Source organism: Marmota flaviventris, chromosome 6, assembly GCF_047511675.1.
Source record: "Marmota flaviventris isolate mMarFla1 chromosome 6, mMarFla1.hap1, whole genome shotgun sequence".
In the NCBI taxonomy this organism is placed as follows: Eukaryota; Metazoa; Chordata; class Mammalia; order Rodentia; family Sciuridae; genus Marmota; species Marmota flaviventris.
The window spans coordinates 149,423,321-149,495,409 of record NC_092503.1 but is presented as its reverse complement, the minus strand read 5'-3'; the positions used below and the strand labels follow the sequence as shown (position 1 = coordinate 149,495,409).

The window sequence follows — 72,089 nt, the reverse complement described above, 5'->3', positions numbered from 1 at the left end:
GGCTCCATTCCTTGGGGCTCAAGGTGAGGCTGAACATCATGGCAGAGGGAAGTGGCTAACATCATGATCAGAAAGCAGAGTGAGGTCTCCACTTACCATACACAAATATATTCCCCAAAGCCACTACCCCAATGCCCACCTCCTCCAACCACACCCTACCACTTCAGTTATCACTCAGTTAATTCCTATCAGGGGATTAATCACTGATTGGGTTAAGACTCTCACAACCCAATTATTTCTCCTCTGACCCTTCTTGCATGGTCTCACACATGAGCTTTTGGGGTACACCTCACATCCAAACCTTAACAGGTTTCCGTATGTAAGAATAAAAATAGTATATATAGGGTTTGGCACTAACTATGGCTTCAGGCATACACTGAAGGGTCTTAGAACATATTCACGCGGGTAAAGAGGGACTATTATAATTTTTTCACTGTCCCTAAAGCAGCCCCCTCTCTATTGCCATGAGAAGGTTGACTTTATCATGCTTAGTTGGAAATTGTGGGCTCTATATCATTTGGATTTTCAAATGCCTTCTCCAACCCTGATGTGCCCTTGGGCATCTTTTCTGAGAGACATTTGTTTGACCATGAACTTCACGATGGAAGGATTTGGTTACATGAATAAATGAAAAATGTTTATTACTCACGTGGGAATCAGCCATCATTCAAAACATTTCAATTCAATGCATTTCAACTTGACTCAAGTCCATTTTTAATTTTTGTAAATCAGCAAAAGCCTGGGAAGCCGGATAGAGTGGCCACACGTGGACTCCACAGGGCTTTGTACCTGCCGGGAAGGTTCTGCCATAAGAGCAGCTAGTTAGTCATTGTCGCTGGCCAAGCAGATGTACTTCCAGCTGCAGGAAGATAGGACAGCCTCCAGCCTGAGAGCACTTATTTCTGAATCAAAGACTTGTTCTTTCTTATCATTCTTTTTTCCAATTGAAAGAATTCAGAACTTTTCTCAGTTTCTGGGAGGAGGAGAGGAAGGAGAGGCTGATCTTTCATTAAATGTGAAGAATGAAAAAATGGGCAAGGAACCCAGTCTGTATGGATCTAGAGAAGCACGTAGGCACAGACCACACCGGCCCCTGCCCAGGGACATCACTGCCTCCTGTAAGTTCACGACCAGGCCATTACACCAATGTGAGGTCAGACCAGTTTCAAACCAGCATATTAACACCCCCAGGAAAAGCAGGTCTCAGTAACAGATAACCACAGGAAGAGAGGGATGGGGAGAGAGCTTCATTCAGGAGTGACCTCCACAGGACAAGAGTCAGGAGGCAATGTCCCCAGTTAAATGACACCCTGGATGCCCTTGGATCTCTCAGTTCACAATGAATGTCTTTGTTTCTGCATATAAAAATGGTATTCTGACCGCGTGCTTTAAAGCAATGTCTGAGTGTTGGTGCAGTTTCAAGTTCTATGAGAGTACGAGACGAAAAACAGAATTCCACAGAGTTGGCTAGACCAGAGCCCATGGACCTCACCTATGCTTTGTGTTTCGGCCGTGCCCCATGAGTGGCTGCAATCGGTCATAATCACCCTGACCACCAATTGCCACCATCATGGAAGACAAAACTCTGTTCAAAACCCTAGAGAAACAGTAGGTCCTCATATCATAACATCCTGTGTACTTTAAAATGGGTTATTTACACTTTTTCCTGTTAGGGTCTGTAAACAAGTCAAGATGGTGCCTGGTATTTTGCCAGGGGGAGTGGTTTGTGAAGTAACGCCAGCGAGCCATTAAGTGTGGAGATTCCTTATTGGTTGACTGCTGTATCTAGTTTATGTTAATTAAGATAAGCTGTGTGGAATGTATATATACCCCTCCTGTCCTACAATAAACGGCTCCCACTCCTGCTGTATCAATCTACACAAATTCCTCGTCACCCCCTAGCTATTTTGCCCAGCCAGCCAGGCTGCGGCAGAAAATTTCCCCCTTTTGTTTTATTTAAATAATGACCATAGTGGTTTTTATACAAACACCATAAATAATCTGCTACAAGCAGAAGGGGAGGATACAAAATGTCACAATACCAAGCCAATTGATGGCTCCATGCAAGAAGCCCTTGGAAAAATTATACCAGCAATGACACTGTTAGCAAAGATACCGAGTTACAATTTGTTGGAGATTACAGTTTGTTGTCTCAGTCCAGGTAAAGCAGTGTCTCAATAGATTAACTCACAGTCCAGGTAAGTTCTGTAGGCAGCTTGTAAGGGTCCGGCGAACGTCAGAGGAAGAGACCACCAAGGGACCGTGGCTCATGCAACAGCAAGTGGGGTTTATTGAGATTCCAGCATGCTGGGGCTCCGTGCTCACTCAAGAAAGGAGAGCAGCCCAGAGCCCCGAGCAGGGGTTGTGTAATGTTTAAGTACACTTTTTGGGGAGGGCGGGACTTTATATACATCACAGTTTCCTTTAACAAATCATCATACACCGCGGGAAAATTAAACAACAACTCCCAAACATGATTAGTTCATTCATTGGCGGGAACAGGTCGGGCGGGGGTGATAGGTCAGTTCTAAAGCGGGGTACACATTCAAACTGATTGGTCCAGGCCCTGCGATGCCTACGTGCAAGATCGCACAGGGCCCTAGGCTATTAATCAACTAAATGGCCAGTAGGGCGTTGTCTTAACTGCCTCAGGAATTTCTGGGTGTAGCAGAGGAACTTAACAATACCTAGTCCTTCACTTTTTAACTCAGGCCTTGCAGCTTAGGAACTTTACAATGCCCGGTCTTTTACATTTTAACTTCAATTTCTTTTACCCTTACAAGCTAGCTTAAATCACAGTCCAGGTAAGTTCTGCAGGCAGCTAGCCTAAGCTGTAGCAGCAGAAACAGCAACAGCTCCGAAGTCTCGTCCGTTTCTCAGCCGAAGTTTCGTCCAGTTTTCAGCAACACTGGAAATTCTTCCACCTTCGTCTTCACCGGCACTGGGAGGAAGGCAGGAACTCCGGCAATGATGCTAAAGAAAATCCTGCAGTATTCCAGCAGGCACTAAGAAAACAAACTTCTGAAAAATTTAGTACATTATCTCAAGGTTTTTTACATTTGAAATAAGCCTTAATAGTGCTTATTATTCATTAGCTTCCAGGTGTGGGAGAACCATTGTGGTTTCTGGGCTTGGAAATGATCAAACTTCAGGGACACCGGCCGTCTTCTGCCTGCAGTGACCCGGGCAGCCCCAGATGGCCCCGGGGAGTGTTCTGGACTCAAACTGCTTCCGGGCACAGGGAGCAAGAGCCTGCGAGACTGTGCCTCTAGGTCAGGTTGGCGTCCCACTCCCTGGGCGGGGGGCAGGGAAGAGCCGGCTGCCACCGCTTGGAAAGTCCTTGCTGCGCCATGACCGGTTCGCGCACGTGGCAGCCGCCGCACCGATTCATGCACCCTCCGGTAACAAAAAGTATTCAGTAATAGCCTTTTGCTGCAACTTTTTTCCTGATCATCCTTCCTCCTCTGAACTTTCTTCTTTCTGACTAGAGTTCCTGGGCTTCCATCAACACATGCCCTAACTGCTCTTGGTTCTACTGGGAGGGGAGGAGGGAAGAAGAAGGAAAAAAGGATAAGAAGAAGAGGAGGAGGAGGAGAATCAAATTCCTCAAACATTTGCTGGGAACCACTTTGCTAGACTCAAGCCTCCCATCCTGGGGGCCCACTTTCACGATGTAATTTAAGTAGTTTCTGAGTTGTAGCTTTCTTAATGAAAAGCACACTGGGTGGACAGCCCTTTAAGCATGGAGGGGTTGCTCTAGTGCAGGCACCAGGGCAGTGAATACTCTGGGGCCCAACTTTCTCCTCCCCTCCCCTTTCAGACTTCCCCCTGTGGGTTGCAAAATTTCTCCTTGGGCCAAACAGCCTTGGTTCCACCCTTGGCCTAATTCAAGACTTTCGAGGCTCATCTGGGCTTATCCAGCCATGTCTGAGCATCAGTGTCTGCAGGAACTCCCTCTCTGTGCGTGTCCTAATTTAGGCTCCGAATCACCAAGTGTGCTCCTGAGCACACGCCTCAGTCCAATTCCAGCTCAACAGTGCAACTCTCATCCAATGGAAAGCCACCGGGCCCTGTCCCCACCCACACCACACTGTCTTTTTTCCTGTTATCCTGGGTGTCACTGAAGAGGGTTTGTCACACACACATGACATGCCCAAACCTCCCCCAGTGTGTTCTCCTTACCATTTTTATTTGATTAATTTCAACGAGATGCCACAGTCTTGTCCGCCGCTTTCTGATCTCATTTCTGAAACTCACTAATTCTTTCCATGGGCAATTCTGGCTGCTTTTATCTAAGGAGGCTAAATGGTTTCCTTGTAAATGAAAGAAGGACGCAGAGCTCCCGTCTGAGTGCCCTGGACCCCAAGGCAGTTAATTAATAACAGAGTGTCTTGGTAAACTTTTATTATCCTTGAGTTTCAAAGTAGAATGTTGAGCATAAGGGAAGTTTTCCTGTGTGGAAATATGAAATGTTCTGAGATCCCTGGAGTCAACCATGCCTCTGGCATTGCTAAAAAAGGAGAGAGCTTCTAACCACAGACGATTATTCGATATACCACCAAAGTTGATCTGTCTGTCCCAGATGCAAGGCAGCTCTGGCAAAAGCATCGCTTTCCAGTTACATACAATGAAAGCCATCTGCAGGCAGGTTGAATTCAAGCGAGTTCAACTGGGAAGAAGACTGGTTCTGGACATTGCATGCCACACAATCATCTCATTATCTCACACAAGGGGTCTACATGCCTTCCCTTCCTCCTTATGGGCAGTAGCCTATGGGCACACACCTACAGTCACCTCAGGCTGTTTCCCTTCAGGAGGCCAGATCAGGGGATGGCACTGTGATGGTGTCATTCTCAGACCATCATTTATTAAGTAGCTATGAGATTCTCTGCAGACTAGACAAAAACCAGTCCCTTTTATTGGTCATAGGTTCTAAAATCTGATGCAGAAAGGAGTCAATCTCAAAACCTCAACCAGAAGGTTCGTTTGATTGGTGGAGGGGGAAGACTTGGTTTCTATTGGCTCAGAACCTTTTGGCCTCAGGTCCAAAGAGCAGAAGGCCAGTGGAGACCCAGGGTGGTCTCAGGGTCCCAAGCAACCCAGTCAAGCATGTTTCCTTTGCAGATACAAAATAGACCGAGACCCTTAGTGAGATGCAAATTCTTAATCCTAGATGTCTTTTAAAACAGCAGTGGACAGAAAAGAGACTCTTTATTACTCTCCCCCAGCTTCAATGTTTTAAGCAGAAGGTCTTTGATCTATTTCTTAACAATAAAAAAAAAAAAAGATTTTCCCCCAGGGAATAAAATCACAGGAGACATTAAATTTGCATCCTCTGACTCACTTCTCCATGGGAAGAAAGATGGTGGTATTGAGGCTGCTCTCTGGAGGAGGTGTTGAACATGCGTCTTTCAAAAGTAGCCACAGTACAGAATGTGGCCATTTGAGCTCAAGTTGGGGGTAGCCTTTGAATAATCTATTTTATTTCGCTGGTCTTCTCCATTTCTTGGCCAGAGGAAATTCTGGGATGTTGGAAAATACACATTTTCTGAGGACCAAGGATCCAGTATTATGTCAGTTTGGTGTGGTAATGGAAAAACCATAAGATGTCTGGGAATTTACAGATACCTGAATAACGTTTTTTTTTTTTTTTTTTTTTGCAGTACCAGTCAATGACCACTAGGTGGTGGTAGAGATTCCAACCAGGTTTCACAAGGAATGGACAGCTAGTCCTTAAAGGGCTCTCTAGGATCTTAAGAGAGTTAATTGACAAGACAATTGAGTTGACTCATTTTCTTGCGTTTTCAGTATTGTCTTTCCCCTTGATTCTCAGTGGCAGGCAGCTTGTCCACAGTGAGAAGCTCTGAAAGCCAAGCATGAGACTGAAAACAAGGCTTAGAGGTGCTTATTTTCGAATAGATCTCATTTGAATCTTTAGGGCCAAAAGTCACAAACAAAATTCAACATCCTTGAGTTTTAATTTATTTACAGTGAAAAAAAACATACAATTTCCTGTTTTTAATGGAAAGGTATTTGCTCATTAACTCCCATTAGCTGGGCATCGATTTGATGAGTAATGGAAAGAGCATATGGATTTAATTTCCTACAGAACACTTAAAAGAAAAAAAAAACAAGAGCAAATCTAAGAGGAAAAAACACGCTTGAGGAGAATTTCTTGGGCTCAGAAAAATAAGTTTCACAAAACCACTGTTGATAATAGTAGTTTGTAAACACTCATCTTCCAATTTGTCCTGAAACTTTAATCTAGAGAGGAGTCCACAGAATAAACCTGTCTGGTCGGAGGTCAGCCTCTTCCTGGTCATGAGTTCCCAGATGCAGTGTGTGTCACTGTCACCTCTTAGCTTCAGTGGTTTGAGTAGCCAGACCCTGAACGGTGCTGCACAGTGAGTCTTCAGCTACTTACCATAGAGGGCCTGGCCCAGGAGCACCCCACACATTGGCTCCGGGCCTCATCTGCAACTCCCATTTGTTGTTCTAACTAGACCACAGCAACATGTATTCGTTTTAGCAACTTTACCCTAGAAAAACAGCTGTGGGCAAATGAATGGTGTGCCCTGCTTGCTATAATTGCTAACAAAATGGCCAAATGGATGGACTAGGTCATTCCAGAGACACTTCACTGAGCACCTGCTACAGGCAATGCACCTGCTGGGATATGGCAGCCAGGCTGTGTGATGGAGATCACACCTCTTCCAAACTTTCTCCCTCCCTCCCAAACTTCAGCCTCTGTAACTCCAGTTTTCAACTACTGCGTCTACTTACTATTTGAGGGGAGAGGGCTGCCATATTTGCTCTCCCCTTTAGTAGCATGAGATGTGGTTTCCTTTTTTTTTTCTTTCAGTCCTGGATCCTGTGTTCTGTGTATTATTAGTGTATTTGTGTTTGTCACTATTTGTGAGTGTGGGACTCTCAATAACTGCACTGCCTTTCTCCAATTCTATATCCTTGCAGGAGAGACTTTTAGGACCTTGGGCCCTCTAATTATGGTGGGGACAATCACTACTACCATGAGCTTCAGTATACATTTTTCTTGGAAGGTACAAGGGATAAAATAAGCCATGGGCGTTTAACCACCGAGCCACACTCCCAGCCCTTTTTATGTTTTTTTTATTTTGATACAGGGTCTCAGTACGTTGCTGAGGCTGGCCTCAAACTTTCAATCCTCTTGCCTCAGCCTCTTGAGCTGCTGGGATTACAGACACGTACCTCTATGCCCTGCTGCACTATAAGTTTTGAAGAAGGAAATGGAAGACTTAGGGACTTAGTGCCTTCTAAGCACATCCTTGTTTCATTTGTTGTCACAGCAAAGCAGATGACTTTCCTGAGAAGATGATGAGCTTTGGAATGGTAAGACTGGAGTTGGAATCCGGACAAGGTTACTAGTTACTGGGTTATAATCAGCTTTCCATTGTTGTAACAAGTACCTGAGATAAATCAACTTTTAAGGAGCAAAGGTTTATTTTGGCTCAAGGTCTCACAGATTTTAGTGCAGACTTAACTCAGGGTTACTCTACCAATAAGCTAGACCCCCAGCCGTCCTTATTAATTTTTTAGCTTATATTTTGAGACAGGATCTCACTAACTTGCCCACGCTGATCTTGAACTTACCATCTTCCTGCCTCAGCTCCTGAGTTGCTAGGTTTACAGGCATGCACCACCACACCCAGTTTAATATGTGGGTTTTATAAAACTAAGCCACGATTCTAATGAGACTACAAACTAAATGATGTATTTCAACCTTTTCAGTAAAACATGCATCCAATATGCTTCTACTTATAGGGAACAAATCCAGGTTAATTCTGGTTTCCTGCAGTGGCCTGAGGGGATGCAATGTCACATGTCCTTAGGAAAAAAAGACTTGTCCTTAAAGATGTTTGGCTGCATCCTTTGAAACAGATGAATGAACGTATGTTTTCCTAGAGGAAACCAGATAAAGATATTCCAGTTCAACCTGTAGGATTAAAAAAAAAAAAAAAACAACTTTTTTTAGTTGTAGATGAACACAATATCTTTATTTATTTATTTTAGGTGGTGCTGAGGATCCAACGCAGTGCCTCACACGTATGAGGCAAGCGCTCTATCACTGAGCCACAACTCCAGCCCCTAGGATTTTAATATTGCCATTCCTTGAACAAAAGATTCCTTAGCCTAGGAACATTAACTGGAAGCTTTTAAGACCTCTGGCTTATGTTGTCTGATAAATGGCAATCATATTTAAACAAGGCTCTTTTTTTCTTTCTTTCTTTCTTTCTTTCTTTCTTTCTTTCTTTCTTTCTTTCTTTCTTTCTTTCTCACTCATTGGTAGCTTGAGTCTCCCTAAAGGCAGATGTGGGGCTGTAGTGTGGGGAGTGGAGCGTCTGATCACAGAGCTCAGAGGTCAGGCAGGAGGAGGCTGTTCCAGGTCTGTGGCACTGCGTGGCGACTGTGGTCGACAGTAATCTGTGTGAGTTTCAAAATTGCCAGAATAGATTTTAAATGTTCTCACCACAAGACACGATAAGATTGTGAGGTGATGGGTGTTAATTAGTGCTTTAGTTAGCTTTTGGTTGCTGTGACCAAAATACCCAACAAGAACTGTTAGAGTCTGTAAACAAGTCAGGATGGCGCCTGCCAAAGAACAACTTTGAAGAGGAAAGGTTTATTTGGGGCTCATGGTTCCAGAGTTCTCAGTCCACTGGTGGCCAACTCCATCACTCTGGCCCAGGTGAGGCAGCACCATTGTGGGGAAGGGCCCAGAGGAGGAAGGCTGCTCAGCTCATGGTGGGGTCAGGAAGCTGACAGAGAGGGAGGAGGAAGGGGCGGCAGGGGAGATGCAGGACAGGGTCCCATGACCACTCCTCCAGCCACCCCCTTCCTGCCTACAGTTGCCACCCGTCAGTCCACCCGAACCAGGATGGACTGACTAGCTTACAGCTCTCATAAGCTAATCATTTCGCCTCTGAATATTCCTGTGTTAACAGGAGCTTTTAGGAGACACTATTAACAATTAGGTCAACATACTGTAAGGGTCCCGCGAAACGTCGGAAAAAGAGACCACCAAGTGACCACTCATGCAATTGGCAGAAGGGGATTTATTGAACCAGCATGCTGGGGCTCCGTGCCCACTCAAGAAGGGAAAGCAGCCCAGAGCCCCGAGCAGGGGCTGAGCACTGCTTAAGTACACTTTTTGGGGAGGGTGGAGGGCTTTGTATACATCAGAACAAATCATCATGAGGCGCGGGAAAATTGAACAACAACTCCTAAACATGATTAGTTCATTCATTGGTGGGAACAGGTCAGGCTGGAGTGATAGGTCATTTCTAAACGGGGTACACATTCAAACTGATTGGTTTTAGGGCCTAGAGGACTACGTGACCAGTTACACAGAGCCCTTCAGTTATTAAATAACCTAACAGCCAGGGGAAATGTTTACTGGGCGGTTCTAAGCATTGTCTTAACAGCTACAGAAATTTCAGGTTTTGCAGGTAGCATAGAAACCTAACAATACCTCCTTTACATTTTAACTCAGACCTTGCAGCTTAGAAACTTTTACAACACCCGGTCTTTTACCCTTTAACTTTTACGCTTTAACTTCAATTTCTTTTACCCTTACAATACTATTAATTTCACAGTATATGCACAATGTCAAAACCTCACATTGTACCCCATAGATACATAATTATTATTTGTCAATTAAAAATAATTTTTTTAAAAAAAGCTAGCAGGGGGTAAAATGTTCAACACAGAGGACACTTACCTTTGGGGTACACCTTTTATTTACTTTTTCTCTTGGCTCTTTATTTCCACATCCTTCCTGTCATCCATCAGTCCCCCGCATCCCCTATTTTTTAAGTCCCTATAAACCCAGGGATTGTCTAACCTGTCAGTCTGTCTCCTCACCCTTTTCCCTAACAAAACCCATTCCTGATTTCATTCCATCTCTGCCCTAGGTATCAGCACCATGGCAGACTAATTCGTCTTATTGACTCATAGAACTGACTGTACCATCTCCTGGGGGTGGGGAAGGGCGGGAAGGTTGGGATCTAACATCCTGAGATGCCTATATGAAGTATAGCCTTTAATTTCCTTTTGACAGAGGACAAACCTGGTGCTTTGAGAGGCAAAGTTAGCCAAATGAGAAAAGTCACAAACAGCAGAGGTAGAATTTGATTGCAGGTGGTTTTTCAGGCTCCAGAGCAGGCACAGTGTCCACAACTGAAACCCCACGTGGCAGGCTGGGGCTGGGATGGGCTCTTAAAACTCCCTTGAGCTAGCCGGATCTTAGTAGAACCTCTTTTATTTAATTCCCCACCCACAGGCGCCTCCAGTACAAGAGCTGTCTTTTATCTTGGAAGTGACACAGTGGGGCAGGTTCCTTGACCTGAGGTCATTTTCTTTTGATCAACCAAGGATCTTTCACCCACATGCCACCCAGTGGGAAGCACCCTGGAGAGACTTGAGATCATCTGGGGGGTGAGGTTGGTATAGTTTGGATCTGGAAAGGTCCATGGGTTAAAGGCTTGGGTCCCTAGGGTGGCAAGAAGGTGGTGGAAAGTTTAGGAGGTGCAGCCTGGTGAGAGGGGACTTAAATGGAGCCTTAGGTCACTGGAAGCATGCATGCCCTTGAAGGGGACTGTGGGACCCCCGTATCTTCCACTTTTTCTGTTTCCTGACTCATGAAGTGAGCGTGTGCTCCCACCAAGATGTGCTGCCTTTGGCAGAGGCCCAAAGCACATGGCACCACTTGATCCTGGAATGGAAACTCCAGGATCATGAGTTTCAAGTCTCTTGTAAGTGAATTGCCTCAGGTATTTCATTATAGGAACTCGAAGCTGACTAACAGAGGGGAAAGTGGGACAGGAGGGGGAAAGAGAGGTGGGGACGTGCCGGGAAGGAGCCTGTTGTGTTGATATTGATTCTTCAACATTTCAACATGGCAGGCTGTTAGGATTCTGCCACATAAATGGACTCATGTGGCAACAAATTAAATCTTTCAACTTTTTGCTCTCTCTCTTTTTTTTTTTTTTAGTCTTTTTCCCTGTGGCTGGACTGATGGCCAGTGGGAGTAGGATAGGGTGAGGGAGGAGAACTAGGTTATGAAAAGAGAACCACATCTGCTGTGCACCAGGGGACACTGTGTACACAGAGGCTGATCGCTGGAAGGTCAAGGTCTGGGCGTTTATATTTAATGCTCTGGAAAATAAATAGGCATTGCTACTTGGGCTCTGGAATTTTCTGCTCTCCCTTCCACCCTCCCAACAAATTAGGGAGTGACTGCTAGAAGGACAGCAGCCTCTGTGGGAACAAAGTAAAACACCCTGTGAAGCCAGAGGGAGTTGAGGGAGTCGCCTTTACAGAAGCCAGGGTCAATATTTAATCTGCTTGGTTGCCCTTGAGTCCATTTCAAGATCTTTCACATTAAAAAGAGAATAAAACAAACAACAACGAAAATTCCCCCAAAAGGGAGGGAGAGAGAGAGACAGAGAGGGGAGAGAGAGGAGGCACAGGAGGCGCGTGGAGTGGTGGAAGCGAAGGGAGACTTTACAGAGACACTTCAACCAACTGCAACGCATTGATCTTATTTTGACTCCGGTGAAAATGAGCGATAAGCGACACATTGTGTGCGTGGATGAATATGTGTCCCTAAGATGTGTAATTAAAATGCCCCAAGAAAAAATATTTAAAAATGAGCAAGAAACCCACAGAAAAAATATTTTTGAGACCGCAGGCAAATTTGAGCACTGACTAGGTGGAGTACCGAACATAGTGAGGATTTCCTGGTGCGGTGTTTGATGTGACAACAGAATGATCACATTTTCAATTAGAGTCCTGATCTTTCCGAGTTGCCTGTAAAACGCTCTAGAGGAAATGACAGCATGTCTCGGACGGGCTTCTGATGAACCTGGGGTGGGGCTGGACAAGAAGGAGGTGGAGGAGCCCATTCACAGGACTAGCCACACGGGGGTCCGTGGAGGCCAGGGGCTCCTCACGTTGGGCCCCCTCCTTGGGCGTGAGCTCCACCTCTTCCATGATGGCAGTCAGACACCCCCTTAGACTGGGCTGGGACCTCTTCAACGCCAGAGCTTCCCCGGCTAGAAGCCTGCCAGCTTTGGGCACAGATCCTCCAAACGCTGAGAGGACTTCCCCTTTTGAAGTTGTTTCTGTGTTTTTTTCCAACAAACCCTCTGTCTTGGACCAGAATCAAACCACAAACGGGCTTAAAAAAAGAAAATCAACACAAAGAAAATATGGCAGGATGGAATGGAGGAAACCTCAAAGCAGATGAAAGGGAGCCCAGGTGTGATAAGGTGGCCCTGTAGCCAGGCAGAGATGACAAGGGGACTCGGCAGCCTCGCCACACCCAGGCCGGCGGCCGTCCCCATAGGGCTATTGTGAACCACCTCTAGGTCAGGCCCCGTGAGGTTGTGCTGTGGACCATGTACCTCAGCGCGTCCTAAGAATCAGGGTAGTCTTTCTCCCTGGCTGAAATCATTCTCTTGTTGAGGATTTGGCTGCAGGCTTTCTGAGCAAGCCCCCAACTTAGGTGGCCCCCCAGAGCAGAGCAAAGTGCCCCTCGTGACTCTGAAACCCATGTGAGGGCCTGGTTCCCCTTCCCAGAGGACATCTGGCAGAATGTCCCCTTCCCAGAGGACATTCGGAGCAGGGCCTGGTTCCCCTTCCCAGAGAACATCCGGCAGAAGAGGCCCGGCGTCTCCAGGTGGTGAAGCCACATTGCCCACACAGGACCAAGAGGGCTCCCTCCATGTCCGGCAAGCAGAAGGACCAGGCAATCAACACTCAAGAAACTTCAGGCCCCGGGGGGACACTGGACCCAAGGACCACAGTGCAGGGCTGAGCTGAGATGGTTTGTGGAAAACAGGCTGGGGACCAAGGAGCCTGTCATGACCTGGAGTCGTCACCCTGCCCAGAGACAGCCTCCCCGAGACTCGTGATCAGGAGCTCATGAGGCCTCGGTGGCTCTGTTTCTGTCTTAATTTGCAACCTGCCATCCCCCCCCTCCCCCATGAACAAGACAAATGGAGAGACAGAAAAGAGAAGAAGGAAACCGATGACTGTTGACTGGCGGGCGCTGGCGGGAGGCCAGTGGTGGGTCCCCAGCGAGGCTGCGATTCTGTATCTTGGTGTTTTTACAAACCCACTTCCCCATTCACACCACCTACCATTTTCTTCCCCCAAACAAGTCCAAATATCATCCTGAACAAAAGAGCAAATGGCTCCTTGAGCTGATTCCACTGGGCAGTTTGAGGGGGAAAAAAATGGAGAAGCCAGTGACTTAATTCTCTTCTTGGCATCTGGAGAAACGTGTTCCTACCTGACCCTTTGAGGTCCTTTAACTTTTTGAAAATAAACTTCAAGGAGGTTGGGGATGAAGCTCAGGGTAGAGCTCGTGCAATTCCCTGAGTTCGATCCCCAGGCCTGCAAGACCAAAACCAAAATAAAGGTGCCTATAAACAAAACCTTCTAGGCAGGCGCCGACAAGCAGTCCTCCCCAAGGCCACCCTGTGTGGCCGGGCACCCAAGTTCCTGAGGAGATGTTCCACAAGGTCCAGTACTACACAGTGGGCCACATGGACTCACTGTCTATTCAGCTTCTTAGGGCTGGGCAAGCCAAGGCGGTCTCTCACAGTGCCCCAGCCTCACACATGATTTCAGAGGATGGGGATGATCCCGAGGTTGGAGAAGCTCTAAGAGTCTTTGACGTCCTTGTCCTGAGGCCTTTGTGGGTGATTTTGTCCACGTGGTGTGAGCTCTTCTGCCAGTAGATGATTTTTCTCCAGAGTCGGGTCGGATACTTTTTGCAATCACTGCCTGCCTTTCTCAGGTGTATCTGAAGACAGAGGCCCCTGTGGGCTTTGCTGACCTCAACAAGAAATGCACACACTTGGCCTGCCAGAGCCAGAGGGGCCCTGGGGATGGAACCCAAGGCCTAGTGCGTGCTGGGCAAGCTCTCTACCACGGAGCCTCACCCAGCCCTGGGTGGAATATATATTTTAAAGTACCTATTGGCTTTATTTTTTTTCTTTTAAGTATAACTAACAGTGAAATTTTAAAAAAAAATTTGTTTGGAGGAAAGCCATCTCTAAGATTGTACATGTGTATGTGTAGCGTGGGTTTTATTCACCTCAACAATGAGGCACTTTAAGCAGACCTTTTTTTTTAATGTTTATTTTTTTAGTTGTAGTTGGACACAATATCTTTATTTTATTTGCTTATTTTTATGTGGTGCTGAGGATCGAACCCAGGATCTGGCATGTGCTAGGTGAGCGCTCTACTGCTGAGCCACAATCCCAGCCCCTTTAAGCAGATCTTATTTGACTAAGCGTGCTTGTGAGCCAAACAAAAAATGTGCTACTGTAATTATTCTTAGAGAAAGCAAATATTCTGTATTTTAAAGAATTGATAATACCTAAGATATTATATGTATATACATACGTACTATGCGTGTATCCAGGGATTAATTTATTAAAGTCTGTAGTGAAATTATTATTTTTTTTTTTAAAAAAAGGACTTCTGACTTTAGAATAGTTTTAGATTCACAGAAAAATGGTAGGGTAGTACCAGATCCCTGTCTTCCCCACACCCATTTCCTCTATTGTTAATATCTTAGGTTTGAATGGTACATCTGTCACAATTAATGAACCAACACTGTTATTGTCTTGTTTGTTTGTTTGTACCAGGGATTGAACCCAGGGGCACTCAACCACTGAGCCACATCCCAGCCCCTATTTTTTTTTTTATATATTTAATTTAGGAGACAGGGCCTTGCTGAGTTGATTAGGGCCTCTCCAAGTTGCTGAGGCTGATTTTGAACTTGTGATCCTCCTGCCTCAACTTCCCGAGCTGCTGGGATTACAGGTGGGCATCATGGCGCCCTGGAAACACTGTTATCAAGTAAAGCCCCCAAATGTGCCTTTGTTCTGTTCCAGGAGCCCCCCTAGGACCCATGTTAGATGAGTTGTCATGTTTCCTTAGTCCTCACCTGGCTGTGACAGTTTCTGGAACTTTCCTCGTTGTTGATCTTGATAGTTTTGAGGGAATTTTGCATAATGCCCCTCGGTGAGTGTTCAGCAGACATTTCACTCATGATTAGACGGTGGTTGTGGGTTTGGAGAGGAAGCCTGTTAACGCTCTCATTTTAGCTTCTGAACATCAGACGGTGGTTCCTCAGCCTCCTTCAAAGCCAATGGCTTCAGGCAGCCAGAGGAACGCTGAGGGTCCATGTGCTCCCTCTCCCCGCCCGTTTATCATCTGCCTCCAAGCACCCTTTGCTGTTTACTCTGCTAAAGAACAGAAACGTTTTTGGAAATCAGAGGCGTGCTTGGCAAGCGCTGCCGTGAGGGAAGGTGTATGTCAAACTCGGTGCTAATTTTAGCGGCCTCACAGGGAGATTTCAACATTGAACATTAGCGATGGGTTATTTTAGTCACCGACATGAATGGTATATAAATTATCTTTCCTTCTCAACGACGGGGTCTGGATTTGCTTTTCCTGAGGTAATGTGGGCCCCTCTCCATTTTTAATTGTAATTGCTACAGGAATCAGATTCATCTTTAGCAGTGTCCCCAGGGCTGCCTTCCAACGGTCCAGCGGCACTGAGATCTGGATGACACTAAAAAGGACACTAGGCTGCATTAAATGGAAAGCTCGAGACCATTATCACTCAGGATGATCACTGCAAAAATCTCCGATAAAATGTCAAAACACACAAATATATCACCTTATTAAAAATGTCTTAGCCAGGCATGGTTGCACACGCTTGTCATCCCAGCGGCTGGCCTGGGGAGGTTGAGGCAAGAGGATCGTGGGTTCAAAACCAGCTTCAGCAACTTAGTGAGGCCCTAAGTAACTCAGTGAGACCCTATCTCTAGAGAAAATACAAAAAAGGGCTGGGGACATGGCCAGTGGTCAAGTGCCCCTGAGTTCAATCCCCAGTACCAAAAAAAAAAAAAAGTCTCAAGCAGGATTTGTTCTAAGAAAGCAAGAATGATCATGATTAGAAAATTCCATAATATGATTCCTCCTAGTAAGAGAGCCAAGGAAACATCATACAACCATCCTCAGAGAGGTGGATGGGCATTTTACAAAGTTAGCATTCATTTATGTTAAAAGTGTCCAATCAAATATCATCTATGGCCATCTCCTTTTACTTATATATGATTTTTATATATTAATAATACTATGTAGTTTATATATATATATATATATATATATATATATATATATATATGTAAATTTCATATTTTGTATTTATACTGTTATCTCTTATATCCACAGGGGTTTGTTTCCAGGATTCTTATCTAAAATGTTCGGGTCCTTTAAATGGTGTTATATTTGCATATACCCCGTGCATATCTGTGTACTTTAACTCATCTCTAGATGAGTTATAATACTCAACACTATGGACATGATACATAAATACTTGTTATACTGTATTGTTTAGGGAACAATGACAAGAATAATATCTGTGTGTTCAGTGCAGAATTTTTTTATGAATATTTTTTGATCTGTAGCTGGGTGAATCCATGGATGTAGAATCAGTGGATTTGGGGGCTGATGGTATATGACTCTTTGTCTAATATCTGTATAATTATATGTACAGTTACACATCAATTGATGACAGGGATGCATTTTTAGAAATGAGGTGTCAGTTGATTTTGTCATTGTGTGAACATCATAGTAAGTACATACTAGGATATATGGTACAGAAACCATCTTCTTTGATCTGCTGTAGACTGAAATGGGGTTATGCAGTGCATATATACAGATATAGATATATATGTGTGTATGTATGTACACATTTCAGCTCAAAAGCCAGCATCATAGTTCATGCAAGAACATAAGAGACTGTTCATTAAAGTGAGAAGCAACACGAGGATGCCCATTACCTCCACTACTATTTAACATCATGCTAGCAGTAATAGTCGATGCAATTAGACAAGAAAAAGCAATTAGAAGGTTGAAAACTGGAAATGAAGAAGCAAAGCTATTTCTGTCTGCAGGCATATGAAATCAATAGCGTATGAGCTTATTTAAATCCTGATACAAATACAAAGACCGTAAGAAATTGTTTTTATATTGACATTTGGAAATTTGAGCATTGACTGGATATTGGTTAATATTAGTAGATTTTTGTGATACTTAAGAATGATAATGGCATTAGAGTGAAGTTTTTAAAAATTCTTGTCTTTAAGAATTGTATGTATATATAAAAGAAATACCTGATTACATGTGTAGCTAATTATATATGTAATTATGCACAAGTATATACAATCATCATATGTGTATCATTATATAAAAATAATATGATGGGAAAATAATTATATTAAGAGTAACATATTACTTATAAGTATATTTTAAACTAAATAAGATTGGCCATGACTTGATGATTGTGGAAGCTGGATAGTGGATACACAGAGCTTGTTACGCCATTTTTTCTACTTTTGTATGTCTGAAATTTTTCACAATAATTTAATAATTAACGCAGTTTAATAATTTAGTACAGTATTTAAACAAATAAGTGTTAATGATGGGTATGCAGATATTCATTGTATTATTTTCAATTTTTTTCCTTTATATCTTGGAATTGCTCAGATTTGATTAGAATCAAAATAATTTGTAAAAGAAATCACTTCGAGAAATAGCTGTGCAGTTTCTTAAATGGAGGGAGGACTTCAAAGTCGACAAAACTTTATTTCTTAAAAATAAAAAAGCGAAAAGTTCTGTTTTTTATTCCTGGCATTTGGCACATAGCTTTCTGCTTACTATTTTCTGTAAATTTTGTTGACTTAAATTGTTTCATAATTTAGATAATAGTGATGTGAAGGTCACCTCTGCCCTCTGGGGGACCTGCTTGTGGCCCGGCACAGAGGTCATCCACAGATTTTGCAGCTGGATATTTTGTACCAGCAAGAAGTGGATAGGAAGGGAATGGGGGAAGTCACCTTCCCAACCCTTTCCGCCATGCGCACTTGCCCACACTCTGCAGGCTCTTCAGGAAGCCCCGGGGCCTCCAAGTTGTCAATCAGCAAAGGAACATGAGGAAGAGCTGATCAGGAGTCATCTTTCCTTTCCTCCCTCAGTGGGTGCCCAGGGCTGCCCTCCGTGGTGGTCAGCACCTCTGGCCCTGATCTAGAAACTGCACCCTCCGAGCGATCCTCTCTCTGGGGCCACTGCCAAGTTCCCCCAAGTCTTGCTTGACGGAGGGTCTTGACTGACTGACTCCCTGAGACCTCTGCCTCCAGAGAGCTGCTCAGAAGACCAGCTGGTGAAGGCAGAGGAATGCGTTTCTGGAGGACACACAAGGCAGGAAGTTACAACAGGCGTCGTGCTTCAGGTGTGGTGAGATCCAGCCAACTGTGGCCTTGTTCTGAATTCAAGGCAGGTTAGGAAGCAACAAAACCCATCAGATACTTTGATCCCGGCTGGCTTTGTTTCTGGAGAGCCATGCACCATGAATTTATTCTGGAAGGAGGAGCAGTATAGAAGGAGTCGCCGTGTCCATGGCTTTCTGTGTGAAATACTCTTCAATATTAATATGCTTTAGAAATCTATTTCAACAAGAATGACAAAGGCTGAATTTCTAAAGAGAACAAGGCTGTTTTAGGATCAATTCAAGGCACATTCACTAGGCATCCATTCATTCATTCCCGTAGTCATATCATAAATACTTTTTAGGTTCTTCCAATGCTCCTGATATTACTTCCATGTTCTGAGGTTACTTGGAGGCAGAGGCGTGGGTAAGCATGTGCTAAGTGGCAGATCAGATGGGGGAGGCTTTATTGAGATATCACTCCCGGGCGGAACTCGATCAGACCCACAGAGGGGACAGGAGAAGGGTCTGAGGAGAAACCACGCGGAAGCTCGACCGGACTGGACTTTGATGGGGCTTACAGCAGGAAGGGAAGGGCTCGGGACAGGAAAAGGTGTTCCTAGGGTCTCTTGCCCCCTTGGAGTTGGTCAGGGGAGTTGGCTGAACTCCAGGATTGGCCAGGGGGTCCTGCTGATTGACAGGCGTCAGTCAGGAGATCTGGCTGATTGACAGGCGTTTCCGCTGGCATCTGATTGATGTTCTTTTCCCGGAGCGGGCTGCTTTGTTCTAAGTTGCCACCAAGTCGCCACCAAGTCTCCACCACCGACCTGACACTAAGTTTTGCTCCCACTCAATGCAATTCAATTAGAAGCCAGTTATTTAAACATTTATGCCCCTGTAGGCAGTCATTACCAAGATTGCTTCCCAAAGGCCACATTTGACTCAGTGCCCCTCTGAATACCCATCTCTGCAGAACAAAAAAAACGATTCCACAGGAGGTTTATCCCAGGAGAAGGGAACAGAGGAATAGCTTGGGGACACAGCTCTTTATCTTGGCTTCCAAAGAGTGGTGGTTTAACATTTAAAAGGCTACTTTCCAGAACATTTCCCCCTGGACAGTTCTTTTGCCCGTTTGCAGACAGAAACTACAATAGAGTCCCCAGCATTTCCATCCTCCAGAGCGGGCTTTTGGCTTGACTTTGTGTTGGGTAAAAAAAAATTAGCATTTTCCTCCACCTCTTCAAGGCTGAACCCAGGATGGCCATTGAGGGTGGGTCTTCCATTCTAAAACCAGAACTGTCAGCCAGAAGCGGATGAGATCGGGCCCTTAGCCAGCAGCCCTGGGTGTTGTGAGGTCGAGACACCTTCCTCTCCATACAATTCCCCTTAGAATAAGCCCCAAAGGTCTGAGACTGTGGAGAGGTTTGCTCATTCACTCTACTGACAAGTGTCAGTGGGTGTTTTCCTGGTAGGTCCCCCGCTCTGCAGAGAGCTCAGTGTTTATTTGTATTATTTGTCTCACTTCTCTCCAGTGTTTCCTGAACTTCTCCTAATACTGTCCACCCGGCCCCCTTCAGATGCCTCTCTTTTATTTACTGACAATCTAAATCTGATCGCTCTGTACCTGCGCACAGGTCTGAATCACGTTCCCTGATTCACGGCAGCACTAGGATTGGGGGCAACTTCTTTTTAAAGAATTTACAAAACAAAGTAATTCAATAGATGCGCTCAGCAGGAGAGTGTGGGCCACTTAGATTTCTAATATTAAAACAGAGGTGAGAACCGTGGGAAGTCAGGAGTGGCTGTAGCTAGCAGGGACTTCTTCTGGTGTGTTCTGGAAAAACATGGAGTGTTGTCATTTCAGAACCTCCAAGTACCCCACGGATTCTTCATCCTCCTTTCTTTACTCGCACAAGAAGTGAGACTCAGGGTGGGGCCAGGACTTTCCCAGAATCACTCACCAGCCCTCAGTCTACTTCTTGCTGCAAGGGACTTTTGTTGGAGAACAAGGCAAATGAATAGATAAAGAATGTCCAAAGGTTAAAAAAAAAAAAAAATCTTTTAAAAGAAGAATAAGACCCAGATCAAATAGCACCTCAACGTGCCTACCCAGCCTGGTTTATCTAAAAGGAACCATGTTCTCCCAAGTTGGTAGATTTACAGTCTGGTGTCTTCTGAACTAGCACTGAGTGTCAGCCCAGAGATTCTGAAGGTTTTGTTCCTGAGCTCCCAGAACAATGCACAGCCCCCAAGGGACAATCAACAAAGGTTTGTTGAATGAATGAGTGAAGGTTTGAATGAATGAAAAAAAAAATCTATCACCATAGTTGGAGACTCAGGATTGACAATAAAAAAGAATGAAAATAAGATCTGAAAAAGCTGTATGTTATCTAAAACAATTAAAATATATTATACCAAATGGACATTTTGAGAATCTTGATACAAAGTCTATTTTTTTTTTTTTTTTTGCCCAGGTGAGGAAGACGAAGAAGAAAGTGTGCATTGCAATCTCCCCAACCTCTCCAAACCTTTCATCATTAGGGTCAAACTCTGGGTATTGAAGCAATTAATTAATTTATACTTACCAGATATTTTATGATGGTGGTTTTCAATATGAGAATAAAATGTGCTAGAGAAGCTGCAAGCTGACACGGAAGCCACGGACCAGAACTAATAACCCACCTCACACACATCAAACTTGACTGTCCCGGGCTGGCTGGGTCTAGCTGTGGGATCTCAAGGTGCAGACAGCAGTGATGTCCTTTCCCAGGTGCTCCAAAGCAGCTGGAATCCAGGCGTGTTACCTGTCCTCCCTCTGATAACAACTGTGAAAGTTCAATTTGATTTAATTCACACAATCTAAGTTATTGAGCATCTACTCCACAAATTATTCTGCTGGGCATTTTAGGGAGAGAGGAATGAAAAGGACCAGGTTCCGATCAATGTTGTCTTGATATATTGCCTGCCTGGCACGCTGCCTGCAAGACTCCAGGGGCAGAAAATTCATCTTAGGATTGTGGGGTTGGAGGATGGGGAGGAGCTCTTTCCGGCGATCAACAAGGGGTTGCAGAAACCTAAGCTCACAGAGGACAAAGATGTCCAATCTGATAACACTTCAGTAGCCATAGAGACTTCAGTGACGTGGGCCATCTCAGACTGGCATTTGCAGCCATCAGCAGAGCATGAAAATTCAAAAATAAAATAACAAAGTAATAAACACAGTGATTTTTAAAAGGCACAAAGGACTAAAAGATGGTTCTATTAATAATGATTCTAATGTTGAGTGGACAACCTCGATTTTATGTAAGATCAAGAAAAGAGGGAAAGGATGAAGAGAGATACTAAAGAAAGATGAACATCTCAACAGGTAAAGAGAACAAAAACATCATCAGAAAGTTTTTGGTTCCTTCGAGACCAGACTCAGTAAGAGAATACACATATGCTGGGCATGTGAGTGCTTGCCTGTAATCCCAATGACTCGGGAGGCTGAGGCAAGGAGGATCACAGGTTGGAGGCCAGCCTCAGCCATTTAGTGAGACCCTGTCTCAAAATAAAAAAAATAAAAAGGGCTGGGGATGTAGTTCAGTGGTCAAGCCACCCCTGGTTTCAATTATCAGTTAAAGAAAGAAAGAAGAAGAAAGAAAGACAGATGGACAGACCACACACATGATGAGCTAAAAAATGAATCTTCAACATCCAACAGGAAAGAAGGTAGAAAGAGGAGAAAAGGGGAATTTTTATCATAGAATATCATTGTCTGAATAGAAACTAAGACAAATGTTGAAAGCATTTAAGGATCACTGGCCTGAGTTTCTAGTAGTTTCTATTGGTTGAGTACAAATAGTTCCAAGGGTGACAAAAACCCAGTGGCAATCAAGGGACAATTTCTACAGCAAAGCAAATACTGCATGGTGCAGTTGGAGGACCAGGCGCCTGCCATGTGTTTCTTGTCGGAGACGACCCTGCACAGCCAGGCCTCACACTTCAGCAGCAGGGACAAGGGTGCTAACCATGATGCTTTCTGCTGAAGGGAATACGGAAATCAATTGCAGCAGCTTCAATAATGGAGACAAATGTGTTGGCTTCCTGAGTAAATCAGGAGGTGGGCCAGGTGGGTCTCCAGGCTGCATGAATTCTTGCTCCGCGCTCTCAGGGTGGCCTCAAGCTTTCCACCTATCAGATTTTCCGTTCTATGTGTGTGTCAGTTCTCCTCATTCTCACAAGATTGCTGCAGCAGCTCCAGGCATCACATGCTTACAAAATACCCAAAGCCAGTGAAGCAGACAGCATGTGGATTTCCTGAAGCCCTTTAAAAAAACAACCAGAATGAAGCTTTCTGACCCCAACATCTTGAATTGGTTAGAATGTTATCAAATGCCATTTTAAATCCAGTTAGTAACAAGAAGAATCAAGTTACCAATTGGTTTAGATTAATCAAGATGCATCTCCATGACGCTGTGAGGGTCCAGCTTTTCCTAAATTGGACAGATGCCTGAACAAATCAGGGTTTTGTTGCAAAAGAAGCAGAGGAGGGGGAAGGGCTGTGTGTAGGCAACCAGTGGTGTGCGCCATGACCTTCCTCCTCACTGCACTCAGCAATGTTCACTGAGTGATCTACGGTTCTGTGGGCTTTGACGAATGCGTGGAATGTGTATCCAGAACCTCTGTAACCAAGAGGGAGAGAGGTGACTTGTGAAAGCCGGTGGGTGGGTCTGTACTCAGCAGCATGCACCTACTACTGTGGGCCAAATGTGGGGGTGTTCTTGTGCCCTTTGCCCCTGAGAACACGTAAAAGAGGGTGACCAGGCCATCTGCCCAACAGGCACAGGGAAGCACAGAGAGCCAGCTGCTGGGGTTGAAGAAGAGCCCGACTCCCACCCTGGCCCCCCGACCTGCGGTCCTCACCACCAGCTGCGGTTTCCAGGAGGCCCTGTGCAGAGAGCCAGCCGGGCCCGGGGTGAGTGCCCTGCTGTTTGACCTGGCAGCTGGAGTGGTTCCCCGGGGGTTCGCCTCGCTTTCTTCTGCCTGTCCGCCCCGTGGACCCTCAGCTGGCCAGGAGCGGGCCACCAGATCCCCTGTCCAGGTCCCTTGCTAGGAAGGAGGCTGGATGCGCGGAGGCCCCTTTCCAGGCAGGACCCAGGAGGGCCTCCAGGCTGCCTCTTGACCTTGGTCCCGGCAGGTGGAGGACACGGAGCCGCTTTAAGTGACCCACCTGGCCTCTGTGTCCCAACTCAACAGACTGAACACAATGAAGGATCCAGTAACAGTGAGGACGGCCACCTCGCGGCTGACATTGACACCTGAGGACTGCTGTCCAGCAGGCGTGGCTCTCCCACCCGGCCCGACAACACCTGCAGGGTCAGGCGGCCCGTGAGTGAGCCGACTGCGGCTGGTAGCTTTCTTCCAGGAAGCTGGCGCCACTGCGTGTCCTCAGTGCCTGGGGCCAGCCCTTGCCCTTAGAGTGCCTTTGTGCAGAGTAGAAAAAGTCATCCCCGCGTCGGGATGCTTTATTCCATCTAATGGGATATTGTTATAATATGCCATAAAATCGGGAGAGTTAATGTGCAAATCCTTGAGGCGTGAACTCTCAATGGCGCTTCTTAGGGTTGTACAGTGTGCCACCAGTACAGCTGTAACAGTAGCCTCGGGACCCAGTTGTTTAGGGGATAAGAATAAGTCCCATTGTCTCACAAATGGAGCGGGTCTGGGCCCTGTGGTTTGGAGGGTGCTTGGCGGTTTGCTAATTTATGCTTTCAACACAGGACGGCTGCTTTTTTTTTCCCCCCCTAAGCACAATACTGAGTGCTTTGTAAGCGTTAGCTTATTTAATCTTTGCAAAATAACTGTGAACAGATATTGTTTTATCCCTATTTCATAGACAAGGAAGTCAAAGTCTAGGGAGCTTATACGACTCACCCTAATTGGCACATTTAATGGCATTGCCTTGCTTGAATCATGACCCGGCTGATGCTGAAGTTACCACTCTACCTCTTAAATAAATTCTCTGAATATGTATATATTTTTTTTCAGAGAAAATATATCTATATATATATAATTCTATATGCATGAATGCTTATGCACACATTATTTGTATATCACATATGCCAAGTCTATATAATATTGTCTCTATTTTATTGTGTTCTTCAGGAAAACAAAGAGAAGCCCTACTACGCTTAAGGTGACATGAACACAATAAATATCGCCAATATTGGGGCTAGGGATATAGTTCAGTTGGTAGAGTGCTTGTTTTGCATGCACAAGACCACTACAAAACAAAACAAAACAAAAAAAATTGCAAATATGAAGACCATGTCCGTCTTTTCAGACCACGTGACAGAAGACCGCACAGGGAACTGCTTACGGCCTCTCCAAGAGGTGAATCACACGGTGCCTCTGTCACTTGCTTCAGAGGGGACGACTGTGCTTTTGCTCAATTAGGAGGATCAGCCCTCCAAATTAGGAGCTCGTTGGCTCAGATCCAAGCCTGCAAGCCCACCCCCTCTCAGCAGTCCTCCTTGGGAGCCTTGGAGAGGTGACTTGGCAGCTTCCTGGCAGACACATGCAAAAGAGGGACCTGCTCACCCAAGAGCCTCTTTTTCACTCCTCTTTGTGTCCCTAGTCACAGGAGCACAGTTTGGGGCCCAAGAAAACCCTCTTGTGGAAGTCCGGCTGTCTTACCTTGAACTTTGAGGAAGTTGATTAAAACAAATGAGGAATGAAAAATTTGGTTGTCTTGCAAGAGGGATTCTTAATTTAACTGATTTCCTTCTTAATTAGATTTAGCAATTAGGGTTGCACATTAACCTAGAGCTTTCCTGCAGGAGTCTCATCCTCACCGTGTCTGCCTGGCTGGCGGTGCCCCAGCTGTGTGACTGGCAGTTAAAGCCACCTCTATTCAGAGCAGAGCAGACACACACAGCCCAAACCAGCTGCCCGGCTCTGTAATCTGGTCAGATTCAAGAATCTCCTATAAAGCACCTTGCCAGGCACTCTGGGGTGATGGGAGGGTGAGCAAGACGATCCGGGGCCCCCAGGCTCCCACGAGTCATTTATTCATTCAACAAATGTCTTTTTTTTTTGGTACCAGGGCTTGAACCCAGGAGTGCTTAATCACTGAACCACATCCCCAGCCCTTTTTGTGTTTTATTTACAAACAGTATCTCCCAAAGTTGCTTAGGTCGCTTTATTCCGAGGCTGGCTTTGAACTCGTGAGCCTCCTGCCTTGGCCTCCTGAGCTGCTGGGAACAGAAGAGTGCTCTCTTCTAGATACTGTTGTCGTGACGGAGGACTCTGCCTGCCAGGCCGGGGAGTGCCGGTGGAAGTCTGTGGGCTGCTGACGCTACTGTTTTGGGCGAGGACTGTCAATCACACAGCTGTGGTGCTGCGAGCCAGCTGGCATGAGGGAGGATGGATCTACAGAAAAACCCTAGGCTAATGGGCAATCTTAAACGCTAAATCTAATTAGGAAGGAAATCAGTAAAATTAAGAATCCTTCTTGTAAGAGAACCAAAAAAGGCAGGAGTGTTTTCTTGGGCCCAAAGCAGAGCAGGTGTGTTTACAGATGGCGATGTCGGTGATGCGTGCCTGCTGCAGGTGTTGGGGGACACCCGGGGTGGTGCTGGCCCCTGGGGCTGGTACCCAGGGGCACCGGGGCGAGGAGAGTCTTTGATTTCTGTTAAGGAACAGGTGGCATTGTCTTAGGGCTCAGATTACTCAGGATAACAAGCTGCATCTGCTGCCCCTAGACATTTGCATGCAAACGTGATCAGTTCTTCACTCCTAGGCCACTGATATTCAAGTTCAAGGGCAGTAAACTGAGACTGACAGATTCACAGCTCCTTCTTTTTATAACCAGAGTCAAGCAACTTGAGAGTCCCCCAAAATTGATTTTTATTGAAAACTGCTATGAGCTGAATGTGTCCACCACAAATTTCATGTTTTGGCAAAAATTTAATGCCCCAAATCTTATGCTGGTGTTGCTTGGAGGTGGGGTCTCTGGAGGGCAATTAGGATTAGAGGATGTCATGTGGGTGGGGCCTTTAGATGCATCAGTGCTTTGTAAGAAGAGGGAGAGACCCAAGCTAGCAGCTTGCTCTGTCTGGCCATATGATCATGCAGCGTGAGGTCAGCGCCATACTCTTGGACTTCCCAGCCTCTGGAGCCATGAGCCAAATACACCTCTATCCTTTATATCTTACTGGTTTCAGGTAATTTGTTATAGAAACAGAAAATGAACAAAGACAATGGTGAATTTCTTGCACCAAGTGTCAGTGAGGCTTTTGCATGAAGAGGAAAGGTTTGTGTCTTCTCTTTTGACAAATTGTGCCGTAGAGGGTCAGAGAAGTCTTGGAAAGGAGTGAATTCCACCTCCTTCACTCTCATGACATTGAATTTACCCTCGTGGTGTATGAGTAATTCAGAGTTTAAAGAGACAAGAGGCATCAAGAAATTTAATTCCGTAAGTTCATTTCACTGATTTCCCTTTTGCTAACGTAGCTATTCGGCTCACCTGCACTCACAGAAAAACATTTGCCCCCTCTTGTTCTCCTCCCAGTTCTCTTCCCTAGGATCCTGAGGCCCATTCCCCTGCCCCTCCCTTTGTTGGTGTTTATGGGGTCTAGAAAGAAAGAACAGAAGTGGATCCCTTAAGGAGAACCCCTTAAGAAGCGTTGTATTAGACGTTCTTGCAACACCATGTGTATAATGCAGAATTTTCTCTTTCCTTAAAGTTCCATATCCATTTCTCAGAAACGCCGTGCGGAGTTGGCTAAGTAGGTTGGCCGGTCTCCTGGTGGGTGTGGGCCTGGAACAGGGGCCGCCCTGGGGCATCCATAGGACGGATGTGTGTGGGTTCCCCGCTGCCCACCCAGAGGCCTGACCAGCCCTGGCTCTTCTTCTCTCCTGGGGCTTAGTGGTGGAAATTTGAAGCCTGTGAGCAGGCAAAGGAGAGAGTGGTAACAGTGATACTTTGAAAGTGTGAAGGCTGGTGATGAATAAATCCTTCCATTGTTCCTTACAGTCATTTGGTCAAAAACAGGACTGGCGATCCCAAAGGTGATCCCATTTTGGCTCTATGTGCATATGCCCTCCCGCTGGGTGCTAAAGGTCTGTTTCCTAAGAAACACGGGGAAGTTGAAAGTATGTATTGTTCAGTGACCTCGGGGTGTGGAATCGGGATGATGAGGAAGTGTGTCAGCAGAGGCTGCAGCCTCCAAATCCAGGGCACCGGTGGAGAGAGGTTCCCACACTCCTTATAAAACAAAGCAAAAATAGTGGTGCACACACCTGGAATCCCAGTGGTTTGGGAGGCTGAGGCAGGAGGATTGCGAGTTCAAAGCCAGCCTCAGCAAAAGCAAGGTGCTAAGCAGATCAGCGAGACCCTGTTTCTAAATACAATACAAAGTAGGGCTGGGGAGGTTGCTCAGTGGTTAGGGCCCCTGGGTTCAATCCCCAGTACCCATCCCCCAAAGAAAAAAACAAAGCAAAAATAAACACAGTGGCACCCAGGCTGCTGCTGACCCTTGAGTGTTCTTTTGAACCCGGGGAGGCCACCTGTAATCTGCCACTGAGAAGCAGGGCTGAGCCCCCCCTTGAGCCTGACTCCTGGCTCCTGCCTTTCGCTCTGTGACCTTGGCCAGGTTGCTTCAGCTCTCTGTGCCCGGGGTCCTCACCTTTGGAATAAGGGATAGGAATGTCGTGAGAGGATGTGAACCTATCCTGCCAAGCTGAGGGCCTCCTGGGGAGGGACGCTGCCTGGTCCCTGGGCGCTGGTGTAAATGCAGGTTAAATACCAGAGGGAGAGGGGTGACCTGGCTGTTTCTCAAAAGGTAAAAGAACCCTAGACACAGAAGTGATGGGCAACGGGAAAGGCTTTTTGAATCAGGTAGAGCTGGCCTTCCGGGTTCGGCACCCCCATCAACCAACCAGAGTCACCCGACCTACAGATGTGTCTGTACTGGGCACTTAGTGACGTTTTTCTTGTCATTATTCCCTAAACAATAGAGTATAGCCACTATTTACACAGAACGTACACTGGTACATAGGTCATCTAGAGTTGACGGGAAGCCCACAGGAGGTGAGCATGAGTTATAATCACACTCTGACACCTGACAGGGACACTTGGGCATGTCACGTAAAGAGCCTGGACTTAATTCCCCGCAGACGCCAAGGGCTGAGTGTATTGCCACAGGGTGAGGCTCTTGATTTCCACAGGCCTGAGTGTGGGGTGTGCCTGACTTTCCCCTGCAGAGAGCAGGAGTGGGAGAGAGGGCCCAGGGGAGACTGATCATCATGAGCTTTTGCAGTTTCCTTTCCTGGGATGATGGGTTCATTTCCACAGGCTGCATTTGCTTTGGGTGGGAACTTATAATTAAAAGACCAAGTTGTGCGTTTGCAAGGACCTGGCCTTGAGCAGGTGACCCAAGTGCCATTTCGGAAGGTGCTGCCTGACACAGGGGGTCCTGTGTGCCCGCCACCTGGGAGCACGTCCCTGGGAGGCGGTGGCCCCTTGGGAAGCTTGCAGTAGCAGCTCGGCCCTTGTCTGCCTCCCGCGCCGTCTCTGTCTTGCCTCCTCTCCTGGCCCACAGCGGCACCAGCTTCCAACGTTGAACACAAAGGACGTTTGTTGCATGAAATCGTTTTATAAAGCTGGCCCATTTCCATTATGAATAATCATGACACTGGGGGTGAAGGAGAACGGTAACTCTGCATTTGAAACTACTAAAAGGCTATGATTCATTTTTGGTCTTTTTTATTAAGAAGCCTAGCTCAGATAATTTGCAGCCAAGTTTTACCCTGGAGCTAGTTTCCTCAGTCATGTTAAATTCATGGGGAAAATCCTCCCAGGATTTAGAACTGAAAAATAGACAGCTTTAATAAAGAGCAGGGAAAGGCAGTGTGTTCTAACCATTTAGGGAAAACTGGGCAAGATGTTACTAATAAGCCATGCTATATTTTCATCCTGACATTTTCTTCATCTAAAGGAATATGGAGATGAGCTTTTAAATTCTGGATGATTACCTGACAGCTTCCATCTCTAGGGCAAATTATTAGCAAGGGTATCATTTTGCTATTGCCTTTACTAAAAGCTCAGAGGACACACGCTTACCAGAGCCCAGATGGGAAAGTTAGATCTCTAGGCAAGAGGCAAGTGAACAGAATTGTGCAACCCAGCTACTTCTTGATGCCCTTTTGCAACATTTTCAGACACAGTATTAACTTTCCATTGCTGCAACAAATTATCAGAGATGAATCAACTTGGAAAGAAGAAAGGTTTATTTTGGCTCACAGTTTCAGAGCTTTCATTCTTTGGTCACTTGGTCTTGTTGCTTTTGGCCTGTGGCAGCCCAGGACACCACGGCAGGAGTGCATGGCTGTTCCTCTCATGGTGGCCAGAAAGCAAAGAGAGAGGAAGGGGCTGGGGTCCCAATAGCCCCTTCAAGGGCACTCCCAGTGACCTAATTTCCTCCACTAGGCCCCACCTCTTAAAGGTTCCTCTACCTCCAACAGCCCTGCAGGGGGGACCAAGCCTTCAACCTATGGCCTTGGAGGCCACTTCCCCAAACCACAGCAGAACCAACCTTCTTGTCAGTGGGGCTGGGAGCAGGGGTTGGAGGGCCTATGACCCCTTTCTGGATAAGCTCCCAACCTAAATTCTCAGCCTATTCCCCTCCTATTCTCCCCTCCCCTTCCAATTTCAGTTATGCCAAGCCACCCCTGGCTCGCAGCTGCCCAGTGTGCTGGACACTCTCCTTCCACACCCCTCCTACCTGGCACACTCGGACCCATCTTCCAGACTCTTCTCCAACATGACTTTCTTTCAAACCCAAAGCAGAGCATCTTCTGCTCTTGGGTGTTACCCAGGACCTGCTTTGAGTATGGGACTGAGAGCCTGGAAAGGTTACTGGGCAGGCTGAAGTCCACTTGGTGTTCCAGAGAGGGTGAGGACTTCATCTCAGACACCCGGATCCCCGACCTGGGTTTCTTAACCGCAGCCATGTTGACATGTTGGGTCAGGAAATTCTTGCTGTGGGGGATTACCCTGTGCTTTGAAGAATGTTTGGCAGTGTCCCTGCGGTACCCACACAATGCCAGCAGCATCCATGCCATACCTCCAACTTGACAATTGACAAAGGTCCCCAGACATTCTTAGTGCCTCCCAGGGGACAATAATGCCCTGGTTGAGAACCCCTGCTCTCATCACAGATCCTCACGGATATTGGGTGTTTGATGACTATTTGATGAATTAACAAATCAATGCCCAAATTAATGAATCAATGCATTACACGAATAAAGAACTTAATATAAACAAACATCCAACAACAACACAACAGAAAATCCACAATGTCTTATTATAACTTTCTACACTCATCAAATCAATCTTGAAATCTGTATCGCAGCAGGCAGGCTTCTTTATGAATTGGCTGTGTCTTCTTCCAACTTGGTCTTGTTTGCTTTGCTCTTGAGCTAGGGGTTCTTCCACTTTCTCATGCTTTGTTTTCCTTTCTGTCAATCAAATTCTGTGCTTATGTCAAGACAAACTGACCTCCTTCAGAAGACATCCCCCAGTTTGCTTGTATCTGTTCACACAATGATGCACACATGCATGCTGGTTTTGGTCTTGGTACTATTATTATTTCTTTCCACAAACATGCACAGGTATTCTTCTTGACTAGAATAGCTCCTTAAGAGGACACACCCTTGAAGTTTTTTTCTGCCCTTTAGCGCTACTGCGAGCTTTGTAAACAACAGATGTTTAGCTTTTGCTTGAAGAGTATTTTTTTTTTCTTTAAGCAACAGGTAGGTGTGCAAATCTGCAATTTGTGTGGTCATGATGTTATTTTGTTTTTAAGAGGCAAAGGGCTAATGCTTTACAAATGTGAACAAAAGTATTTATGAATGTTATAAGATTTCCACGAGAAGGCATTCAATAGACAAGCAACAATGAAGACAGAAATGGCTGCCTTCTGTCTTAAATTCTGATAGTTCAAACGCCACCCAGGATCTTTCTTCATTGCTTGGCACAACTATTAGAACCTCCAGCTGTCCTCGTTTATTCTGCACTCTGTAAACCGGTGAGCACGCCTTGCATCCTCCTCCAGGCAGGCAAGCAGGGGCTCAACCTTCATGTACTTCCAGTGCTTGTGTCTGGAAATTTCTGCAGCCTCCTGTTCCACAGAGCACTTCTCTCTCTTTCTCTCTCTTTTCCCTGGCAGTGTTCATGTTTATCCACATGTGTCTCCCACAAGGCGTCTGATCCTCGGAGTTCAACGCCATTTAAGGGGACTATTCTCAGAATTTCCCAGCAGGGCACTGAGCTCACCATCTTGTGACAGAGAGCAGATGCTGGAACAGGCTGGGGTGGGGAAACATTTCGAGCTCCATGCTAAGGTTTGCCACCTTTAACAGGGAGATGAAAGATGCCTTTGTGCAGGTCCTGCAAGCTCTGTGTTTGGCGATGAGCCTCTTGAGGCTTCAGCCTCTCGTGTCTCAGAGCTTGGGGCCCTCCAGTCCTTCCTCTGTTGAACACCTGCCCACCCTCTCCTCCACACCCAGCTGTGCTTTCCCATTTAAAATACAAAACCAAGCACTTCTCCTGGCCCTGTCCCCTCTGGGTGCCACCTTCTGCATCTGTCGCCCCCACACCCTTCCCTCCATTCACACTTGGCTGGCGGCCATCTGAACCCCTCATTCTGAGGATGCTCCCACATGCTGGGACCCAGGCCCTGCAGTGTTGCCACATTTTATGGCTTCCTCGGCACCCCGACTCCCTGAGCCTGCGACCGTCCTTGATGTAGCCAACCTGCTTCTTCCATACTGTCTGAGCCTGACTTAGCTTCCTGTCTCTTGAATCGTCCCTCTGAATCTCTTCTCCCTCAAATACCTTCAGTCTCGCCTCCACTGGAGACAGGTCACTTCAGGATCCATCTCCAGCTTTACCCTTGTCCCCTTGAAGTCTCCCACTGGAACCTTCTAATATTGTCACATCTTCACGTGTCTATTCAGTGCCACGGCCACCAGCCATGCCCCTGCCTTTGCCCACTTCTAAGTTCCAGCCCAGGTTTCTGACTCCAGACATGCCCACGACCACGTCCAAACCCCAGTGCAGCTTTCTTTCCTCTCCCATGACTTGCTCCCCTATTGCTCCCTCTGCTCAAGACTCTATTCCAAAGATGGAAACAGAATTCTTATGTGACTCACCTGTTGCAGATTGCTGATTGCACTTCTGACATCTTGACCCTTATTTTTCCCTACATTTTTTATTGGTGCATTAGTTGTAGTAATGGTGGGATTCATTGTTACGTATTCATCCATGCACACAAAATAACAATACACTTTGGCCAATAGCATTGACTTTCTTTTCACATTGGGGATCATCAGGATGGCGTTCTCTGCCTCTCTTCTCTCCTTGCTCTTGTCTATACCATGTGCTGGAAGTTCTCTGTGCAAGAATTGCTGTTCTACAAGCTCCTTGTTCTGAAGGCATTGAAGAGCGAAGTCCAAATCAAACTAGAAATCCAAGGTTCCCTTCCACTGTGACTCGGCTGCACATCCTCCAATGTAGGGGACTGTCCACCCCACCAGACTGCACTCGAGTCACGTGAGACACTCATTCTTCTCCAACTGAAAATCAAGACCTTGCTCCAAGGTCCTCTGGAAGCACCCTTATCCTTGGTCCCTGGGCCTCCACGGTGCTTGCCTTAGAGTTCCAAGTGGCACCTCTTCATATGGTGGTTTTTATGTTATTTGCTCCAAGTGCCCATGGCCTAATGGGCTGTGAGTGACGTGATCTATTTGTTGACCTGTCATCCATCCATCTCCTACCCACTGACCTGCTTACCCATCCTTCCGTCTTTTAGTAAACCTGGCTAGTATTTTGAGACTGCCATGCCTAAGGTCTCCACTGATGCCAATATTCTAGAAGTCTGAACATTATTTAGTTTCTATACAGAGAGACAAGCAGGCTTAGTGTATAACATGGGCACCTGTTGATCAGATCTTTTTTGGGTGTGTGGTACTGCAGATTGGACCCACGCCTTTGTGTGCCTGTGAGGCAAGCATGCTACCAGCTGAGCTATAGTCCCAGCCCCCCTCATTCATATCCTGAAGTCTTAAAATTTCCAGGTTGGGACCTACTACTCCCATGCCTTAGGCATATAATAAATTCTGTGTGTGTTTTTCCTGTTTTAAAAAATTTCTAACTCAATAATACTCGGCACTTAGTAGGTTCTCAATAAATGTGTGAAATGAATAAATGAGTTAATTCCTAGAAACTGACAGAAGACTGGCTTAGTATAGGTATAGTAGAAAACAAATCTCCCTGCCTCCCAGCTTTCCTAAGTTATCAGTTACACACACAGTGCCACATTCTCTGTTCCACAGAGCATTTCCTAAAGCAGATGAGCACACACTGGTGTGTGGGGGGCGTCAGGGCCCAGCAGAGCAGACTAGCAGTCATGAAGGACTCTGCAGCTGAGACTTGTCCCTGCTGGGGCCCAGACCCCCCAGAAGGCCCCACCCCAGCGGTGTCAGCTTTCACTCCTTTCCCCTCTCACCACTCCCTCCCCTCTCACCACTCCCTCCCCTCTCACCCTCCCTCCCCTCTCACCACTCCCTCCCCTCTCACCCTCCCTCCCCTCTCACCACTCTCTTCCCTCTCACCCTCCCTCCCCTCTCACCCTCCCTCCCCTCTCACCACTCCCTTCCCTCTCACCCTCCCTCCCCTCTCACCACTCCCTTCCCTCTCACCCTCCCTCCCCTCTCACCACTCCCTTCCCTCTCACCCTCCCTCCCCTCTCACCACTCCCTTCTAGGCCTTTGCCCAATTTTTACTTTTCATCTCCTTGTGTGCATTATAAATTTTTTACCCACTACCGATTCTAGCCCAAAAGCACAGGTGAGAGGATAACTAAGTGGAGTAGTCTCAGAGCAAATGTCCTAACCATTTTCAAATCTTCCATGTAGAACCAAATTACATACCAACTTCGATGTTATTGCTCATTTCTTTTTAACTGAATAAAAATGGCTTAAATGACAATAACTAGGATGATACCTGTATTTGCTTTAAATTCTTTATTATCCTGAATATAAAAGACAGAAGTCCTCTAGGATATAACAGAGTTCTTTATGTGGAAACATTATTTTTTTACAAGTGAAAAAATAAATACCTCTTGGAATAAAGGCTTATAATGCTAATATGTGCCATAAAAAAGTAGAGTTTTAATATTTGACAAAATGTCTGTGCAAAGAAACAAATGCATAAACACATTACTGCTACATTAAGGCAATATGAAAAGTATACTCAGAAATATCAGTAAAGTGACAGTGTAGTTCCTAGCTTTAACTCAGCTAGTATTGCACCCGATAAGGTCACGTAGGTTTCCTGACATCCTTGAAAACCTGCTAACTAACCAGCTTCCAAAATGCCCAGTGGGAGTGAAAAATATGTCTAAGAATAGAGAAACCAAAGAACCCCATGGCGGGATCCACCCAAAGAAGATCTAAACACTTACTTAAAAAGCACATACGCAAACCAAAAAAAAAAAAAAAAACCCAATAAAACAAAACAAAACCCCGCTAAACCACACAACAAGGAGGAGGCAGTATCTAGAAATGTATGATAAGGCTGAGGACCTCAGATCATTCAAGCACAGCAACACCCATGGGTGAAGCTGGCGGCGAGGGACCAGGAGTGAAGACAAGACCTCGCAGGTGCCGGGGCGTGGCGGGGGTGAGCGAGGCTTCCCGGTCCAGGAAAGCACTCTCCCTTTCCAATCTTAAAATGTCCCACCAATCCAAAGCCCAAGGAGTGCTTGACTGTGCCAGAGACCCTTCAACCAAACTGGCAGCATCTGATCCCCAAAGGCCTGGGCACAGCGGGCAGGGAAGGGAAAGAACGGAGCTGCTCCCGGCTGTCTGTTGCCCGTCCCATTGAAACCTGCACTTCGGCTGCCAAACTGTCCGGAGTCACGGGATGGACTCTGAGACCTGCCTGCATCCAGTCATTCTTGAACAAGTTATAAAAACAAAAATGACATATAATGACAACTATTTAAGAAAAATGTTCCTATTAAGAATGTTCCGCTCTCCATGACCTTACAAAAAGAACCAAGTAAATTCGTGAAACTAATTCTGACAAAGCCTGCCGCAGGTGGGAGCCTCCCTCAGGATGCACCGCGGAGACTTAGGAGGTCATTTGTACCCACTTCTTGGCTACGCTGCCACTTAACTGACACAGAAGACCTTACCTATTCCTTTACTTGATCATAAAAAAACGCAAGACAAGGAATGTGTCACGTTCCAGAGTCTTCCAGGCCCCCACCCCGGGGGTGTTGGTTCTGCACACAGATGTGTTTTTGGAGTGAGAACTTGTGTTCCGGTTTTTCTTCTTTTTTCTTTGTTTTTTCAATGCGGCGTGGCAGATGGGTGGTTGGGAGTGGGGTTCTCTCCACAGTTGTCCTTCTTATAGTTTACAATAGTGCAGTTCGTGGAAATATGGCATGTCGATGGACGCAGGACAGGCTAGATGACAGTGAGGTTGAGGAGGCTGGTGTGCGTGGGCAGGTAGACGTGCTGCACGTGCTCCACGCGGGACCTGCAGACTGGGCACGACTGGAGAGAGAAGCCAAGAGCACTGGTTAGACACCTCTGCAGGGCCTGGGTGCCCGCCCTGGACCTGCTGCCTGGAGTGCTCTAAGGGAGTTGTGACCACAGTGACCTCTGAGCCTTCAACTGCAGAGGTCTTCCAGCTAAACTCTACCCGGGCACACTGAGCCAAGGGTGTGGCCCCTCCAAGAGTAGAGGATGACACCTCATGCAAGAGGCCCTGTGCAGACTGGCCCTGGATCACCATGACCAGGTGGATGCCCACGAGGCTGGGAACGCGGCTCTGTCTGCTCCCAGGCAACAGCTCTATGTTCCTAGGGTCCTGAGCAAGGACGTGCCCTTCACCAGCACTAAGGGAGACTTGGGTACAAGGGCCAGAATGTGGCAGAAAAAAGGCCAGTACATGGCTGCGCCTGGGAAAATAACTCAGGGTCGCAGCATGACCACTCTCAGGAAGGACGCCATGGTCCTGTGGACTTGGTTTCCAGCCCTTCAGGAACTTGGAAACAGCTTCCAAAGGACGAGGTGACGGTTAGGGCTAGGCCACATAAACCCACAGTGATCTTTAGCTGACACTTCTGAGCAAGGGAACCAAGTGACAAAGTTAAGAGGAAATGTAGAAAAGAACAAAAACATGCTATGTGAGTACCTTTCATTTTTTTGTATTAATATCAAAATGAGTTTGACTTGCTAACAAGTAAGAGCCCATCCAAGAAGGCCCTAGAGACATCGGCAGTAATCAGAGTAAATTCATCACATTAATCAGAATGATAATCCGCCCGGGGCAATGGACGGTTGGCAAGGACTGCACTGTCCTAGCATTCTTCTGAAGTACAAGGCGAGTAAGAAGACCGTCCCTCAGGGTCAGCCGGCCCCAGGAGCACGCAGCAGTGGAGGCGGCCTGCGTTCTAGGCTGGATTCAGCCTCCAACTAGGTGCCAGATCTGAAGACCACCTTAGGAATCTGGACCTCATTTCCAGAACTTGAAAGGAGCCTGCGATTTAGAGCAATTCTGCTGGTGAAAACAGCATGCTATACCCTCAGGCACCAAGCACAGCGACCTTTCCAGGCAGAAGTGGCATTCGCTGCACTGGCCAGCCCCTGGTGGGCACGCACTCACCACACAGGGCTGTGCCAAGGCAGGCCAGGCCAGCCCCTCACCTGCAGCTGGGCGGCGCAGCTCTCGCAGCACACAGTGTGGCCGCAGGGGCAGAAGGTGGAGTCGATGTCCTCCTCGCAGCACACCATGCACAGCATGGCTTCCTTGAGCTTGCGCAGCTTCTCCTGCAGCGCCCGGGTCTGCTGGCAGCTGAAGCCCTCGCAGCTGCTGCAGTTCATGCTGCTCTCTGAGGACTTCAGGGGAGAGCTGGGGGGGCTCTGGTCACTCCTGGAAATGAGGTCCACAACGCCAGCGTTGTACAGAGCCCTCCTGGCGTGGTCGTACACCTCCTTGGATGTTCTTTTAATATCGAAGACATACTTCTTGCCGAGGTTAATGTTTTCGTTTAGAAACAGAGATGCCAAGTGGCCCTTCAAGTCACGACTGTACTGCATCATGACGGCGCTGGTCACTGTGTCACACCTGCGAGGAGAGATGGAACATCTGCTTTAATGCCCAAGAGCCAAGGCAGATCCATAACAGACCTCCTGACGCTGCTGCCAATACAAAGGTCGTGTCCACAGACATTTGGCGCAGGCCTGGGAGCAGGTTCTTCCCTCGCTGTGCATGCCAAACAGCCCAACGACTCCACCTCTGTACTGTTCAAGTCTCTCCTATGAAGTACCCAGCAATACGGAGCAGTGACCCTCTGCTCTGTCTCCAGGGCATGAGCGGCAGTCCACAGCAGCTTGAGGAAGAGAAAGGACATTTGTCTTTGAAGCGTTTGCTTTTGTGTTTAAAATGCCGACAATTTGTCCATTCTGCTCCACAATCTGTAGGTCTATTTTAAAATAAAATATTTTAAGGCTTTCTACCAATTAAATTTTTTGGCTTCACTTTTCCGGATATTTTAGTCCAATCACAACTTGGCTTCAAAATACCCTTTAGAATGAGGGGATCGATATTGTTATTAAAAAATCCTCAGTGTGTCGGTAGTGAGGATTCTGGGCAGGACCTCTCCCGGGAGGGCAAGACGACCTGTCATCCTTCTGCCAAGAAAGAGTAAAGCTGTAGCAGAACAGACCCAGCTGCCCAGTGCCCCTCAGGAGAGGGGTGGGTAGGAGAGGAAGGTGAGAGAAGTAGGAGAAGCTGCGCAGCCCACACGGATGCACTTTCTGTGGGGAAATGGAACTATATTGATAAGGACTCCAGTCACTCCATTGTGACTGTGACCACAGAGACAAGATGTCCCAAAGCATTCCCACTTCTTCAATTTGTACAAGATGAAACCACAGAAAGCCATGTGTCACCTAACGTTCCCGAAGCACAGAGCCAGCTCTCAAGTGCCCCGTGGTACTTGCCTGTAGAACGCGTGCGTCTCGGTGATTGCTCGGTAGAGCCCACTGGCCGCCCTGGTGCTGATCATTTTAAACAGGAGCACAATGCTGTTCCCAGACTCCTTGGTGACTGTCAAGTACACGTTCTTTCCTGACTGGGTAGCCATCTGCACCACAGGGTAAGCTATCCTAAGAGACAGGAAGACAGAGTGAGCAGGCCCAGGAGGAGCCTCAGGAGGGTCCCCATTTGCCCACGACGCAGCAGGAAAATCAGACATTCAATCTGGAACAACCCCATCACCTTTGTTCCTCACACCCAGGCAGGCCAGAAGGCAACCCCGCAATGTGAAATACTGGAGCAGGTTTTGGGTGTGGGACTGGAAGAGATTTTCATGGCGGTGAACTTATTTGAAAAACACTACCACATAAACACACTGTGGGTCAACACCAATTAAATGGCCATCAAGACCTGAGAAATTAATGTGAAGGCCCCAGTGGAACATCTCCTTCCTCAGAGAGGACTGCCTGCCTCGTCCCTCCCTCTCTCCTGTTTTCATGTCGAGAGCTGCAGTGCGCACAGATGCCTGGTTACCTATTAATGGGGCTGAAGTCTTCCTTGCAGACTGAGATTCCCTCGGGTCCCACCCCAGTGAGGAGCTTCTGCCCTTCGCTGTCCCTCACAGCGTGCCACTCTATGCCGTAGTTCTCCATGGCAGACACGGTCTGCAGAACCTGGTACTCGGCCGAAGCCTGGCTGGTGCCCTCCAGCTCCTTGTGCTTTGCAACGATGCTGCAGAACAAGAGAAGGTGGGGTCACCCAGAGGGACACATCCAAAGACCAACCCGGACAATCTTCACTAGTACAGGACATGTCGTCGTCATTTGTGAGTCACAAAACCATCAACTATATATGATTGATATTTCATTGATTTAGCAAAATTACCACATAAAACACTTCTAAGACACTGTTCAAGATAGAAACCATCATCTGTTCAGTCGAGAACACTTTGGGGGATGTTGGATAAGGATGAACTGAAAGATTTATGGAAAATCTCTAAAAACATACATAAGAAGAATTTATGTGTGGACCTCCTCATGCCTTTGTCTAATATACTTCATAAGCTTCACTAGACTCTGGCATTACATGGGATCGATTAGATCATCTGCAACTGAAGGAAATGAGTGCTATTGCCTCTTTGTGGCAGAAGAGCCTCTCAGGTGGCCCTTGGTGGTCCTGCCTCCTCACACCCTTGAGTGTGGGCTGGATTCACAACTGGCTGCTAATGAACAGAATCCGGACAACTCATGAAATATGACTCACTCTGAGATCAGCCCTCCCTGAGCTCAGGGGGCAAGGGAGGGAGGCTGGCCAGCACACCACAGGGGCTGCCTGGAAGTGGGTCCTCCCTCAGCTGAGCCTTCACAGGACTCGACTCCAGCAGCCTGAAGGCAGCCCATGAGAGCTCCGGACCCCTGGGACCCAGGGGCTCCATGGCTACATTCCCAAACTGGACACTTTCAGTCACAGAGATAATGCTGTTGTTTTAAGCCACCAAGTTTGGGGGTCCCTTGTCATGCAGGAATAGGTAACTAAGATGCCCATCTGGACTCTTGATTTCATTCTTGCAGGGATGAAGAAAACACCAATACACATGATAGACTTTCCATTGTAGGAGACCTAAGTTCTTAAAAAGCCAGATGTTTAAGAAATCCTCATGATGTATAACATTTCATATAAAGGCATTTGCTTGAATAAACTGTTTTGTGTTTGTACATTTCTGAAAGAAACAGCTAATGAATCTTCTGAAGACACCCGGCTAGAATGTGCAATGCCCCCCAACCTCACAAATGATCTGCACCACAGGTGCTCTCTTCTCGGACATTCTTGTCAAGTTGAGAGCCTGGGCCCTCCACGCTGGCCCGGGCAGCCTCACCTGTTCAAGGCAGCACTGGAGAGCTCCTTCGCACACAGCTCCTCGTAGTTATACTTGGCAGTGTTCTGGTTATAGTCCCCAAACTTGGTCTGGGCCAGGAGGGCACTGAGTTCCACAGCCTGCTCTGGGGAACACTGGAGGTGGCCTGCCAAGAGCGACTCTTTGATGTGCAGGAAAAAGATGTGCCTGTAAAGGAAGGTTCGAACGAGGTCAGACTGGGGAATAACTGGACATCAAACCCAACCTGCTGGGCGGGGGGGGGAGGGCGGCTGAGCGGTGCAGCACTTGCCTGGCAAGTAGGAGGCCCTGGGCCCCATCCCCAGTACCACAGAAAACAGACACAAGGACAAATACAACCTGTGGAGCAATTACACAGTCAAGTACTCACCTTTTAAGGAAAGAAAACATCAATTTAGAAAAATCACACTGAATACACTTACCATGATAAAGCCCCTTTTAATCATGAACATTAAGACAAAATAACATTAAGATGAACTTTCTCTGGAATAAAAATTGTAACCTTATCAGGTTATCTAACAAAGACAAGTTCAGTAGCAGTCAGGTCACAACATGTAAAATACTTATACACAAGTTTCTGCACTGTTTTAAAATAAATAATCTTCATCAGAAAAACTATCTTGAAATGAATTCTGATATAATCTTAAGGAATTTTTAAAGAAGAATGAGCCTCAGCTCACTCACACAACCCTCATTTCCAAGAATCATACCTGCCCCCCAGACTTCACCTGGGAAGTTCATTAGCATCTCAAGTTCGGCTCCTTGGAAATCAAGCTCACTCTTCCTTCCAGTAGGTCCAGACTCACATTTACCAAACCTCCCACCTCCACCTATCTAATAGTCTCCGAGAGCCCTTTAGACCAGTTCCATCATCCATCGTCCCTTGTGCCTCCTCAGCCATCAGTCCTGTTCACAGCTCTCAACCACAGAGCTTCCCACCCTCACGGCTCCCTCCTCCAGACTCTGCCAGCCCCCCTTGCAGGCTGCCATTTCTCTGCTCTGATCCTTCAAGGGGTCCCCACTGTCTGCTAAGGAAGCACCATAGTGGCCTGAAACCCAGCCTCCTCTGCTGTGCCCAGCTTTCCAGCCACAGATGTTATCGTGTCCTCCAGCAGCTGTGCCCAGGAAAGGGACAATTCCTGTGCTTAGGAACCCTGGTCTTGCTGTTCCCTCTGTCCTGGCTGCTCTTCCTGGATACCTGGGGTCGATGTTGGATATACACCATCTCTTCCTGTCACAGGGCTGGGTGTATGGTAACTGTTGGCAGGGTTTAGACAGCTGCACGAAGTTGACTTCAAAGAGCTCCACAGGCACAGGTACAGCTGCAGATATCTGTGATTATTTGATGTCCCAACCTTAGTTTTGTTCTGTTTGAGCCTGGCCTAACTGTGCACGATACCAGTCTACATGATCAAAAGGCTTGTCCATCACACTTACAAAGTCCTGGGGAAATTAAGATTACAAACTCCTGGGAAATTAAAATTTTATTCATATTGCCCAAAATTCTGGAAAGAGTCTCTACGCTTTCATAGAAAAGGTTGGCCTAAGTTACAAAATTTGTCCCCAGCAATGTGGCACCCTAACCTTGCTTAGATGACTTGTGGTTGCCTCTGAAAAGTGCTTAAATGCCACAAACCCCTCCCATTAATAAGTGAGTCATGGCCACTGGTAAGGCTTAGGCACCAGGTAAGCTCAGTCCCCACTCCACCGAGGGTGACAGCCTTCCTCCAGCCCCAGGGCTGGCTGTCTGCTCATACACGCCTCCTGTGCGAGTCATTCCAGGCAGAGGAAGAGGAGGAAAGAGAGCTTCAAACATGAGGAGCCCCAAGATGTCAGGTTGACAGAGCCACCATCTGCCTTAACATTCAAATCCAATCTTTCGTGCCTTTAATGATAACAAAATATTTAAGATGATCAAACTCTGCCAAGTACTGCAGTTTTCTCCTTACTCAAAGCCCTCGTAAAGACACCACAGTAAGAATGCACAACAGCACTGAAAGAGGGTAAACATGGTTTTTATTAACCCAAACATCTGTTAGTCTTTAAAGTATTTCTGACATACTGCTACACTGAGAAGGGCCCCTGCTGAGGCAAAGAAATCACACACAAAAAAACCCCAAAACCTGGCTTTAAAATAGCGGGTCCCAGCATTCCCACAAAACCCTGAGTCACAGCACTGCTCCAGCCCTCGGAGGCCTTTCAGATGGCCCTGGGTAGACTTCATCTTGCTAACATACCTGTCTGTCCATCAGGGAGCGCTTTTAGGAAACTACCGGCTGAATGTAGGTTCCAGAAGAAATTATGTGAGAAAAGATTTGAAGGTTAGCACTGCCAACCAAGTCTTCTCAATCAATCACGGCTTTCGTAAAGGCCTCTTTGAACTTATTTTCCTGGTATAAAATTAGAAACTACTTCCTGTCTTATGAAGTAGAAAGTATAGCCTGCAAAAGGAGAGCTTCAAACTTGATTCCATTTCTTTTTCTAAACTACCCATGCCGACTTCTAGAGAGAGCTGCCAAGTTGGAGGCGAAGCAGCAGTAAGTGACCAGATATCAACAGGGCAGCAGCCTGACAGGAATGCTGGTCCTTTCTCGTATATGGGTCAGAAAAAGACAAAGGTGGGGGCGGCGCTGTTTCCTACACACAGTCCAGGCTGCACGTGAGCACACCTGGTAAGCACGAAAGCCTTCCTTGCTGTCTACAGCCTTTCTGCCTGGCCCTTCCTGCATCTTGCCGTTTCATAGCTGCAAAGCCACCTTTTCATCAGATTTGTCACACCCTGCCTGTGCCCAGCCCTGGGCCAGGGTTACAGAATGGACACTTCTAAAGGAACTTACAGCTTTTAGAGCAGAGCCACAAACTGGCCACTGGGTGACAAGGGTTCACTCTCAGGACAGTACCCAGGGTGGGGGAGTGTGTGCAGGGGGAGGGGGTGGCAACCAAGGTCAGCAGCTAGGAGGAGCCATCAGGAGACTGCAGGAAGGAGGAGGGAGAGCTGACCCTTGCGCGCGTTTCCAGTAAGGAATTCCGTGACAGCTCAAGAGGTTAAGAGTGCCTTTGACTCAGGCTTTTGCTCCCATTATCTTCCCCTCTGCCATCTGGCCTGGAAGGTCTGGCTGGCTCCTGGATTTTGCCCTCTCCTTTTTTTTTGGTGAACTGGGTGAAAGGTTACCAATAACATCAAAACAAGCAGATGCAGTCAAAGAAGTCATGTCTGCAGTGATTTTTTTTTTTTTAAACAAAAGACTGAAAGTGATGACATGTTTATTCAACATAGAGGACATCCTAGACCACAACAGAAAGAAAGCCTCTGAGAAGAGACAATGTTCTTCGACACAAGCAAGCACATGTGAACGTGTCCTGTGAATATAGAAGCTCAATGGCATTTTAAAAATTTTCTTGGTGTTCTACTTTGAAATTCATTCTGTAAGTTTTACTAGTCACTAAGAAAATTGATATTTTCAATATATGGGCCACATTTCGGAGCCCAGGGTGAAACATTCTGGCTAATCCATGCCTGACATCATGTTTACAAATGAATTCACTCTTCTCCAGCATTATGGAAGGTTGGTGGGGGTGAATATAAAGATATGTTCGATTTTAATTTAGGATCATATAGTGTTATGTTTTTATTTCAAATAACTGTAAATTGCCTCCTTTTAAAATTAATGCCTTTGATAGTGTTAAGAAATAAAGTTAAATCATTTATCTTTCAAGAGTGTCTAACCAGAAAACTCTGCTGCGAACACTGGCTATCCCTAAAGCAATCACCAGGTCCCCAGAGCAGAGCTTTCTACAACCCAATTGGGACTCTGCATGTGCTGGGGCCGAGGCTACTCTGAGGCCACTCTGTTCCACCCTCTAGTTATATTACAGCATTCTGAAGAGCTTCTCAGAACAAGTATAAAATAATCACATCCAGGCGCATTATTACACTCAGAATTAAGTAACTAACCAAAAACTTCTTTAAAAGAGGCTAGGTAGCTATCTTTAAAAGCTCAGTTACTAGTAACTGAACTGTATTTCTCCCTGAGAACCACCACTGACCCTGGCTGTGTCCAGACTGTCCCTCTCTCAGTCAGACCCCACCGCAATCCCACCTCCCACACCCCCATCCAATGACTCACTTAACCACAGTTTATTTTACACCAAACTCTAACTGCCAAGTTATATTTTTAAATTATTAAATCAAAACAGAATTGCTATGAGTTTTTTTTTTTTTTTTTTCATTTTCTATCTTAGAACAGAACAGAAATCAGTTCAAGATGGATCTCAGGCCTGCACGTAGAAGCCCAACTGTAATGCTATGAGAGCTAAGCATAAGAGAATCTTCATGACTGGGGGATGGCAAAGGTTTCTTAGGACATGTCAGCAAACATCACAGAAGAGAAAAAAATGGGTAAATTAGACTTCATCTCAGTTAAAAACTCCTACTCACCAAAAGGCATAGGAAAATAGGCAAGCCACAGAGAAGACATATTTTTAAACGTTATAGCTGACAAATGACTGATTGAGAACACATAAAGAAATTGTACATTTTGAAAATAAAAGCCAACAATAAGAATGGGTACATGACTTGAATAGATACATCACAAAGGAAGACTTAGGATAGGCAAATAAGTACATGAAAATGATTAACATCATTAATCAGAGAAATGCAAATTAGAACTACAGCACTCTACCACTACATGCTCAGAGAAAGGCTGGCCAGGACGTGGAGAAGCCTGAGTCCCCTCTGCTCTTCAAGTGAGAATGCTCTGGGGAAAGGCCTGGCCGTTACATATAAAACCAAACAATTACCTCCTCTATGACCCAGCTACTCTGTTCTTAGGTATTTATTCAAGAGAAATGAAAACACATGTGTCTACAAAAAAATAACTCTGTACTAGAATGTTCATAGCAGCTTTGCTCATGGAAAACAGGTGTTCATCAATAGGAGTATGGATCAACAAACAGTAGCACATTCGTAAAACGGAGTACCATCCACCAATAAAAAGGGACGATCTGCTGATACACACATCAATATTGACAGATCTAAAAGAATACATGACAAACAAAAGACGGAGACACAAGAGCACATACTGGGCTGGGGAAGCCGCTTAGTGGCAGAGAGCCTGCCTGGCCCGTGTAAGGTCCTGGGTTCAATCCCCAGAACTGCAATAGAAAAATAAATATACAAAAATAAAAAATAAATCCAAAACAGCATTAAAATACCCTTAGTTTTATCTGTCAAAACTTAGTAAGCAATATTATTAGGATTTATATACTTCACGCAAAAGAAAAAAAGAACTATATGCAAACAGGGAGTGCTGGTCAATGAAAGTCATGTACTCAGGAGAAAGTATACTTATAACAACTTATTTTGACAATGCATCAAAAAGATGGATGGATGGGTAGAAGAACAAAAAAATAGAAAAGAAAAGAAAAAAAGGATACATACACAATAAGGCAGGCATAGTAAACTTAATAGTAGAGTCTAGGCTGGACTGTATGAATGTTGGTTGTGAAGGCCTTCGTATGCTTGAAATTTTTCATGAAAAGAGGCTAAGAAAATCCTAGCTGGTCAAGATTCAGAACTCCACCTCTGTTCTCCATGAGTAAATCATTACCACATACTGACCAAGTTATCTCTCTACTCATACATAAGGAGATTCTTTTCAAAGCCCAAAATACAAAGCCAGATGACTGAGGTGTGTGTTCTTCCTCGGGCCCTGAAGCCGTGAAGAGTGGAGAGCAGCCACAGGGCACTGCCAACTTCAAGGCCAATTACAGCCCCACTAGAAGAGGACCACCACTGGAAAGCATCAAACCTGGACTTCTGGAAACCACTTACTCCCTTGCAGTAAGTCCCTGCCAGGCACCAGTCCAGGCAGTCCAGCAAGCTCTGGCTGCCACCTCCTTCCCTAGGCTGGTCAGGAGAGTGCTCTTCCACAGTGCAGGGCCAGCCAAGGGGCTTTCAGAACCCATCACCTCTTCAATGCCTTTGGATCATGAGTTACTTGCCAGGTCCTGTTGCTGGTATGGAAGAGGGCTGAGACCAGGCTGCAAGAGGACAGCAGAGAAAGAGTCCATCTGCTATTCCTGCCACTGCCCCACGTGGGTCACCTTGAGTCTGACTAAGTGCCTTCTAAGAATTAGATTTTAATTTAAATGCCTTTTAAGAAAGTGATTTGACTACTTCATGCTAACACATAAATATCAGAAATTCAAAGAGACCGAAGATGTCCAGATGGAATTCTTTGACTAAATAACTACCATGTAATAATGCAAACATCCTACATAGTCTTAGCAAAAAGAAAAAACTGAATAGGTAATGCTGGGAGCCATTAGCCAAGTAGGTATGACAATTTCGTATCCTCCTCCCTTCTGCTAGTGATGGTCTAAAATTTGGGGGCCAATGGCTTATGCTGGGCCGGTAGTCAGTGACGGGTATGATCCAATTGCAGTGGTATCAACCTAAGACAGGAGGCTGACGCCTAAAGGTCAGTTTTCCGATGACGGGTAAGAACCATATGTTGAATTGGACAACCTACCAGGCACGGTCCATAAGCCACATTAACCTCACTCCCCCACTGGCACCAAGGCCAAATTTGGGGGCCAACAGAGGTGAGGCAAAGAACCTCACCCCCCCACTGGTGCATAGACCTATCCACAAGTATGGCTGTATGCTGGACCGGTAGTCAGTGACGGGTATGATTCAATTGCAGTGGTATCAACCTAAGACAGGAGGCTGACGCCTAAAGGTCAGTTTTCCGATGACAGGTAAGAACCATATGTTGAATTGGACAACCTACCAGGCACGGTCCTTAAGCCACATTACTTGTTGTTTAATTAATCAGAAGGGGGGAGATGCTGGGAGCCATTAGCCAAGTAGGTATGACAATTTCCTTGCCAGCGTACCCCATGTTGCTGACATGTTGCAGCGACATTGAATGTAGGTGACCTTGCTCAAGGACCAAGACAGATTAGGGTGTTCCCGGTTTTAAGATAATCCTGTTTAGGGCGTTCCCAGTTTAGGTTCCAGGTTTAAGGTTTAAGATTATTCCTGCTGGGAATAGGGCGTATCCTGCTGCCTGAGTTCCCCTTGAGTTCTCAGGGGATTCAGACAGTATGTTTTGGAGATAGAAGCCCAGTGGAGGTGAATTTGGGCAGAGAACGTGGATTTGGGCAGAGAACGTGGATTTCCCCAGAACGTGATTGTAGACGGCTGGTGTGAGTTCGGGAATAAAGAGTTGCTGTTTGAATCTACAAGCTGTGTGGTGGCTCGTGATTGTGTGCCCAGCCAGACTGTGGCATTTGTGCCCAGCCAGACTGTGGCAGGTAAGCCAGAATACGGAAATCCAATCCATACTTTCTTTGGAAATATACACGTCAGATTTTACCAATTTTACTTTTCTGGGGCCTGTTTCGTGTCTGGGAATGCAAAAAAAAAAGAAGAAAAAGAAAAAAGTAGAGAGAAATAAAAAAAGTGCTATCTACTTTTAGGTACATGGGTGATACAAGGACATAAACGACACCTTTATAATATATACACACTGCTGCAACTGCTTCTTATAGAACTGACCCACCCATATCACAATGGATTATGTAAGCATCTTTTACCAACAGACAAGTTAGGAAAGGCTTCGGGCATGATTTACAGGCACTAGCTGGAGCCAATCAGACTCCGCTCTGAACTGGATTGAAGTCACCACTTTCTATATCTGCCCACAGTTGTCACATGGCATTTTCTCTGGGTTCCATGATGCCATCTTTCCTAGATTTCTATATGTCTATGTGATTTTTTTGTGTGTGTTGGAAGACAGGAAAAAAAGTTGAATTAATAAGTAGTTAAGACTATAAATTGGCTGAAATTAGATAAAGTAAGGCTGTAGCTTAAAATCATCTGAGCCAGGCACCTTGGCACACCCCTACAGCCCCGGCTGCTCTGGAGGCTGAGGCAGGAGGACTGCTTGAGCCCAGCTGGGGCAACACAGGGAAGGAAGCCCCACGTCTTACATCTGAACATCAGAAAAGGTCCAGGGGAATGGCTGTCCATTTTAGATTAGGAACGAACAGCCAATAAACTGGTGATCTGGAATATGGTGGAGGGGGCCAAAGAGGAAGGCAAGGAATGCCATCACTAAACAGAAAGGAATACCACGTGACATTTTTTAATGGTGACATTTCCTTTAACTATTCTTTTTTCTATTTACAGAAGCAAACAAAAACATTACAGTATCTATAAGAAACTTTGTGTTGGTTAACCCCATTTTTATTTCTAAATTCTAAATTCACTGATTGAACAATTGTCTTATAAATTAGCACCTGCTAGACTCTGGAGATGCAATGTTGATCAATGTCAATGGAATTTAGATTATCAGAGTGACTGACAATAAACAACTGTCACGTAAGTAAACGCGGTGTTATAAGCTCCTGAATGCTACAAAGGAAAGACTCAGGATGTCTGGGGGGTGTGTAGTCTCCTGCCAGCTGCAGCACTAATGACTGAGCTCAGGCCAGGATGGCAGGAGGGACCGAACAGGGGACTCGTCAACCTTGACACAACTGGCATCACTGAAGTCTTGAAGAACTTCAATGTCCAGGACTAGAGTGTGTCCCTGAACACTCAGATGAAGCATATACCTCTCTAATTTCTGGATTTGAAAATGTTGGCAAAATTCAGTCAGAATAGTTATGAATAAATGAAAGCCTTTGAAGAGCAAAAATTTCCACGATGGTTATAATTTCAGATCTACTTCCAGAATACATTAATTTGTTTCACTTTTTGTTTAAATCAACAGCACCGCAAACATCTGCTGAAAAGACCTGCTGTCTCCATCTCTGAATGGTGCCAGCTAGTCTGAACAGGACTCTCCTTTTACTTTTGAGGCAAACAACCATATGGGTAGGACCACATCTAAATTGAGGCCAAATCAGAGACCAGATTAACCCTACCTGCCAAGCCAAGCCAATACCAGATATGTTTTCTCTGTCTTCAAAGGAATATACTTAGGACAACATTAAGAAAATAATACAGACGAAGCAGAAGCAAAGTGGGGAAGCTATGGCAAGGAGGCATTCAGAGACTATCTCTTCTTGGGCTTTCAGCAGGGCTCGGGCCTGGTGGTTAATGATCAGTGGGACCCAGAACACAGGGCTTCTGCCTGGGTCCCAGGGCTCTCCATGATAAGTAGGCCTTCCTGCTTGTTACTGTAATCTATTGTGGACTAGTATGTTAACTGCCTCCAGTTAGGCCAGCTCTACCCTGAGCAGCCTACTTAATTGTCCACAAAGGACAACTAAGCCAGAATATTTCAGAACCATTTAATAAACTGTCCAGCCGCTTTCGGTATACTAAATGCACCCTCATGACTTGACTTAGTAAAAAATCAACTCTAATAACTGGATTGTCACAGCTGCATTTACTCAATACATAAGCACATCAATTATATTTTCACAGAGTTTTATAACAAAAGCTGAATATCAAAAAGCTTATCAACAAGCTTTATTTTACTAAAATATCATTAAGGGGAAATAAGTGTTTTTGTTCTTCAGTGTCATGCATGTAAAAACAATGCTAATTGTAAACTGGACCTAGTACAACTTCTGCTGCCCTAATTAAAAGGTACAAATGGTGATTACAAATCACTTTATCAAGTTATTAAAGCAGATGTGATATAAACCTCAGGTGGCATTTTATTAGAGATTTGTATTTTAGCCAATCCTACACACACACACAAGCAAAATTCACTAATATATTAAAAAGCAAATTGAAAGTTTATATCACACTAACCTTTCAATAGGATTTGAAAAAGGAAATAAAATCAATTAAAATTACCCAGTCAAACTAGCTAGACATACTCTTTGAGTGCTATTAGCTATAAATCTCAAGAGTCAAAGTCAGTTGAGTCAAGAAAAGAAAAATCAAGAGAGGAAATTTGATTCAAGTTCTAATTCATAAAATGTCTCTCTTTCTTGCATGAATAAAATGGATTTGATCATTGTACTGACCCAATTACAGGAAAGACCTAGTAGAGACCACCTAGTACTTAATTATACAGTATGAATGCTTTCATAGTACAAATGTATTATGCTATTATCACTTCCATTGTTTAAATAAAGTATCTGGTCCTCTGATATAAAAACTCAATTTGTGTCATCAAAATAGGGTCATAGAGAGACCCTGAAGTAACTGCAAAATCAAAATATGACTATACAATGAAAAATCTAATGTTTTTTTAAATTTTTTTTACTCAACTGCAAGTCATGAAGTGTAAAGTACAAGCTTTCATCAATTAGCTTTATATAAAAAAATTCTGATTAATAAAGACAACTAAAACATTGTTAAACACAGAATGACTTGAATATTTTGTGAGATATTTTAAGAAGCACTAAGAATTCAAAATGCTAGCTTCCTTCAGAAAGTAAATTAAAGATTTCGTCGATCTTTAAAGCTCCATAGCAAGGCAAAGAAGAGATTTCAAATTCAAATGAATAATTATAAAACATTTCTATCAGTTCTTTGGTAAACAAACAAATAAACAAACAAAAAACGACATGTTAAAAACTCCTAGGGGATTTTGCTCACTCATCATTATTCAAAATTCTCAGAATCACATTTTTCACATGCATGGCAGATTTCCAAGTCAAAGGATTATGAAAAACACTGGTGCTTAGATCCAAAGTTCGCTACATTTTTGAAGGCAGTCATTTTCTTTTACTTGACATGCTGCTGTAAGATTTAAGTCTCTGGCATTTCAGCAGTAAATATTAAACATCACTTTCCTTGTCTGGCACATCTTTAAGAAAAAGTATCAGTCCAGAGGGAACACAGTATCTGTTTGAAAAAGGAGACCTCAGGCTTTAGTCTGCCACTATTGGTGGGGTTATTGTTTATTTTTTTAACAACAGAGAAATTCAACAGTCTAAACAACAGACATATTTAATCTATCTGTGGGGTGGAATTCAGTTACAATGGCCTTCAAAGAGTTCTTTTATTAAGTTTTCATAAAACTTACTTTTAAAATTCTGCATGAAGCCAGAGCTCTTTGCTACATACTGTAATCTGATACTAGGCTGAAGAAGTTGACTAAGTTTTAAGTAACCCAAGAGGAACTGTTTCCTGCTTTCGGTTAGAGCGGTCTACAGTGACCTGTAATAACACCACTCAGGCGAGGTTACTATAGGGCATGAGATGCTGCTATCAGGAAGTCAGTCTCAGAGCTGTTTCTTTTTGTTTGTTAAGATTTCAACCCCTTTCTCCCAGTAAGTTTATAAAGACAACAAAAACAAAACAAGAATTGGAAAATGCACCCAGGCCAACTATGCAGCCCCCTCTTCACCTCAACAAATAGAGTATAATACAGGAAACCAACTTAAGTTATGAAGAACTCAGTCTTCGGTAACACAAATTTGCTGGGGGACATCTCTGGGAGGATGCAATGATCCCTTCTAAAAGGAATCAAAGGTGTATTTGACATTGGTTTACTTTAGCCTCACTTTACCTCGTCTGCTCCTGTAAGATGAGATGAGGTTCCACGAAGAACTTGACTCTCAGCTTAAGCCGGTAGGGCGCTAGCCCATCCATCTGCTGGGAGATCCGGTTTCTCAGATTTAGCCATAAACTTTCACCTTTGCTACCCGTAAACTGCAGTCCAAAATAATCAACTTCTATGATTCCCAATCGCCTGCACACCTAAAACAAAAATGAATGCAGCATGGATGAGCAAATGGTACACAGTTAGAGCAGACCCAAGGGCTGTCTGTATCCAAGACTGCCCCATGATTTTTACAAAGTTCAACGGTGCTACAATTCCCCGTGTAAACTGGGGAAACAAAATTCTAAATCTGATGTTGAAACCTAGCTCTGGTATGGAAGCTTGTTCTACCTTGACTATCAACAGCATGATTGACTGCAGTAGAGAAAAAGGAGTCCCCCAAAGTAGCCGTGTAGAAAGGCTGAAGGAGGGGCAGCCACAGGGTAGTTTCCCTCTTAATCGGATCTCTGGAATTCCCTCCACCAGCACAATCTCCACAGCTGATTTGGCAGCTTTATTATCTGGACAATTTTAACCATCTGGATTCCAAAAAACAAACACATTGAGGAAAGACGCCACAAGTGTCAGCTAAGCTTTTTCCAGCTAAGCGGTTTTCCAAACATCTCAGGTCTCAAGGATTTGAAGGCAGGGTGTTTCACAGGGATCAAAGGCTCTGTCTGTCATACCAACCATTCATGCACTGTAGGGCACCTTTCTTCACTCTCACCGAATCACATGCTTGAAGACAACCAAGCAGTAGACAGCCCAAACCTCTCCAAGTCCTTTCTCCCCCGCAAATCCGAAGCAGGTGAACGGGCCGTTGGAGAAGCAGAATGAGACAAGGACCCGGCTTGTCTGCCAAGAAAGCCCGGGACCCAAGACTACCTCGAGCCACCCTATCCTGGAACACGAGTGGCGCTGCCAGGCCCTGCGGGGACCCGTGGGCGGCATCACGCGCACACCTGCAGCAGGTGTGCCGGTCCACCTTGTTTGGGGGAAAGTAACGGGTTAGGGGACGGGGTGGCAGCTCCCGGCTGTACCCGCGACCCCGGCGGCGCCGGGGTCCCGGGCGCGCGCGTCCTCCGTGCCCCACATGCACGCCCGGCGCGCCCCACGCCCGCGGGGAGGAGGCGGCTGGAGCCGGGCGCCTGGGGCGCGTTCTCCCGGGCCGCCGCTGCAGCGCCGCGGGGCCCCTGGCAGGCACCGGGCGCCTGACACGCTGCGAGGCCCCTCGGCCTCGAGGTGCCGGCCGGGGCCCCCAGTCCTCACCTGGTTGAGACAGTCCTCGCCGTTGGCTTTCGCCTCCACCTCCACCTCCATCAGCACCGCGTCCGGCCTCGTCACATAGCACAGCATGGCTGGGGCCGCTGCTGCCGCCACAGCCGCCTCCTCTTTGGTGTCGCGGAGCTGCAAGGCTCGAACCCAGTCCCGGGCTCGACGAGGGTTGGCCCTCTCTAGGCTGCAGCCCGGCAGACACCGGCCCTGCACCCCGCGGCCGCTGCTCCCGTGCCCGCCACCCCCTCGCCCGCCCAGCCTGCTGCTGGCTCCCCGGTCCTTGGCGGCGCCGCACTCCAGCAGCCCAACTGCCTGCGCCGCGACAGGGACTCCTCAGATATAGCGGCCCCGCCCCCTTCGGCTCGCGCTCCCGCCAATCACGGCATCCCTGCCCCTCCTCCGCCGCCCTAGCAGCCAATAGCAGCGCCCGCTCGGCTGCAGCCCCGCCTCCCGGCGCCGGCTGAGTTCCCCGGGCCGCCTGGGGAGGTGGCAGCTTGTGGGCGCCAGGAGCTGAGGGAGGAGGGAGGCCCCGGAACACACCCGCTGCCTCTGCCCGCTGGGCGACGCTGCCCGGAGCGAGCTCTCGTCCTGGGCTCCAGGCGGGGACGCCTCCCTGTTGGCGCTTGAATTTAAGATAATTAAACGCTTCCAAGCTGCCACTCTTCTCCAGTAGCGTGGGGTCACTCCAAGAACGCATTTCGGTTGCAAAAGGAGAAAGGAGCAACCCAAAGCCTAAAGAAAACTATTTTCCACCGGGATTATCCACAGTGGATTTTTAGAAGGCAGACTTGTTCTTTAGTTCAGGACTTCATCATTGAAAAAACAAAGTCCGCGTATAAAAGTTTTTGCAGTTGACCAATAAACCAGGTGTAGCTTAAAGTTTCTTAAATCAACCCTTTCCAAGGGCTTCTATGCCCTCCATTTTGCGGAATCAAAACACTTTACTGCGCACTAGGCCTTCTCTCTCTCAGGTTGCCCATCCTATCTCGTGTCTCATCTCACTCATTCATTAAACATTCACTGAGCTCCTGATACCTTGCCTGTCGCTTCTCTTTGACAGCCGGCTGTTATCCCCATCATCAAGGTAAGGGGCTCATCTCAGGATCCAACAGTGGGGATAACTGCAGTAGTACCTATTAATAATTAAAGGTCTACAACTCATCACTCATTGACCACCCATTTACCTCTTTGCCAACCTTTTACTTTGCCTACCTATTTGCTTTCTTAATCCGATTAACCAGAAGATGTGGTTTTTCAGCCTTGGACCTTGGAAAATTTACTTTATCTCTCTCAAGCTGCTATGTCAACAGTAAAATGGAGGTCAGACATCTACTCTGCCTTCACCGAGCATTTCTGTGAAGCATATCAAAGATAATAAAGCTCCTAAGAACATTTGAATGCCCCCCGTATATATAAGGAGGGCTGTGTCGGTTCTGGCACTGCTGGCTGATGGTTTCTGTCCCTTCCCCTTTCCCAAGCATCTCTCTCAGTGGCCTTTATTTCTGACTACTCTGGAAGGATACCAGAGCAGAGGGCTAGAGGGAGGGAACTTACCATAGTCCTTCACTAAAGCCAACTCTGGGGAAAATTGTTTTGTCGAAGCCCTGCCCCACAATGATGCAGAAAGACGTGGACAATGTCACATCTCTCTTCATGTCTTATGAATATGTGTCACAGTTATTGTGCTGCTAAACTAGTCCCTGGATGCATTAACTCTTGTTCCTCATTCCCTTAATTCCAGGTCACTAATCTGGGAAATTTATCTGGAAGATAACATTTGGGTCATTGTTATCTAATCTATGCTTAATTCCTAGAAATTTCAGAACAGGGAAAGGGGACAATATGGAACCCAGTTGTATTGGTTAATATTTCTGTTTGGAAAGACAAAAACTAAAGGTAGCTAACAAGCAAAATGGAATTCAGTGCACAGATTATGGGTGCTCAGAGAATCAATGGCGATGGGGCGTGGAATTGTGGAGAAAGAGGAAATATTGGTTGGCTAAGAACAAAAATTTAAAAATGAAAAAAAGCAAATACCAACACCAAATTTTCATGTTATGCAGCAACTGATTTAAAAATAACTTATATTTTTGGTGTTGGCAAGGATTTTTTTTTTTACAAGAAGAGTTCACATTTATTTTAAAAAATAAGTAGCTAAAAAAGTTTGCAGAAACAGAAAATGTCTAGCAGGGTTTTTTTAATTTATTTTTAAAAATTATGGGTTTTTTTTTTCTTTTTAACAATCATCACTTACAAAACAGTTGGAGGGTTGAGATTGACAGGGATATTTCTAATCCAAACCCATCATGCTCCTATTATGGAATGGTTGGTAAAGATTCCAATTGTTGTGAAATTAAGAATCACCAGGAAAAAAAAAACTGAAGAGAAGAAGAATTTCTTAAAGCAAAATAAAGCTGAAAACAGGAAAAAAGGCCATTTGGGGAGGGGAGATGAAATTCTCATGTCTAAGAAGATAAAGAATACTGAGTGGGACGTGCATGTCGTCTCAGCTGCTTGGAAGACTGAAGTAGCAGCATGGCTTGAACTCAGAAGTTCTAGGACAGCCTGGGCCACCCAGCCAGTCCCCCATCTCTTAATGAAAAATAATTATAATATGTGCTTCTATTAGCATATACAGGATATATGAGGTGATGATCTCTCTCTCCCTTCTCTTTCTGACTTTTCTCTTGTCATTTCTTCCTTGAGTGGAGATTGGGAGAGACTGGTTAGTCAAGGAATGGGAAGGCCGAGCGAGCTGGTGAGGAAGCGCATTATGTTTAAAAACCTTGGTTAGGGAATAGAAACCCACAGTGGAATTACTTCCTAGAGGATTCCACCATCTGTTAATGTTACAGAACGTCTGGAGCCAGTTTCAAACCCCAGCTGGGTCCAACTTCAAAATAAGAGACTCTGAACATCCGGGGCTGGAGGTGGGAAACACATTGGATTGGGCTATGATTGCAGCCAGAGAGGTGCTGTGGATTGTTGGTGTCTGTTTTCTTTGGCTGTCAGTTAGCTATCATCTTTAAAAGATAGTATGACAAACCAGCTAGCTTAGTAAAAGGGCTGCCTGTATGAATGTCGGGTTTTTTTAAAATAGAAACTATAATGAAGTGGTAGTGCCCAAGCACCTCGGGATTTTCTCTGTCTCATAGTAGGTCATAAGACTGGGTGCTAGATAATATTTGTAGGACACGATACAGAGGTCTTCTGGCTATGGAGTCTTGCAGTTGAGCCCTCGGGCTGCCCTGGATGTCTGGGTATGGATTTCTGCTCATTTAACTCTCAAACATTGCTTGCACTGCTATAGAAACCCATTCAAGTCCCAGGAAAGGCCCTTGGGAAGAAGAGCCTTTGTCACCTGCCACACCCTCTTCTTTGCCTCTCCATGTTCATTTTTGTAGAAGGGAAGAACAATTAATGACTGGCTGGAAAACTGTCCTCTTGCTTTCCACACATTATTCAGGCTAATTATTCACATAAGTAACGCTTCATCAAGCCCAAGTGTGTTAGAATGTGTTGAGTGAGCTGAAATTTCTAATTTGAACTATTAGCCTTGTGAGATTCAGGAGTAGTTTAATTTGATCCTAGTCTACCATCAAAGCAGAACGTCTCATTTCCAAAACTGGATGTTTAAAGGCTAAAAAGAAGAAACAGAGGGAAAATAGGCAATGCCCATATCAAAAACTCTGGGAGATCTAAGATGGCATTGTCTTAATTAGCTAGCTGTTGAGGTGATTTTTTTTCCCTAGTTATGAGAATAGTTACTATTCATACCATGAATAGTAGAAACCATAGACTAGTTGAAAAAATCAGAAAAGCACAAAGAAAAGTGAAGTACTTGTCATTTTATCAAGCATTTCTATTTGGTATTGATGTTATACTGTTATATTTTGCATAGGCTGTGCTCTAAATATTGATTACTACATAATCCAAAACTGCACATTAATTTTTGGAAGCATCGTAAGAAAGCGAGAGAAATTTAAGATGTGGAATTGTAAACCTAGTATCATGACTATTAGAAAAATTATGATATGGGGAAAATTATAACTACAAAGAACAACCCCCCCACACACACACACACAATCTCAACTATTATTATTTCTCAATCATTTTCTTCCTTGAAATACTGTTTTCCAATTTGTTTCCTTCTCACTGCTAAAATGCCCTGAAAGGCCACATTTTGTGACAGGCTTCCTTCTTTGGCCATGTATCATTTGGTTGATGCTCAAAGAGATGCTCAAAGCTGGGAGATAATTGCCAAGGTGGTACGTTTTGTTTAGTGACAATATTTTGATACCATCTTAGCTGGTTTATGTTCTATAATGGAGTATGTGAGGGTGGGTGGCTTATAAAGTATAGAGATTCATTTGGCTCACAATTCTGGTGGCTGGAGGGTCCCTGCAGCATGATGTTCGTGTCCCTGCCAGGGTGGCCTGGCTGTGTTACAATATTGCAGAGAAAATGGAAGGTGAGCAGAGATGGACAAACTTACTCATGACGGCCGCTTGGCCTAGGAACTAACCAAGTCCCACAAGACCTGCATGAATCCCTTCAGAGGGCAACGCCCAAGACCTCACCACCCTCTGCTAGGCCCCACCTCTTTAGGATCCACCACCTCAGTGGGAACAAGTTTCCAGCATTAACTTTTCAGGGACAAACCACATCCAAACCTCTAAAATAGATACCTATCTTTTACTCGTGGAAATGATCCATAAGCATGAGGTTAAGCATGAGGTTTTTTTTTTTTAATTGCTTATCCAATTTGGTGATAGTATGGGTTGCTCCACCCACAACAGAGCTCACCCATTTTTCTGATTTTGAATGAGGTTAGACTGTTGCTGGGGATGCACTTGGGATCGGGGACTAGACAACAGAATTCCAATCTACCCAAGGCTGGAGCTTAGCTCACAACCTATCCTAAAGATACCCCTCCCACCCTTCTTGCCTGAGCATGCCTTGGCCTGTAATTTGTGGGTGGGTGTGACAGAATTTACTGGGACTGGTCATTCCTGGTACAAATAGCCCTGTAGGAAGTCTCAACTTGCAGGAGGAATTACACCTGTTAGAAAGATTACAAAATATCAAAGATATGAAAAGGGCTGCGGAAAAATGCCTAGCTTTAGATCAGCAACACAGAAAACAAGATAACAAAAACAGAGTACTTTGAAATGAGGCAATTGCTGGTTAAACTTCAATTGCACCACCTCTTATATTTCCCACCTTGGAGGATGTGTTTATTCAGGAAGGCAGTGAATAAAGTAAACATATCCTCTTTTTCCCCCCAGGGGATTGAACCCAGGGAATTTTTTTTTTTTTTTTTTAACCACTGAGCTACATTCCCCAGTCCTTGTTATTTTTTTATTTTGAGATTGCCTCAAGAAGTAGCTAAACTACTGAGGCTGGCCTTGAACTTGTGATCCTCCTGCCTCAGCCTCCAGAGTCACTGGGATCACAGGCATGCACCTCCACACAGAGCTCTCCGTTACCTTTTAAAGTCTTTATTGTATCTGAAAAACTGGTAGAAGCAAGGAGGACCAACACCGCATCTCTTTATCTTGAGCCTAATTTAGACGGAAGGACTTGTAATATAAAGTTATAATTAGCTGCACTGTATTGGATTAGGACAATAGTACTCATGAAAACAGGATCGCCCTTGAGTTGGTATCACTGATCTTGTCAGGACTGAAAGACATTTAGATTTGCCGAAGACACATTGCCCAAGGCAAAGATTTCAGGAGAGGGATAGATTAAGAATAAGCAATACTTACATTGCGAGGTACTTTCAGATAATAAAATCATCCTGCCCCCCCTTTTTTTTAGCTCTACTTTAGTCAATAAGAGGCCTTTTACAGATTGTAGTTGTTTTTAGACATCTTTAAATATATATTTTTAAATCTCATCAAACTGTGAAATGTTTACTTGAAAAACTACAAGTCTAAAATTGTATATATATGCAAAATATAAAAAGATAACGTAGGCAAAATACTTGGGGAAGAAAATGTACAGTGGCAGAGTGACATGTTTCCTTCAATTGCTCACCTACGCCCTGTGCCTCTACCATCCACCTGATTTCATCCTATGAAATCAGTTCTCTTAGGAGACAAGTCAGGTTGGAGGATGATTAATGGGACTTGCTGTATCAAGTGAGACTCATTTTATAAGATCAGTTCAATCAGACAGACATGGTGGCACACTCCTGTAATCCCAGCTGCTCGGGAGGCTGAGGCAGAAGGATCACAATTTGAAGGCCAGCCTCAGCAACTTAGCAAGATTCTAAGCAACTCAGCAAGATCCTGTCTCAAAAATAATATTTTTTTTAAAAAAGGGGGCTGGGAATGTGTCTCAATGGTTAAACACCCCTGGGTTTAATCCCTGGTATCCTTGGTTCAAAATCAGATCATTCCTTAAAAATATATAATCATTTATTGCTATTAGAATTTTAGCATACATCATTAAAAGGAAAATATGTTATCAATAATTAAGGCTATCCTAAATATTTGCTATGGTGTCTTTCAGTACTTATGCAATGTTAACAAAATAACCTTACACATTAAGGCTTAAAACCTATATTTTATCATTTAAAATTTTTGATTTGACATAATTTAGACTTCAGAATAGTACAAAGAATTTCCACATAATTTCTTACCAGAGTCCCCACACATGGAACATTTTTTAAAATATTAGTTTGAATTTTTTTTTCTGTGAATGATTTTTCCTGAACTATTTGAGGGTAAATTGCAGACACAAATACTTCAGGACACTAATTAATCCAAATATCTAAAAATAAGCATATTTTCTTACAAAGTCATATACTATTATGCTCATCAGGAAATTAACATTGATGCAATATTCTAATAGCCAGATCTTATTCATATTGTACCACTTATTTCATTAATATCTTTTATCACAAAAGAAACCCCCCCCCAGATTGTGTGTAGCATTAAGGTGTCAGGTCTAGCTCCCCTTAATCCGAACAATTTATCCATCCATTCTTTTATGACCTTGGTATTTTGAGTACAAATCTTGTAGCATTTCTCTTGATTAGAAAGTAATCATTTTTAAGGTAAAAGCAAAGACAGCCCCATGTAGCACATGCATTCCAAAGAAGAGCAGACTCATGAAAAGCTAGGCCTTCTTCTCCATGTCCCTCACACACTTCACCTATTTCTAGGCAAGGTCTAAATCAGTGGTCCCGTAAGAGGCTTTCAGACCTGGAGTGGTATTTGGAGGTCCCCTTTAAGTACCCTGACACTCTGTCCTTGTGCATCAAATTTCCATTATAGGGGTTGAAAGTGAACTTGGAGAGGGGTTGGGCATGCTCCCTGGCCTAACCCTCACATTGCAGGCTTTCCAAAGCTCTCCAGGCCCTCGTCACTAAATGAAATCAAACTAGGGAAGGAGCCCACCTCCCACCATTCCTTCCCTCCTTCCCTCCCGGGGGCTGCTTCCTAGTTTAAATGACCTTCCTGCCTTCTCTCACTATAAGAGAAGGGTCAGTTTTTGACATTGCTTCTCTGACCATTCATGACCTAGCTTTCATCCCCACTTCCCGTGTGGTGACGGAAAATGAAAGGTCACCTTGATGAAGTTGAAGGAGACACGGGTTGGAATACAACAGGCACATTCTGCACAGGTGCTTTCAAGTGCCTCAGCCCAGCTCCCAGGTCTTACTTTATAGAACTTGAGTCTTTGTTCCCAGATTTCACGAAAAGCAAGATTCTACAGTGGGCTTCTGGGGTGAGTGGCAACAGGACCTCAGTGTCTCCCACGCTCAGTCCAAATCATGTTCATAAAGAGCAGAGAATCAGATACGCAGACATAGAATCTGCGGGTACAGGCAGAGCCTTCTCTTTCCTCTCCCTCCGACTCAAGTTTTAACAATCAGCACAGTGTTAGGCCAAGGATGTAAAACACACACCTTATCTCCATATCAAAATAACACAATGAAATACAGTCAAATGTGAGCTGTGATTATTTTGATTGGTAGGCATTTAAAAAAAGTAATAATAATTTTAAAAGAACCGTCTGATTTTATTTATTTTAGAACTCTATGTTAATGAGTGGCCATTGCTTTTCTTAGATAAAAATGATACCTTAAAAAATTCTAAAGCGGGTGTGGTGGTGCATACCTATAGTCCCAGCACCAGGGAGGCTGACGCAGGAGGATCCCTTAAGACCATGAGATTTGTGGCCAGCCTGGGCAAGAGAGACCCCACCACAAAAATAAATGAATAACCCATGCACAGTGGCACATGCCTATAATTCCCACAGCTTGGGAGGCTGAGGCAGGAGGATCTCAAGTTCATGGCCAGCCTCGGCAACTTAGTAAGACCCTGTCACAAACAGAAAATAAAAGGGGCTGGGGAATATAGCTCAGGGGCAGAGTGTACTGGCTTCAATCCCTAGTACCAAACAACAACAACAGCAATAATAAATAAATAAATAAATAATTCAAGTGTTACAGTTCCTTAGAGTTACTTGAAATATTAACGAGGCATTTTAAACTATCCAAAGAATTGAAACTTCGATATGGAACTCTGGTACGAACAGGCTGAAACTCCATTAGTTGCACTTCAAAGGATAAATATTAATATTATTCTACCCACTCTGTCAATTTAAGGTTCTGATTAACTATTCAGGTTATCTCCCCAAGTAATGTTTAGCAGGTATCTTTATTTGGACAAGTAGGTTACTGGAAAAGTACTAAGGAGTTCTGAGTAGGAGTTCTGGTTGTCTTTAAATTCTACTGAATCCATGGTTCTTATTTTGAAAACACTATACATTCTCATTACCTGAAAAGCCTTTGAACCTTGCTAATTATAACAATCCCATCATGATGCCCCAGGCAAATGTTAAATTTCTTCCAGTAACACTAACACACGGGTTCAGACCCACAGGAAGGAACGAATTTAACTGGAAAAACAAGCTGTAGCCTGCCAAAGGCATTTTTATACAGAAGGATGTATCTTTTGACACACAGAGAGTTAGTCTACGCATTTCAAGAGCAAAATAAAGCTAAATTAGAGGGTAGGTTATTTGTTTCCAGCCCCCAAGATCTCTCATCTAGCTTCCCTGAGACCAATGGAAATGTCATCGGTTGAAATTTGCTAAGCTGTCAGTTCAACAGGCAGGAATAGCACATTTGTGTGTTTTTTTTTTTTTTTTTAAGTTGTAGAATAACACAGTAACTTTATTTTATTTATTTATTTACTTTTATGTGGTGCTAAGGATTGAACCCAGTGCCTCACATGTGCTAGGCAAGCACTCTCCCATAGAGCTACAACCTCAGCCCCACATTACTGGATTTTAATGCCAACCTTGCAAGTCACAGCCACAGGCTCAACTTTCTCAGCTGCAAAGTGGAGTGATGCTGCCCTTTTTACCCACTGAATGGTGTAAGACAGAACTAACGTGAGCTACATGAAACTGCCACCCAACAGGAAGCAGATGTATTTTCCTTAATGGACAATGAAAGGAATGTTTTATTTTCTGTTTCTTAAATTTTAGAGGATTGAAGTATGTGAGATAATAGAAACAAAATTATAAAAATAATTCACTCTGAAACAATATCAAAATCCATGTGTGTGTTCTTTTAACGGTCATAGAAATATGGGTCCTTTCTGTGTGATTATCAGAGCAGCTTCAATGACTATGAAAGGCAGTTCTGCCATTTTCCTTGCTTGCCAGAGAGAAAGAGGATCTATAATACGTGGCCAAGACTTGTTTTGATGCCCCAAAAATGTTACCAAAAAAAAAAAATTAACTGAAAATTTAAACAAATACAACTTGACTGCTTTCCTTTATATATTGCTGCATTGGTTTCCTAATATTATGTAAGAGATTTTGCCTCTATGTTCATGAATGATACCAAAGTATAGTTCACTAACAGTGCCTGTGGTTCTGCTAATGCAGGTTTGAGTCGATGAGTTGGGGAGTGGTTCCTTCTTTAGTGTTTTCTGGAAGAGTTTATGTAGCACTGGTGTTAATTTTTCCTTCTTCACAGTGAAACCCTGATTTCTTTCCTACCCAAGACCCAAATCCCAGGTTTTCTCACTGTTTTATTATAGCCAACCTCCAGCGGGGGGCTGCCCCACAACTCCTCAATCTCTACATGCTTCTCTTCATCCTAATGGTGAGCCTATGAAATTTCCATCTCATTTCTCGATCCTCATCCTTAACTCTAAGTTGGAGTTTGGAGAAAAGTGAATTTTTGAACTATTAGGATTTTAGGTGATTAAAATGATGCCAGTGGCATTGAATAAAACTTAAGACTTTTAAATAAAGTCTAATCAGATGCACAGATTTTCAGAGAACTAGCCACACTCCTCGTTCCTATAGATAAAGGACCGGAGACCCTCTTCTTCCACTCTTATGTGACTGTACGTAAATTACGCTCCTGGTTTAGCCTTGGTTTCTTAGTCTTTGAGAGGTTTGCTTGCTGGTCTGATTTTGGTAAGCATTAAATGAAATTAAGCAGGGTCCTTGGCATCCAGAAACCTATAATAAACATTGGTCCTCAGTTTCCTCAATTAGCAAAAGGAGGTAGTCAGATTAGATTACCTACAAAATAATTTTTAAAATTTCTCACTGCTATCAGGCATGGAGGGGCACACCTCTAATCCTAGCTATGCAGGAGGTTGAGGCAGGAAGATCATAATTTCAAGGCCAGCCTCAACAAACTAGCAAGACACTGTCTCAAAAAAAAAAAAAAAAAAAAATCCCATCGCCTCGTAATTAGTGCTTACCTGAAAATGACTAAAATCATTTTTGGCCAAGTGTATATTCTGAAATTTCTTTGCCAAAACTGATTAATTTCAAATTTATATTTTCCCTATCATTTTTCACTGGATATGTGAGGAAATATTTAAGTAGGGTCACATTTTTGATGTGGGTACAACTGGGTACATCTGTTAAACAAGCTTCAGGCCTTGGGAAGCTAGGCCTGTCCACTCATCTATTGTGACCACATTTTCAGCAGAGTCTGTCTGCTAATTTAATACAAGCAGGTGGTAGGGTTCAAACTGAGTAGTGGACAAACACTTCTAGACCACAAACAGAGAATATCATTCAATTTAGAGACCTGGAGATAATGAGCACAGGCTGGAGCTCCAAATTAGGGTTCTTTCTACATAGTATTTTGTTTTACTATGTAGCCACTAAAGCGTCACTCAACTGTCATGTGGTCACTTCTTTATCCTTGAGCTTAGCTAGATCTTCATCTTTAAAACAAACCAAGCTGGGTACAGTGGCGCACACCTGTAATCCCAGCAGCTAGGGAGGTGGAGGCAGGAGGATCACAAGTTCAAAGCCAGTCTCAGCAACTTAGGGAGGCCCTAAGCAATTCAGTGAGACCTGGTCTCAAAATAAAAATAAATAAATAAGGCTGAGGAGGTGGCTCAGTGGTTAACTGCACCTGGGTTCAATTCCTGGTACCAATGAATAAATCAATCAATAAACAAATCTATCTATTTATTTACTTACTTAAACAAATAAAGCAAACGGAAAAAAAAGACCCTCAGGCATTAGCAGAACAGGCAATGCCAAAAGAATTCTTTAAATCATAGCAAGACTGAGTTTAAGATTAAATGCAGAATATAAATTATATACTCCTTCAAAATTATGCAATCCTGAAATTTTCTTCTCCTATTGTATCCTTTTATTAAACAAAAGGACACGACTCGACTCCTTTTCTTGGCTTCCGCCTTCCTTGTAGGGACTGATAGTACAAGTTTTCTAAAGTGTGCGCTGACGCACGGTCTAGAGTCATATGGAGGAGAGGAAGAGAAGCTTTTCATTCCTGTGATTGTCCTGTACCGCTTAAAAGGAACAAATAAAAGCTCCCTACTTTCCTGTCTTCATGAGAAAGAATCTAACAGCTTGACCTTTTCCCCTCAACCAAAAGTTAATTTCCAGATTGCCAATCCAATTTCTGGATAGTTAATATTCTTCAAAACTTCATATTTCCGTGGAATCATTGCTGCTGGTTATTTTTTTTGTCTGTGGTTTCCCCTCTACTATGTCTGCTTCCCTCTACTTCCAAGCCCAGCTTTCTAAACAGTTCCTCCTCTGATCTTGAAAGTAGAAAATAGGACACCATCTGGACTGAGTTCTCATTTTTTAAATAATGTATTCAGCCGGCTAACAGTCAGTTTTGAAGTATCTGAGACATAGTAGGCGTACATTAAATACTCTTTGAGTAAGTGTTCAACTTTCAAGCAAGCTATGTTTTAGCAACCTTATGAAGAGATTATATATTAATGAAATCATGGTCAAAATTATTTTTTTTTAAATTTTATTTTTAGTTGTAGGTGAACATGATATCTTTGTTTTATTTGTTTATTTTATGTGGTGCTGAGGATTGAACCCAGGGCTTCACACATGAGAACCAAGCACTCAACCACTAAGCTACAACCCCAGCCCCAAATAAATTTTATATTTTATGATAATTTTCAAATTTAGCACAGTTTCTATGTATGTGTCACTCAATTTCTTCTGTTAACATCTTAAAACTCTTGTTAAATGAAGAAACCGACATTGGTATATTTCTATGAAAGAAAATATAGGTATGTTTTCCCCCAAACCTACTGTTGTTTGGATTGCCCACTAATGTCCTTTTTCTCCTCCAGGATGCCCCTCAGGATACCAGACTATGAACTGTCCATGAATCTTTAGTCTCTCCAAATCCGGGTTTCTTAGACCTTCCTCATTTCTAATGATTTTGACAGTTTTGAAAAGTGCTGAACAGGTATCTTGTGGACTGTCGCTAAATTTGAATTTGATATTTTCTCATGAAATATCCAGCTATAGTTCAGGAAAGGACATCATAGGTGGAGGTGCCATTTTTATTGCATCACATAAGGGAATACAAGAAATAAACATGATTGGTCAGTAACCTCCATCCCTTGGTGAAGCCAGTGTCTACCAGGTTAACACAGTCGTTGCTCATTTGAAACATGAAACTGTCAAAGCAGGCTCCAGGTGAAGCCAAATTAAATACTCACAAATACAAACCTGACACATGGAAACTATTGAATTTTAATAGTCACAATTGCACAAAACTTACTAAAATAATGATTTTACATCCATCCCAGTGATATTTCTTTCTCTCCTTTGAATGAATTATTAAATTTATTACTTATTTTAAAATACCTATACTGGGGTGGAAATGTAGCTCAGTGGTAGAGCACTTGCCTAGCATGCACAAGGCCCTGGGTTCCATATCCAGTACTGCAAGGAAAAACATTTTTTAAATAATAAATACACACACTCACACACACACACACACAGATGGCTGCAAGAGAGTGTATATTAAAATATTTCTGCAAAATTCTAAAACTAAAGTACATGAAATATTAATCTTTATAATCTACATATAATATTAAATATTCTTCATAATTGAGGAAACATCAATTCCAAACTCTAGCCAGTCACCTCAATTAGAATCATTTGATGCTTATAATTATGTTCTACATTTTTAATTATAATATTTAAAACCTTTTTATGCTTACCATAGTGTATATGGCAAACAGAATGACATCTATATATAACGATGACATATTGAAAATTCAATCTAGCTAATTAAATTTTCTGGTTCGGTGCCGCAGTTCGTTCGGCTGCAGCAAAATAACCGGGGGGTGACGAATAACTTGTGTACGTTGATACAGCAGGAGTAGGAGCCGTTTTTTGCAGGACAGGAGCAGTATTTATACATTCCACACAGCTTATCTAATTAGCATAAACTAGATACATCAGTCAACCAATAAGGAATCTCCACACTTAATGGCTTGTTTTTGTTACTTCTCAAACCACTCCCTCTGGCATTTTGCCAGGCACCATCCAGACTTGTTTACGAACTCTAACATTCCCCTGGCAAAATGCCAGGTGTTATTTTGACTTGTTTACAGACTCTTAACATTTCCCCCTTTTGTTTAATTTAAATAACGACCATAGTGGTTTTTACAGAAACACCATAAATAACCTGCTACAAACAGAAAGGGAGGATACAAAATGCCACAATACCAAGCCAATTGATGGCTCCATGCAAGAAGCCCTTGGAAAAATTATACCAGCAATGACACTGTTAGCAAAGATACCGAGTTACAATTTGTTACAGATTACAGTTTGTTATCTCAGTCCAGGTAAAGCAGTGTCTCAATAGATTAACTCACAGTCCAGGTAAGTTCACAGTCCAGGTAAGTTCTGCAGGCAGCTAGCTTAAATCACAGTCCAGGTAAGTTCTGCAGGCAGCTAGCTTGATCCGAAGTCTCGTCCATTTCTCAGCTGAAGTCTCGTCCGGTTTTCAGCAACACTGAAAATTCTTCCACCTTGGTCTTTACCGGCACTGGGACGAAGGCAGGAACTCCGGATGGCTAAAGAAAATCCTGTAGCATTCTACTAAGAAAACAACCTTCTGAACAATTTAGTACATTTTGTCAAGGTTTTTTACATTTGAAATAAGCATTAATAGTGCTCATTACTCATCAGCTTCCAGGTGTGGGAGAACCATTGTAGCTTAGTTATTGGCATTGAAAATGACCAAACATCAGGGACACCAGTAGTGTCTTCTGCTGGCTGTAGCATCCGGGTAGCCCCAGATCGCCCTGGGGAGGGTCCCGGACTCAAACTGCTACTGGGCACAGGGAGCAAGAGCCTGTGAGACTGTGCCTCCAGGTCAGGTCTAGATTTGGGCTCGCAGCAGTGGAAGAGCCAGCTCCCCGGCCAGGAGGCCGGGAAGAGCCAGTTGCCGCCGCCTCTTGGAAAATCCTTGCTGCACTGTGACTGGCTTGCACACTCGGCAGCCGCCTCTCCGCTTCACGCACCCTCCGGTAACGAAAAGTATTTAGTAATAGCCTTTTGCTGCAACTTTTTTCCTGATAATCCTTCTTCTTCTGAACTTTCTTTTTCTTTCTGACTAGAGTTCCTGGGCTTTTATCAACATATGCCCTTACTATTCTTGGTTCCACTGGGGTGCCTTCTTCCCTTAGTAATTTACTTCTCACCCCTTCCATATTTTCATCACAAAGACAATACAATACACTGAGACAAAACAAGACACAAACATACTGTATCAATCTTCTCCATTTTCTTAAAATGGCCATTTTTCCTCTCGCCCTATCTGCCTAGGGACGAGCAGATTGCTCCCGTCCTATCTATGGACGGGCAGCTTTTTTCGTCACTTACCCCCGAGTGTCCCGGGGCTCCCCGTAACGGGCCACCATCTGCCGCAGTTCGTTCGGCTGCAGCAAAATAACCGGGGGGTGACGAATAACTTGTGTACGTTGATACAGCAGGAGTAGGAGCCGTTTTTTGCAGGACAGGAGCAGTATTTATACATTCCACACAGCTTATCTAATTAGCATAAACTAGATACATCAGTCAACCAATAAGGAATCTCCACACTTAATGGCTTGTTTTTGTTACTTCTCAAACCACTCCCTCTGGCATTTTGCCAGGCACCATCCAGACTTGTTTACGAACTCTAACATTCCCCTGGCAAAATGCCAGGTGTTATTTTGACTTGTTTACAGACTCTTAACATTTCGGCATGTTTAAATTTGTCATCTTAGTGAAGATACATCCCCATACTTTTAAGTATTTGGCTTGTGCCTGGAGCCATGGTGCACATCTATAATCCCAGTGACTCAGGAGGCTGAGGCAGGCAGGTTCCAGTTCCAGGCCAGCCTCAGCAACTTAGTGAGACCCTGTTGGAAGATAAACTTTAAAAGGGCTGGGGATCTAGCTCAATGGTAAAGCACCCCTGAATTCAGTCCCCAGTACCTTCCCCAAAAAGAAAAAAATGTTTTAGATATTTGTCTTAAGCACTTTATTTTCCACCCAATAATGAATATTTTCAACTTTGAAGGCAATTAAGTAGGATATTCAAAGCTGCCTCTGGTGGGAGCAACCCAGCTGTCCATCTACAGATGAATGGACAAAGAAAATGAAATAGAAATACTGCAGACCTGATTCCCCCTTATCCCTAAATATGACAGTATGTGTTTTCTAGCATCAAGGCCATTCTCTTAAAATAACCACAGTATGATATATTAAAACAGGAAACAGACACTGATAAAATACTACTATCTAATCTACAGACCTTACTCAAACGTTGCCAATTGTCCCAACAATGACCTTTATGCCAAAAGTAAAATAAAATAGAGGAAGAAATGGATCTCATCTGGGGTCCTCTTCAGGACCACACATTCCCAAAACTCTTTAGTCTCCTGGGATGGCTTCTTTGTCTTATGTGACCTTGATATTTGACAAGAACTGTTCAATTGCTTTGTAGAATGTTTTTCAACTGAATTTGTCTCTTTCTTTTCCCCCTACAGTTGTCTATTGGTGCATTAGAGTTGTACAAAATGATGTGATTTGTTGTTACATATTCGTATATGCACAAATAGAAAAATATAATTTGGCCAATATCACTCCCCTTGCTACCACCTCCCACCCTTTGGTCCTTTGCCTCTACGGATCCCCCTTTGATTTCCATGAGATCTGCCCCCACCTTTCTTTTTCCTCTCTGACTTCCACATATGCGAGAAAACATATGACCCTTGACCTTCTGCATTTGGTGTATTTGGTTTAACATGATGGTCTCTAGTTCCATCCAGTCTCCTGACAATACCATAACTTCATTTTTCTCTGTGGCTAAATAAAACTCCATATATGATATATATATATATATATATATATATATATATATATATATATATATATATATATATATATATCATGTTTTCCTTATCCATTCATCTATGGATGGACACCTAAGCTGGTTCCATAGTTTGGCTACTGCGAATGGTGCTGCTGTAAACACAGGTATGTGAGAATCACCACAGTAAGATAACTTTAATCCTTTAGGCTAAATACTCAGCAGTGGTGTAGCTGGGTCATATGGTGGTTCCATGCCTAGTCTTTTGCGGAGCCTCCATGTTGACTTCCACAGTGTCTGTACTAACTGACAATTCCACCGAGAGTGTAAAAGTGTTCTTTCTCCACATCCTCTCCAGCACTTATTGTTATTGGTATTCTTGCTCATGTTTCTTCATAGACTGATGTCATGCATTTTGGGGGCAGGGATACGGTATCTCCTCCGTGAAGTGTGTCAGGAGACAGGATGTCAGTTTTCTCCCCTGGGGGATATTGACGTCAATTACTTGGTCAATGTGGTGTCTACCTGCTTTCTCTGCTTTCAGCCTACCATTTACCCCTTTGTAACTAATAAGTATTTTGCGGGAAGGTTCTCTGTGACCACGTGGCTGTCCTATTTCTCACCAAATGCCCACCCAATAGTTTTGTAATCCATTGCCAAGCCTTGCCCAGGTCAATCTTTACTGTGACATTTGTCAAATGGTGACATTCTCACGCCACCCTTCCTTTTACATTTATTGCTGGTGTTCTACTCTAGGGAAGAGCTTCTCTTCTCATTCATTCATACTGTTGTTCATCATTTACTTACTTATAACAGTATGGACTCCTGGATTCCTCTCTTATTCAATGGGTTTTATTTTGTTGTTAACATTATTTATTTCTGGTGTTCAAATTATACCAAATTTGAACTTTCTAGTTTTTTTTCAGCAGAGTCAGAATGTGTGATCCTCTGTGTGTGTGTGTGTGTGTGTGGTGTGTGGTGTGTGTGTGTACGTGCATACGTGCACATGTGTGTTTTGCCGGGAGGGTTATCTAAGCAGAGAATTTATTTTGGAGTGCTTTAGAGATAATCTTCTGTGGCATGCAAAGGAAACAGCATTGGGCAAAAGGAAAAGATGGACTCTTATACTATCTCCACAAAGCCTCAGCTGACCCCAGGGGAGCTCTGAATTGGGATAAGGAGTTCAGGCCTTTACACCCCTGCATAGATAAATCATTGGCTGCTCTAAGAAGGATTCATGAAGTCGGGCAAGGTGGCTCTCTTCAGCTGAGGGAATTCCAATGAAGGCTGTCAGCTGAGAGCTGTCAGTCAACTACATTCTAGAATTTTTGGTAATAAACTCCTCAGTCCTCAAGAGTCTGGGTAGCATAGAATATACATGGCATCTTCACACATAGACCTCTATCAGCATCTGTCATCCATCCATCCATCCATCCATGTACCTACCTATCCACCCAATTATCTAAAAACCAGGAGTTTATAGTGATAATTCAAATCCCAGTCTTATGCCACAAGATTCAATCTGTATTTTTCTCTTTCCATACCTGTAATTCCCATTTCTTGTAGCGAGAAACCAGGTACCCATTGTCAATGTAGGCTGAATCTTAGCATTTGCTGAAATTATTTTCAGAAGGTCTGTCCCTGTAAAAACAAATCTACCATCAAGAGTTCAACATCTGTTTAGAGCTCTTTTTGTCTTTGGTCTGAGAGTATTTAAGTGAAATACATGTTTTCTATTAGAGTTGTTTAGATTGACTTTCCTCTCCCCACCATGTAGTTTCTTATTCACTGAAAAGTACAAGTAAGTTTATTTGTTTATTTTTTGTTGGTTCTGGGAACTTTCCATTTTACAGTTTTCCCCTAGTTGACATCATTGTTATTTGTATGTAAAACATTTACATGAAGCAAATATTAAAATTATATTAAAGATATACTAGGAAAACTGACACTACTCCCTCATTTCTTCCATCCTGTATTAGTAAGTAACCAGTAACTTTCTTCCTTGATTTCTCTTTCAAAATAAGCAAATTCATGCATATACTGTTTCTTACATGAAAAGTAGTGTTCTAGAGATCATCATTTTGCACTTTGATTTTTTAAAAATACTAAACAGTATGTCCTGGAAGTCACAATCAGTTCACAGAGATCTGCTCTATCCTTATTTTATAGCTACATAAATCTCCATTGTGTGGACATACCGCAGTTCATTTAAACACCCTGCCCTTCAGGCATTTAGGATAGTTCTTTTATTTCACAATTACGAGCAACACTGCAATGAATGATTTTGTGCAGTGAACTCTCACAGTGTGAGAGCC

At 44.5% G+C, this 72,089-nt stretch overlaps 1 protein-coding gene and 1 long non-coding RNA gene across 2 annotated transcripts; both read right to left on the bottom strand.

Annotated features, from left to right (window-relative positions):
• Positions 1 to 34,387: 34,387 nt before the first annotated feature.
• Positions 34,388 to 53,409, bottom strand: Mylip (myosin regulatory light chain interacting protein). Its single transcript, XM_027948098.3, has 7 exons — positions 53,112 to 53,409; positions 51,810 to 52,000; positions 40,306 to 40,491; positions 38,964 to 39,161; positions 38,396 to 38,560; positions 37,097 to 37,517; positions 34,388 to 35,941 (listed from the first exon to the last, which is right to left on the bottom strand). The coding sequence occupies exons 1-7, from the start codon at positions 53,196 to 53,198 to the stop codon at positions 35,852 to 35,854; spliced, it is 1,338 nt and encodes a 445-aa protein (XP_027803899.3). The 5' UTR covers positions 53,199 to 53,409; the 3' UTR covers positions 34,388 to 35,851.
• Positions 53,410 to 66,766: 13,357 nt separating this feature from the next.
• Positions 66,767 to 68,655, bottom strand: LOC139706285 (uncharacterized). The gene is made up of 2 exons (XR_011707895.1): positions 68,301 to 68,655; positions 66,767 to 67,511 (listed from the first exon to the last, which is right to left on the bottom strand). It is a non-coding gene; the product is annotated as an uncharacterized lncRNA (long non-coding RNA).
• Between the last annotated feature and the right edge of the window lie 3,434 nt (positions 68,656 to 72,089).

What these genes read in the sequence shown, in the direction of transcription:
- Mylip (XM_027948098.3), bottom strand. Translation starts at nt 53,198, where the DNA reads ATGCTGTGCTATGTGACGAGGCCGGACGCGGTGCTGATGGAGGTGGAG. An exon ending in GCGAGGACTGTCTCAACCAG is followed by an intron (nt 52,001 to 53,111) that starts GTGAGGACTGGG and finishes TTTTTGTTTTAG; the next exon opens with GTGTGCAGGCGATTGGGAAT. An exon ending in GAGACGCACGCGTTCTACAG is followed by an intron (nt 37,518 to 38,395) that starts GCAAGTACCACG and finishes CTCTCCTCGCAG; the next exon opens with GTGTGACACAGTGACCAGCG.